We start from the raw sequence: 67,965 nt of genomic DNA, 5'->3' as shown, positions 1-67,965 counted from the left end.
TGCAGACTACTTCACGGACAGGGCAGCGAGAGAACGCTTCCAGGGACACCTATCCTCATACCACAGAATGAGAAATGGGACCCTCTTCAACGTGCTCATAGAGAACCTGGCTCTCCTTGATCCAGGGGAGGATGCTCGCCTCCTCTGTTATGCGGACGATCTCGCGTTGGTGGTCACTGGGGGCGGCTGCCTCCTTCGCAGGGCTCAGAGGGCACTCAATCGCCTCTCCCAGGAATGTGAACGGCTGGGACTGAAGATCTCGACGGCCAAGACCAGAGCAATGAGTCTGAGGACGCGGAAGCAACGCCCCCATCTTACTCTTCAAGGCAACATACTCCCCTGGGTGCCCACCTATCAATACTTGGGCATCTGGATCGACGCCAGGCTCTCCTTCGCTCCGGAAGTCAGGTACCTCCGTCAGGCCACGAAGACGAGATTAAATCTCAGAGCCATGACGAGACCCGGACTAGGTGCCGGGCACAAGGTCTTCCGGATGTACTATGTTCAAGCGGTACGTTTGGTGGTGGACTATGCCTTCCGACTCAGCTCGTGGGACAAGCTCGAAGTCCTCAAAAACCAGGCTTTCCGCACTATTATTGCGGCCCCTCCATGGACCAGTGCGGGGAATCTGAGACAGGAGGCGGGAGTTACTCTCCCTTCGCCTACGGGTGGAAAGGCTTTCTTCCTGTCTTCTCGTCCGACTTTTTATCAGTCCAAGGGAGAATGAAGTGAAGACGTCCCTCCTTGAGTGTTCCAGACGTCGAGGGGGACCCTACCGATCACTTCTGGAGGGTCCATGCTGTGAATGCGATCCGCGCCTTTGAATTCCGGGAATTGGTTCGGCGACGTGTTCTAGACGGCCCTCGTCCAGATTATGCCCCTCCATTTCCTCCGTGACGATCTCTCTGCGCCAGCTTTCAACTTTTCCACCTCAACGGAAGGAGGGCCGACTACGACCCGTCACGGCTCCCACCCATGGTCATTGAGGCCATAAGGTCCATCAGTCCCTCCCCATAGCGAGCTTGTCGTACTACACGGACGGCTCTGTGGACCCCCTCACGGGAAGGTGTGGCGCGGCTTTTACAACCGCTGACGGTGTGATCGCGCTATAGAGAGTGAGTGATGGAAGCCCTACTCTTCAGACGGAGCTTGTTGCCATCTCCAAGGTCTTGGACCACACTCTCTGTGTTGGGCAGGGAGCAGTCGTGATCCACACAGACTCAAGGGGTGCTATTGACGCCATTCAGTCTAGGAACACAACGGATGACGTCTTCTTAACGTCACAAGTCCAGGACTTGCTCTCCACCTGTTGGACCAGCATGGAATGTCTGCAACATTTCACTGGATCCCCATTCATGTCGTGATTCCAGGGAACACTATTGCGGATGATGCTGCCAAGGCAGCGACGAGGTTCAGCAAAATCACACTGCCCCTGGCACCCACGATCACACAGATCAAGGGCGTCACCACCAAGAAGGCCATATTAATGGCCAGGGCCAACCACAGCAGCCAACTTCACACTGTACTTCGGAATCAGAGCCGTGGTACTACCTTGTCACTAGGTACGAGGCAGTCCACCTGTCTCCGGGTAGAAGGCGGAATCTACCGTCCACAGAATCCGCCTAGGATATCGCTGTGGGTGGCAAGTGCTACGGACGGGAAGAGATAATCACAAACGCTGCAAATTCTGTGGGGCCGAGGTGTAACAGCCTTTCCATCACTATTTGCTAGAGTGTGGAGCCACAGCCATTCTCTGCCTCGGACTCAGCCCGCCACCTCACCGTCTCCCCTTCCGAAGTAACCCTCAAATTCTTGGGGGCACACCCACGCCCTGGCGCCGCCTGCGGTTGAGGGGTGTCCTTCCCTCCCCTGAGATCAGGGCCCCGCCGCTAATAACAGTGGCATCGCGTGGACAAACTGTGTATTTGAACTGTTCCGGACGACCTGCAAGGTTGAGGTCCCAGTGGGTACTACGCCCCCCCCCCCAAAAAAAAAAAAAAAAAAACTGCCAGTTTCCAGGTTGTCCAGCCACATAAGGCAACGGTGACACCATCACCCATAGACAGAGAACAGTATTGCCCCCACCTCCCTTGGACTGGAACGAGGTCCGGTCTAATGTGTGTGATTTACCATGGTCTTGGGTCACGTGCTTGATTCGTGAATAACAACTAACTACCCTCCCGGATGAAAACTCAGAGGTCGAAGAGACCGACCTATGTGCAATGCTAACCCCTCTCTCTCTCTCTCACAGACACACACCAATCTCCTTGCTGTGTGTGTGTGTGTGTGTGTGTGTGTGTGTGTGTGTGTGTGTGTGTGATTCACCATGGTCTTGGATCACGTGTTGAACTCGTGATCGACAGTTATTACCCTCCCGGATAAGAGCTCAGAGCTCGTATATGACCGATCTATGGGTAATGCTGTGACCTTACAAACACACACACACATCCAACACCCCGCCCACGAGAGGTGGAGTGCCGGTTCGCAGTGCATACTGAAATTACTTCAGCCCTGGGCGGGATTCGAACTCGGACCACTGAAGTAGCTGCATGCTCATAGCATATGTATGTAGAAATGGATGTATCCAAGTGTGCATGTATGCACACACACATTCATCCTATAATAGTGTGCACACGTGCGTACATTGGCTACTCCATGTCAGATCTTGGTGGTAGCAGCAAACTTCAACAGACCACCTATTGTGTGATCTGACCCGCGGTCAAGTTGGCTTGACCTGAGGTTCAACCGCCGAGAACACCTGCATTCTCAACCGGTAGATTCAACCATATAAATTATATTAGTTATTATAATTCATCACTTCTTGTATATATAAACTTATATAGTTAAAATAAATACCGAGTGTCCATACTCGGTTCCATAATGTAAATAGTTGTAAATAGACAGAAGATATTTAGAATTATGAATTGTAAAATATTATTGGCAACCACCACCATTTTCTTCGTCACCTTGGATGGAGAGCAAGTCACGGAGGCGACGCAATGAAGAAGAAAAAAAAAAAAAAAAAAAAGTTCATCTCCAATGCCTCCAACCAATGTAAAACAATACAAATCTACATATTTGTAGAAATGTAACCATATGTGTAACCACGCGTTGTATGCATGTTTGTGTAAATAATGTAACTACATATGCATGTATTGTGTGTATGCGTCTTGTGTGTGATTCAACATCGTCTTGGATCACGTGTTGGACTAGTGATCAATAGCTATTACCCTCCTGGATGAGAGATCAGAGGTTATATGTGCCTGACCTATAGGTAATGCTATGACTTTACACACACACACAACTCCACGAGAGTTGGAATGCCGGCTCGCAGTGCAGCGGCGCTGAAATTCTTTCAGCCCTAGGCGGGAATCGAGCCCAGACCACTGGATTGACAGTTGTGAACAGTACCATTGCACTGTCGAGTTGTGTGCGTGCATGTGTCCACGAGAGTATGCGGGTGTATGCGCATATATATACACGTTTGTGTTCGTGACATTATATATATATATATATATATATATATATATATATATGCATGGTTGCACATGAATGCAAGCATATGAAGTCATAGTCACACCAGCATATGTCAGCAGAGATCCTCAGTTTGAAAGAAAACAAAAGATTATTTTGTTAGGCACGTTGCCTTACTCAGACATCTTCCACAAGTCGTTAGTTTTACAACGACAAACGTCACGATATTCCTACACTTTTAGCGTCAGCAGAGGAGGAGAACGGGGATGAAATTGGAGATGGGAGATAGGGTGGATGAAAGAGTATTGGGATGGTTTGGACACATGGAAAGAATGAGTGAAGAAAGACTAGTAAAAGAGGTGTGGAAGGCAGATGTGGAAAGAGTGAACATGAAGGGGCGACCTAGGATGAGATGGATGGATGGGGTAAAAGGGGCTTTGGGGAAGAGGGGAATGTCTGTTGAGGAAGGACGGGAGAGGACAGAAGACAGGGGTGAATGGAGAATGGTTGTGTATGAATGATGTTGTGATCCATGAGATGGAATGGGTGGAGCGGGAGTATGTGCGAGTAAAATTTGACGCAGCCCAAAGGGATTTCTCCTTTTCTGCATGAGGGGACTGATTTGATGAAGCGGCCTTGCTGTGGATGTGCTGTGTCTTGCGATACTGCTTCTGACCCAGGGCAGTGGACAAGATGCAGGGATGACCTGTCATCCAGGAGGGAAGGGGTGGAGTGTGATTGGGATGGAATGGGTGGGAGTGGTTTTTATGCCTTTGTTTTTTGGCTACCTTCCTTGTGAGGGGGAAAAAGGCCTTTGGTATATGTATATGTAATTTCTTATTTCATTTTATCTTTATCTATTCATTTAGTATTTTTCTATTACTATTTATTTATCTATTCATTTACTTATTCTATTTATTCATTTGGAGATAGGGTTGATGAAAGAATATTAGGATGGTTTGGACACATGGAAAGAATGAGTGAAGAAAGACTAGTAAAAGAGGTATGGAAGGCAGATGTGGAGGGAGTGAACATGAGGGGACGTCCTAGGATGAGGTGGATGGATGGGGTGAAGGGGGCTTTGGGGAAGAGGGGAATGTCTGTTGAGGAAGGAAGGGAGAGGACGGAAGACAGAGGTGAGTGGAGAATGGTTGTATATGGATGATGTTGTGATTGCATGAGGAGGAATGGGCGGGGGGTGGGGGTGGGGTAGTATGTGTGAGTAAATTTTGACGCAGCCCGAAGGGATTTCTCCCCGTCCTCTCCTTATATGCAAGGGGGGACGGAGAGGGGGGGTCGCCGATTAAATGAAGCGGCCATGCTGTGGATGTGCTGTGTCTTGCGACACTGCTTCTGACCCAGGGCGGTGGGCAGGGTGCAGGGATGACCCATCATCCAGGAGGTGCTCAGATGAGAGGGAGGGTGGGAGGGGTGTGGAGTGTATTTAGGGATGAAATGGGTGGGAGTGTTTTTATGCCTTTCCCTTTTTGGCTACCTCCCTTGGAAGGGGAAAAAAGCCTTGGTATATGTATGTATTTATTCATTTTAAGTTGGCGGCCTGGCACTACCTAGACCTCAAACTTGTGGCGGTCCGGAACAGTTCATACATGATCAGATGGTGGTATCCACGTGATGCCACTGTTAGAAGTGGTGGTACCCAGGAGATCAAGAAGGGAGGACGTGTCTCGACCTTAAACAGCACCAGGGGAAGGATGTGCATTCAGGAAACTTAGGGTTGCCTCGGAGGAGGACACGATGAGGTGCAGCACCACTCTTTCCATGGCGAGTGGCGGGCTCTGCAGACTTTGCAAGTCCTCCTCTGCCCCTCCCCTTCCCTCAGAAGGGGTGACTCTTACCTGAATAACATCACTTGGGTCGTTCGTCAAAAGTGCTGACCCATTTGCTACAGAGGGGGCTCTTCCCTAAATAAAATTGCCTGTCAGTAGCCAGGATAAAATTACATGTTATCTGTAGTGAGTGGAACAGTCAGCCCTTCCAAAACTGCAAATACTCACTGGATGAGTGGAAATGTTTGACGTAAGTCAGACCAAAATGTGTGGAGTAATTTCCTCTTAGGATGAACACACAAACAGGCAGGGGTTGTTTCCTTGCTGTGAATTAAAAAAAAAAAAAAAAAAAAAGTGTTATTCTTCTCATTAGAGACAGGTTGAAATAGGACCACGAATGAGCGTACCCTACACTAAACAAGATCTTCTAACCCATAATGAACATAACCAAAAACCCGTGAACACAAAATTTAACAAAAATCCTCCATCCTGCAAACAAGAATACCCAAAACTTAATCAAAGATCTTTAAGCCCGTGTACAAGCATAACCAAAGTTGAATAAAGCATACTCAAAGATTGAATCAAGAAAGCATACCAAAAATAAAAAAATTAAAAAATACTACCCATCAATGACCACACATATCGGAAGGAAAAAATTCCCAGGTTTGTGAACAAGCATACCTGAAAATGAATTTCAAAAAATACTTCAGCCCTTGGATGAGCATATCCATACCTGGAAAAGATTGGCCCTTAAATGAGCACAACCAAAACTAAATAAAATATCTTCCAGCCTGTGAATTGAACATACAAAAAAATTAACAAAAATATTTAGCCCAGTAATAACTATACCCTTAAATTAATTGAAAGAAAAATCCTCCAACCCATGAATGCAAACACCTAAAACTGAATTAAGAGAAATCTTTATGCCCATGAATGAGCATAACCAAAACTGCGACAGGATAAAAAAAAAAAAAAAAAAAAAATCCATAAATGAGCACCACCAAAACTTCACAGGAGACATACATCCTGGACTGTGGACATACTTCAAATAAACAAACCTTCTGACCCATGAATGAGCATACCAAAAACTGAACGGAAAAATTTGTCCAGCCTATGAACAAGCACATTATACCGAGTATACTCATTTATAGGCTGGAAGATACCTTCCTTATAGTTTTGGTTTGGTTTGTTCAAAATCCTGCATGACTGCTTTATAGGTGTGCCACTTTATTTCTCAAAGATTGACTAGTTAAAATTTATGCAGACAACAGCCCTAGTATGAGTAATTCCTTGTATACTTGTAAAGTAATTTCTCACTGACTCATATGCCATTAATAACCATAACCAATGTAGCACACATACCAGACTGTTTTCATCCACCCCAAACAAGTTGTCGACCTTCAGTGTGCTCCCTGCCTTCTTTTGTATATATCCAACACAAGAATTTTCACTTCCATTTCAAAAGATTCATCAAACTTAATCTACCCTACCAAAACATTATCTTCTTTTTGTATTAACAGGTACTTGTTTAATTCCAACTACCATCAAGCTATTTCATTCAAATATTTGGCAACTTTTGTGGTTGCGCAAAGTGGCATTTTGTTTCTGTTCCTGCCTCATGCACCTCAGGTCTATGTTCAAGTCCAACAGTTATTGGTATCTGCTAAATGACCTGGCAGACTGAGCCCATAAATGTGACTGCAGCAATCGTCTTTGCACTAAGCACCTCACTTAGCCAAAGTGGAGGGTCCATAGTAGTGCGACAGGCTGCAACCAACAAGTGCTTTCAGGATTCCATTCATCTCTATATTCATTATCTCCCTTTGATGTACAGGTACATTGGAACTGGTAATGTCATTTCAAACACGTGACCCTTCGTCCACATGGTACATAGGAGGGTAATGGATGGATGCGAGATGGGTGCATGAATTGAATATAACTCCCCAAATTATGGAGATGAAGGACCTTTGGTGTGTACGTTGAAGACAATATATGAGAATTTTACAAAGGAAAATGAAAGGATCAATGAAAGTGTATTAGTTTACTGGCTTAAGCCTCTAGTCTGCATGTACAAATCTTTAAGCTTCTGCTCACACACTAAAACAGACAACTGTGACTCTTCCTCTGATAACAACATTTCTTTCAAATAAGAAACCACACCTATACTAATGTCTATAAAATAATAGGGAGGACTTGGTTGTCTCTCCTGTGCAGCAGCTGTGATGGAGGAACAAAAGTTTTATGACAATACATCTACCTTCACATCAACTAACACTAAAGAGACGGGAAAGTTTTTCATTCTTTCCTGAAGAGTAAACTAGTTGTTGCTAAAAACAATATCACTTGATGTGACATTTCTCCACATCAACTATATAAAAGAAACATTCATCATGAATTCACCTAGTACATTTTATAATTTACTCGTTCGAGTTTTATTTTGAATTCCCAAATTGTCTAATTTCACAGGATTTTGGCTTTCATTTTTCATAAAAACCAAAACATTTTAAAAGAACTTTTGTTCATTGTAATTTTTAATTATCACTTGCTCTTCTTGTCTTACTTTCGACGAGTGGGTTCGGAAGCTGTTGGAGGAGGGGGTGGGCCTCTTTTCTCTAGCTCTTCCATATATGTCATTAGGATCTTTGATCGCTCGTCTGGCTGACATTCAAGAATAAGATAACGTCGATCCTTCCGTAACACTTCCACAATATCCCGCATGTGTTGATCACCTTCACTACAAAGCTTCAATGACTTGTGGCTGATCATTTTGGTTTCCTGTATAATATAAAATAAAAATCATGCAGAACCTTTTGAAGTATTGTTGGAAACTTGAAACTACACAACACACCCAATAAATTCTACCTGTAAAAATTGCTACAATGTCACTTACACAAATATTTGCCATGTTCAAAAACTACCACATAGCATAACCAAGAGCTCCATACAAATTCAATTCATATTGTAGTAATCATATTCCATGTTTATGTGCCTGTTCATTACTTGTATGTCTTCCACCAAACAACTTACATATACATACCTATACCAAGGGCTTTTTACCCCTTACAAGCGAAGTAGCCAAAGTCAAAGGCATAAATCCACTCCCACCCATTTCATCCCCACATACTTCACTCCCCCTCCCTTCTCTTTTCTTGGCTCCTGCTGGATGATGGGTCATCCCTGCATCTTGCCCACTGCCCTGGGTCAGAAGCAATGTAGGAAAACACAGCACAGCCGCTTCATTTAAACGGTGACCCCTACCTAACAACTTATACAAAAACACACTTTCCCTTTATATGATGTGTGTGTGTGTATTTAGTTAATTGTACTTTACAGGAAGGGGTGTTAAAACATACATCCACCCTAAACTCATCCTACATTAAAAGAAGAATAAATAAAATAAATTAATTTTAAACAAATATAAAAATACTCAGTCCCTTAAATCTTAGCTCCTCAGAGATAAATGATTGTCCCTGTCCCCAAACCACACTGCTTAAATCAAAGACAATACAGTAGGGCCTGAAACCTAAAGCTGATTTATTCCCATTGCTTCATGCCTTTTCCTTTTTGGCTACCTCCCTTGTAAGGGGGAAAAAGCCTTGGTATATGTATGTATGTCTATGCTTCTTTACAGGATGCAGGGATGACCCGTCATCCAGGAGGTGCCGAGATGGGAGGGAGGGAGGAGGATGGAGGGTGGAGGGGAGTGGAATATATGGGAAACGGAATGGGTGGGAGTGGTTTCTATGCCTTTTTCTTTTTGGCTACCCCTCATGTAAGGGGGAAAAGCCTTTGGTACATGTATGTATGCTTCTTTACATGGCAAACTAAACCCCTCATCTATTTGAGAAATATACAGAACAGACAAGAAGCAATCCCATCAGGCTATGTCATTTCATTACAACTGCTCTTCATTAAACACCTGTTTTATACCCTCTCCCTTCCTTGCTCCACTGATATTCCTCTTCCATCTGTCCCCACCACCCAATCCATCCACCTCGCCCCTCAAGTTCCATCTATCCATTTCAGTTTTTCTTTTTCTTTTTTTCCTAGCCCCTCTTCCCTCTCTATTTTTTTCATATGAAAGTCAAGAGATGTAGGGCCAAGCACTCCAGCAACACCCCCAAGTGATTGGATTACTCAACTTACTTTTAACAATTCTCTGAAATCTGCCTTAGCTGCAACTAGTTTATCCTTCAGGAATTCCCTAAATTCTCTTTCACATTTCTTGTCTGAAGAAGAAAACTTTGTGTATCGAGGATCATCTTTCAACTCTTTTTTCACATCTTTCCAATTAGAGTCGAGGTGTAACTCTGATATCTCTTCAAGTAATTCCCTGTTGAAGAAAAATTTAAGAATTAATCAACCTAAGCTGACAACATAAATGATATATGCAAATGTGTATCATATTTGGATTAAGCAAAATTTGGCAAAGTTATGTTTACTTTGTGCTATAATTTGACAAAGTATAGTACACAGAGCAAGCTTAATATTTTTCATTTGACAGTCCAATACACTGGGTACTGCGATGACAATAATCATTAACTTCATTACTTTTTCAGTAATTTAATATATTCTATGAAACTTATCAAATATTTCTTGAAGCTATATCCCATCATATTACCAAAATATAAATAAATAGCAAAACACATCTGGGCCTTTGTTAAGAAAAGAAGAACTCAATTTCCAAAGTGATTGGAAATTAATTTATACCAATACAACTTCAAAGCACACTGATAAACTGCTGCTTCTTGCACACCCAAGATGTAACCCAGGTTGAGAAAGCTTAAGACAGACTTATCCAGGACTATTATAATTTAAACAAGCAGTTTGTGACTAAATCTAAATCCTATACAGCCCTGGTTTGCCCCTAATGTGAAGAAAATTTACAGGCATTAAATAAATGAACAACACAATGAAGGGGTAAAATCTTTTGCTACCAAAGGAGTGCCAAGCAGCTGATAATAACAAATGATGCCTCAAGATTCACTGGGTGGATTACCCGCAACCCCACAGTAGCTGACAATGGTCTGCGGGGATCTCTCACAGATCTCTCTGGCAAGAAATTTGGATTGTTGTCGGTGTTCTATTGGTGTGTGACTGTTTCTATGTCACCAGCTGAAAGTAACTGGAGAAGAGTGTGTTGCCAACTGTCATGGACAAAACTGATACAGAGAGATCTTGGGCCCCGTCCATAGACCAAGTGTCAGCCCCCCTGGGCTGCACCTCCCAAAAGAGGGGAGGGGGTTGAAGGGTTTTGAAAATGGACAGCTCCACTGTCCATCTTGCAGGACCACCAAAAGCAGGTACCTATCATTGGTCCCACCAAGCAGCTACATGCAACTGAATAAAATTGGCTAGTTAGTCGGAATAAAACAAATGCTCCTTGGCAGAGATGGGGTTAATCAAAATAAATTTAACTCGTATGGTATCAGAGGGGGTACTGCTTGGTTGAACAAAATTGTCTAGCATTAGCCACAATAAAGCATGAACTCCTCAGTATGGAAGGAGTTAACTGAGATGGGTTTCATCCATTCCTTACAGGAGTACCATGCGGATGAATAAAACGGTCTGGTGTTAGGATAAAACGAGTACCCCCTGGTGCAGAACAAGTTAATTAGGATCATCTCATAACTTCCTCACTCATAACCCTGAAATGACTCAGCTATACTTGCCCAAAATCAGTTGTATTCTTGAGATACCTTAATTACCAAGTTCTCTCAAATTAACACCTTTATGAGATGCTACCCACAATGGAATGTTGCCAGCATATGTAACAAGATATATAGCAGAGCAACGTATTCTTTGTTAAGACAATGTCATGTTATCTATTGGCACTTACAACTTAAACACAATACACAATAAAATCTAAATGATAATTCAATGAAACTTTTTTTTCTATATAATCTACCCTTACAACTCACTAGCCTACCAAATAACGATATATAATATAGAAGATATAAAATCAACTATTTACCTTCCTTTTTTTGGAGTGATATCAAAAGTCACTTCCATCTCCTACCTGGAAGGCACAGCCAAATTACAGCCAATAGATGGCACCAAGACTGATCTTATTTTCTGCAACATTCTAATGTAGCAATAATCATCAAGTATATCTGTCTGCAGATAGTGATTACACTATGCTGTCATCAAACTGTGGAATGTGGCTCCAGAACCTTTACCTTATAATTTTTTCTTTCTTTTCTTTCTTCATCACCACAGGTGACCTGTTTAGTTAACTACAAACACCTTCAGACTGAGGCCTCAGCATTTCACAGTTTAATCAAGACTAGGGGCAGGCCTCCCAACATACCAGATTATTCCAATGTACTCCAATTAATCTTTCTTCCATGTATTCATATTTCATGTTTAAGAAGTGAAGAGCAAGATGAGAATGAGAGACAGACAGAAAGAGAGAGGACACAGAGAGGAAGAGAATGAGAATGAGAGACAGACAGAAAGAGAGAGGACACGGAGAGAAAGAGAAAGACAGAGAAAGAGGGGGGGGGTAGGCAAAGGAAATAAAGGTGTTAAGATTTCCTTGCTAAACTCATCACAACATCTACAACACTATGCTACAAGTGACTGGTGTGGATGAAGCTCTAATCTTTGACTATGCACTCGGACAGCCAAAGCAAGTACCAGTCACAGGTAAATGTTGGGATGGGAACTCAGGACTGTGTGGTACAAGATAACAACACCACCAACATACCATCACTTACTTTCTCCACACTTCCAGTCACCTTTTGGTTTTTTAGGCATCTTTTTCTACCCTGTCCCATTTTATCCCTTATACATGCTAGTACCTTCTCAGCCAAATCCTGTTCATCTTTTCACCCTGAATTTTTTTTTTCACTAATATGCTAATGATGGTTCTAAGATGGGCATAAAAACTCAAGAGGGAATCAACACCATGCTGCCTAACTTCAAAACCTTACAACCTCACCTCCAACAAGAGGTGCACCCCAGTGGGGCCAACAATTTGGATCTGCACATCACATTTTGGTATTCAGGCTCTCTCTCCATTACTGATCAAGTTTCCAGTCAATGAAATTCAAAGGAACAATTATCATTATCATTCAACAAATGCTGCTTGCACTCCAACAAACTTTCCCTATCACTTCCACTTGCTTTCCACCCTTGCAATCCACATCTCACATACAAAAATACTAGCTCCCATTTTCAATATCCCCATCCTGCTATTAGTACTATGTTCCTGTCTACATATATATTCATTTAATGTTTAAGCCATTTCTCTTGTTGACCCGTGTCACTTCATGTGTCATTTCGTCATCCACCACCAAATCTATTACAAGTACCTGAACAATATCTATTCCTTAATCCTTTTCCAATTCAACTACATGTTAAAGCCATCTCCTCTTTTTTTCCTATCTTCATATCCATGTAGATATTTACATTTACTCAAATATTTTTTTCAAACATTTCAACAGGAGTGTATCACTTTTTAAAGGTTTTCCTAAGTTAAAATGATGATACATATTTTTTCAATCAAGCATAGTTATGAAAATACATGAGGAGCAAATCTCTGCCAGTTTCCCTAAATGTTTATGAATTAACATGAGCATCACATAGTAAATACCTGAACTTCTCCCTCTTGCGTTTTGTGAGGTTATCAAGGTGAACATTGAAAAGTTTCTCCTTCTCATCACGATCAAGAGGAGCTGCTGATTCCCATCTCGAGTCTTTCTTTAGTGATCGTTTTGCTTCCTTCCAATTGAAATCTGTGCTACGTACCTGTAAGTAAATCAGTTGAGTTTAAATGGCTTTTACATACACGTACATTTCTTTCGTCTATGGCAATCTTCCTACGAAAGGGGTCATGGGGCAGGGGACAGAAAGACCCTTCATATACTAAGATAGGAATAGCAATAAGCGGATATTAAATTGATGTGGATGGGTGTATGGCACCCTCCTTATAAAGGGGGAAACAGTCATTTGATATGTATGTATACAAATGTAATACAACAATCTTACCAAATCTGCAAGTAAAGCATTGAAGTTCTGCACAGCTTCATCATGTTTATGCTGCATACGTTCCTTGTCTCTGTCACGTAGGTGCCCTGCCAATGTCCTTTGTACTTCTTCTTCACGCTTTCTTAAAGATTCCTCAATACGTCGTTGCCTCTCCCTCTCTTCTTCCTCTTCTCCTTCACTGCCTGTGTCTTCCCCCTAGAAATAGGATAGTTCAAGCACATGAATAATGAACATTTGTTGAACATGTTTTTTTGTTTTGTTTTTTGTTTTTTTGCCTGTACTAATGACTTTTTTCAGTCATTAGTACAAGGCAGTGGACAAGGTGCAGGGATGACCCGTCATCCAGGAGGTGCTAAGATGAGAGGGAGGGTGGAGGGGTGTGGAGTGTATTCAGGGATGGAATGGGTGGGAATGATTTTATGCCTTTTCCTTTTTGGCTACCTGCCTTGTAAGGGGGAAAAAGCCTTGGTATATGTATGTATGTACGTATGTACTAATGACTATGCAGTTAGGTCATCATGGGTAATAATAACTTGCAAGTTTCAATAACTAGAAACTTGTATCCTCTGGCTACTTCTCTAGATTGGGGCAAAGGTATGGATAGGTTTTGAAAATGAGCAATGGCAGGCAATCCCCTCCACTACCCATCTCACCAGACGACCACAAGCAGGTACTCGATCATGAGTACCTTGTATTGCAATCTACAATTGAGATGAGTATCTACTTACCTCACTCTTGTGGTTGTCTTCCATCTCTTCCCCCTCCTCACGTATTGTTCCCAAGTCATTGTGATCATTTTCTTCTTTTGGCTTAGCTTTTTCTTCCTTCTCCTTTTCTCGTTCTTTATCCTTATCTCTGTCCTTCTCTTTTTCCTTGTCTCTGTCCTTATCCTTATCTTTGTCTTTCTTGTCCTTCTTTTTGTCCTTACGATCCTTCGATCTGTCATGATCTCTGCTCTTCTCTGATGATTCACGACCCCTACTCCTCCTGTCCCTATCCCTTTCCCTGTCTCTATCCCTATCTCTATCCCTTTCCCTCTCCCTTTCCCTTTCCCTATCCCTGTCCCTTTCACGCTCTCGGTCACGATCTCTATCACGTGACCTGTCTCTTGAGCGCCTTCTCTCTTCCTTTAGCTGAAACATTTGGGCACACTATTAATAGGTTAGAAATAGTACAAGCAGATACGTAGAAATAGTACTCCTCACAATTCAAACATTCATTCAAATTTTACACACAAAAAAAAAAAAATAATAATAATAATAAAATTAAAAATAAATAAATAATTAAAGGGGGAGGGGCTAAGAAACAGGATCAAATGGAAACATGTACATTCTAGCCATACCTTCTGGACGTAATCCCTGAACCAGTCTTCTCTCTGGGAGCTTGAATCCACGGCTTTATACCGTAAGTCCCCATCAATCTTTCTTTTCACATCAGACCACCGTCCATGACGATCAACATCAAAATCCTTCAGGAGGGCATAGAAGTCCTTCCTGATCTGTTGCAGGAGAAAACATGGACCAGCGTCATTTGGTGTAAAAAGAGGGAGAGAAAAAAAATGCATATATCTAATTCATATATACATATATACAAATACATATATACATATATATGTATATATATATATACATACTATATATATATATACATATAGATATGTATATATATGTATATATACATATACCATCACATAACACCGATGCCAAGGCTAAATCTGAAAGAAAACATATGAGCAAAGGCAACTAACATGTTGAATAAATGATCCTTCCTGAAAAATGAGTTTTAATTATGATCCTGAAATAAATGGAATGTATTTGTGTGTAGCTTTCAAGTATCACCATGAATTTTATTCCACCATAATGTCATATGACTCAAATACAAAGAAGTTGAGCATCTCCAAACTATAACAAATTTTATGATATGATTCATGTACTTAACATGCAAAAATTTCAATTCAGTTTATTTGTCTGGTCTAGTGCTTACATGTTAACATTTCATAAACAGAGCAATTTTTCCATGAGAAACTTTCAATACTGTACACGTTTCATTTCATACCAATGAATAAACTAAAATTTAGGAATTAGCTGTATAAAAACCAAAATCAAAAAACTGAAAGTGATGACTGGAAACTGTATTGAAAGTTTGTTTCATGTTTCACATTTGATTCCAATTAGAAAATCTATTACATGTCAAAAATGATCAACCGCAAGAAAAAGTACTCGGCAATAACATCTGTAAAAGGCAAGACTGTTACTGTATCTTTATTGTAAATTCTTCATATTTCATTTTTCTCACATGACAAGTTTCACTTTATGATTCATTCTGTTTGAACAATTTGATGAAAACTACTGTATGTATTGCTAATATTGCTGCTCTACTACAATCAATCCTTTTATAAGTGATAAAACGACTGAAGACTTGAGGGAATAACGGTGAAAAGGCTAAGTACCAAATGTTACACGTGTTTATCCTGCACTGGGGCAGAGAATAATAAGAGAGGGTTGGAGACGCTTCGGGTCCTCACACACCCACGAGGAGACGCAGTCCTCAGGAGCGGGAGGAGCGAGTAGAGGTAGCTGCAAGGTTCGACCCAAACGTCAAAAACTGCACCTGGTAAGTCCCCCAATAGTGCTACTTCACACTGGGGACTAACCTTTATGCCCTGCTGTTATTATTAGGGTGGTGGGGTTAGCTCTTCAATTACAGCAATTACAATGAATTATATATGTAGCAACAGTTGACATTTAATATGATTCATTACTACCTTCTCAAAGAATGCAGTACTATGGATTATCAGACCACTTTCATGTAGTAACTGACACTTATTTACATTGTGCACATCATACATGTACATTTAATTGATTGTGTATGGAAAATTATAACTATTCCTTGCTCAAGACTAAAACTTACTATGGAATAAAAGTATAAACAAAATAACCTGTAGGACAAACATTATCAGCAATGCTTCCTGAAAGTAGTAGACTTTCATGTTAAAAAGTTAAACATAAAATTCTAACTATAAAACTTCATCTGTTATGTATCCAAATATCACATAATGGTACCACATTTAAGAAGGTACCCTGAATGACATTATTATTTTTTTCTTTATAAACATCATGAAAACTACCTGGATTTACCTGGCAGCCAAGCAACCATTCCAAAATATTTTACACATAAAGAAAAATGTAACAGCTGCAGGTGTGTGTATATGTGCACTTGTATGTGTATATATATATATATGTATATATATATATATATATATATATACACACATATATACATGCATATACATATATATTATATATACATATACATATATAATTATACATACATACAAACATATACACACACACGTACATGCACCTGCACATACACACACACGCACACACACTAACACAGATATACACTGCCAAAAAATAAGGGGTTAGCAATGGGTGTCAAGAATATATATATATCAGCCCTACTTGACAATATCTAAATACATACTCATACATAAACACATCTGCATACACACCCACCCAAAGAATCTTAAGGTAGTTAATAGCAAAGGGTACCATGTTTTACTCAGCTTTGCAAGGCATACCCAAGAACATACACACACAATCAACCACATACACACAATCAATCTATTTATCTATATCTCTCTCTCACACACACAAACCCACATATACACCAATCAATATACATAAGCATCCATGAATATATGCCTATGTATACATTTACATATATCCTGTTATAAATTTCCCAGTACTTCCCTCCTTGAACGGGGCCAAATCCACCAGTTACTAGTAAACAAATCTGACCTCGAAAACCAAAGGGATGCGAGACTAGTTTTCTTGCCTTTCCCAAAACATGATCCCAACAAAACAATGGAAAGAGCTGGAAGGGGACTAGATTCCAAGCCTCCACATCTGAAAATTAAATCACAAAAGAAAAATTGTCCTGGCCATCTCTTTAACACATCCACCCTGTCAAGAATCATCATGCTACATCTAGTTTTCCTCACCCCTACTGACCAGTAACACTGCATTTTTCTATGAGAAATTAACCTACACCCAAAGTAAATGCTGCTCACCTTCAACTTCTACTACCTCTCCTTTCTGCTATTCTCATTATATCCCTACTTTAGCACCTCTTACTCTACCTCTTCTGTACAAAAGTGTCCTCAAGGACAGAAGTGCTAGTTATTGGCAACAATAACTTATTCTATTTCGTTCTGCACCTTCCTCCCCCCCCCATATATCTTCTCTTCCATCACCAACAGCATATATGTTTATTCCACAAGTACCCTTGCCTCTATGCATCAATTTACATAAGGAAGAGGCATAGGATGAGGAAGAAGATGTGAGGAAGGGGGGAGTTGAAGAGAAATGGAGGAGGAAGAGGAGGAGGAAGAGGAGGAAGAGAAGGATGAGGATGAGGAGATTGGGTGGGGGGGGGTGAAACACCAAGCATGTGAACATAGAGGAAGATGAAGGCAGATGTGGGGAAGAGTGAAAAAGACAGTGAGTTCACAACTGGAAGGGTTGGCATGAGGGAAGGAGAGGGAGGGAGGGAGGGAGGGAGGAAGGGTGGAAAGGTATTCGATGACAGTTTCATATTCTAAACGCAATGAGGAATCTGGTCCTGACTACCCCAATCCTTTTGGTTTTTTGGGTCTCAACATTATACCAGTAATGGGTGATGTGGCAATCCTTTCTTGGGAAAATCCACTGTAGATGGAGGAAATAAGAAAACAAGAAAAAAAATCACATACCCATACCCACACTTAAAATCATGTGCTGATGAAGTGAATATTGAAATATCCATTTTTTTTTCTTTTCTTTGCTTTTCTCTCTCTCTCTCTCTCTCTCTTTTTTTTTTTTTTTTTTTTTTTTTTTTAAATCTCTATGTGAATTTCAACCCATCCTTTGTCAAAATAATCTTCAGGTGCCTTGGAAAAAAATATTCTTATCATTTAAACTATATTGATAAATATTTCACACTTTTTCTTCTTAGGGAAATTGTGAGTTTATGCCTAAAACATTAGTTTATTGGATTTTCTACTTTTAAAATTACTAGAGAGTTAGGCCACTGTTAACTACAAAACTTGTGAATCTTATATCTATCACTGAAGCTAATTATATTCCATGGCACCTCGAAGCCAAACATAAAACTCTGGTATAGTAACTGTCAACTGGCTTACCTGCTCCCTCTTGGCCGCCTTCTCCTCTTTTTCACGTCTCCGCACTTCCAACAGGAATTCATCAAAGAGGCTTTCCCGCTCCCTCATTTTCTCCACATTTCGGAAGCGATCATCCTTACTGTACTTTGCAGCAAAATCACTGAATGTTGATCTGTCAATATACACAATGTACATGTAAGCTATTCTATATGACAGCACTGCCAAATAATCTACAAAACAAGTACATATAGAAACAAACAATTCTCTCGACTCTTGGACAAAACAGGAAAAGCTGTATAATGTTTAAATTAGAACATGGAGCACCTATTTGTTTATATCTACAAAACAAGTACATATAGAAACATACAATTCTCTCAACTATTGGAAAAAAAGAGGAAAAGATGTATAACGGAACATGTAGTAGCACCTATTTATTCATATTTGTATTCAAACTATTCTTACTACAAATTAATAATATACTCACTTCCCTGAGAGGCCAGCCTCTTCCAGGAGCTTGCGAAACTCTTCTTTGCGTTCCTTAAGCTTGTTTCTCTTTTCTCTACGTTCTTCTTCAGCACGTTCCTTGACGTACCTGAAGCAAACTTGTGTTTAAAAAAGTACCCTCATGTGAAGAAAATTTGGTATGTAGGATTTATTTTTCCTTCAAGTTCTGTAGCTATATTTACTAAAAAGTGTTGTAAGGGGAGATTAAGGATAGTTTCCCCATGTTGTTTATGGTTCATGGGAGAATGAACACACTTATGTCTGGGGTTGTTGCTTGTGTTGGGGAGGTTGTCTGCTAGGATGACTGCAGGAGGTCCATACATTTAGGTTATAGAACTGTCCCACTATTTTGTTCCTTCTTTGGTTTGTTCTTTGTGTGTGTAGTCATATTAGGCAGTGTCCTTTCATTTTACTTGCCAGTACTTGGTTTGTTAGTGTATCAAGAAGTTGAAGTTAGGGGGGTGTAACTCATGCGGGGTTGATATGGAAGGTGTTGTGTAGATCTTTTCAATGTTATATATTGTTTTCCGTATCTATTCAAAACATTAAGAAAACACTTACTTCTCAAAAACCTGTTTCCGTTCACGTGAAGTTAAAAGCAGATATCGTGGATCGAAGACGATTTTTGACAATTCCTTCTCCCACGAACTGAATGCCGATACCTATGGAAGAGAAATTTCAGATGAAACATGATCCACTTTTGCCATCAACAAAAACATCTACCCCTTATAGGAGGAGTCGCTGAGTTAAAGCACACAAAGACATCAGGCTCATTACAAACTATTCAACCACCCTCACCCATTTTGGCACCTATGGGATGAAGGGTCAACCCTATACAATGCCACACTGCTCGAGTCAATGGCAATGCAGCGTTCCACAGCAGAGTTCAACAGCTGGAGCTGGTTTACCACCACCTATTCACGTTACAACCCATCCTCTCATCCACCTGAGACATCTTATTAAGTAGACTAAAACATCCTTTCAAGCTGTATCATCCTTTTATCTATTCACAAACTCCTTTGATTCAGACCATCTTTTGTACCTTCCCTCATTAACCCGTTGTGTACGACCGACGTAATATTACGTCACCTAAAAGGTTACCGCTGTGACGATCGACGTAATGATCCGTCGCGTAAGTGGCTTTCATTTGTTGCTATGTAACTTTTGAAATACCCGCCCCCTGAGCTTCTACCGGGTGTCACGTGATAGAGGAGTGATGGATCTTCCCAGGGAAGGAGCCTGATTGAGTTGCCAGTTTCCTAAACTGGTTCAATTTTACGGTAAACATGGAGGATGTATTTTCCGCGCCTCAGAATAAAAAGCCGAACGAGCGACGATTGACGTAATAATCCGTCACGTTTTAAAATACGAAATTAGCAAGAGTTATGACTTGTTTGGGTAAAATATGAATAGTATGGCACATTGGCATGTGTTATACCCACGCACAGTGTCTGCGCGCGCACCCCGACCACCCACGGCGCGACCCACGCACCCTCACCAGTTGACCCCTGACCTCTATTTGTGCGTACTCGCTCGACCCCATTAGCGAAAATGCCGCGGAAATCACGTGCTATTTTGGACACGTCAGCCAAAATTCGGGCTGTTTTAGATGAAAGTGCCCTACTAAGTGACAGTGACACTAGTGGTTCTGGTGATAGTGATTCTGTGGACGATAATTACCGACCCACCGCGCACGCACAGACATTGTTCAGGGAAGAAATGGAGGAGGATGCATCCTTGTTCCCTGGCATCCACGTTAATTTTTCCTCTGACGAGGAAGGAGGAGAGGAAGGAGGAGAAGAGGAACCGTCAACGTCCGTCAGTACGGCGGAGGCATACGGAAGAAGATCGCGTGTGTCTTCTCCGCCACCAATCGAGCCTGGCAACATGGCGGCCATTGTCTCGCCTGTGGCACTCCCTCAACCTACCCCGTCGTCTCATAGGTTGCTCCCTACCACCAAAATACGCCAAGGTGACTTGTCTATTGATGTTTTTCTTACTATTTAGACCCAAATGAGTTGATTTAGCCCATAAACAGAGAAAAAAAAAATTTCACCTACCCCGTCGTCTCTGGCGTGACATTTTATTTTACCGCGATCGGCCGCAACGGGTTAACAAACATTCTACATGCATCCACAGGCCTGATCACCCCATCCATCCACCTCATTCTCAGTCTTCCTCTTAACCTCATTCCTTTCTTCCATAATAATAACAATAATACTTTTAGTTAAGTGATTGGGAAAGGGAAAGAGAAAGATATAGTTGGAAACTGGTAGAGAGAAGAGGAGAGAGGAGAGGAGAGGAGAGGAGAGAAGAGAGAGACAAGAAAGAGAGAGAGAGAAAGGAGAGATGAGAGAGAGAGAAAGGAGAGATGAGAGAGAGAGAGAGAGAAAGGAGAGACAAGAGAGAGGAAAAAGAGAGGAGAGGAGAGGAAAGGAGAGAGGAATGGATTCAAACTACTTACCCCCTTTTCTGCCAACAAATCTCTAAACTGTTTCATGCGAATTTCTAGAGGCACAATGGCTCTTTCCCGAGCTGCCTTCACTTCAGCTTCAATTGCTGCCTCTTTGCCAATGTCGATACGTTTTACATCATCTTGCAGCTGTTTGGAGATAAAGAGAAGAAATAAAGTCAATTATTCTATTATTCTGGTGCACATTTCTAAGGGTTAATGTTACTAATGCAAACTCATCACCTCAAGAGCTCAAGTATAATAGCTAAATCAAAATTTTATCTATCCATAGCAGGTCCGTATCAGGCATTCTACAGGTGCTGTTCCTGTGATATGGATCAATCGTTACCCCAGGTCTGTTTTGCAAGTGATCCATGGCTCCCAGGTAACCAACAACAGCCACTAGATGGGCTCATGGGTAACTCCAGGCAGAAATAATGTACTGTTATCTAGGGATAGTGTGGAGCAATGTAGGATGAGGTGCTCAGTTGACGGCTGCATCTGGGGGTAGCTTGATTGTGGTCAGTCCTGTTGTGTGCTGATCTCAGTGCTGGATGGTATCCTGAACATAAACATGCCAGTGTGGTTCTTGCTTCTCTTCTATATCAAAGACCTTGTTTTTTAATCTGAATGTTATTGTGTTTTTGTGTGGATGTACTTAGTAGGTTGTTGTATATGTTTGAGCAGTATAATCTGAGTTTTGTTTAAGTTGGTTGTGCTTGCAATGTAATAAGATGGGTGAGTAGAGCTGAGGGCTCTGGCAAAGAACGGTGTTCCTATAATTTTCACATGATACACTACGGGGAGGATTTTAGGTTTTAAGTTCACATTTTCTATTTGGGTGGCTCTGGTGCATCCTACTATTATTACTATTATTATTAGTATTATCATTATTCTCAATTTTTTTCTATAGAGTTTGTAAAGTGCTTCTCTATCAAGCAAGTTTCATTCACTATATATATCTATCTATATAGCAAGGGGCCTTCCTCATTGTAAAGAATGTAGTCAAGTCACTCACAACAATTACCTGTGCAGCTACAGAATTGGTAATGATTTCTGTTCTAGGTTTCTTGGTAGCAGGTTCCTCTGTAGCTGGTTCCTCTGCCTTGTTCTTGACACCAACCACTTCTGGAGGCGGTGTGCATATCATTTTTTCAACATCTGTTCGGCCAACTAAATCTGGTGGACGCTCCCATACAGATGACCTGAGAGGGAGAAAAATCAATATATACAAATACCAGTTTCTAATAATACTACTGAAGTAATATGCAACAGATAATAAAATCTGGTAGGGGAGAAAGAATACTGTCACCAAGTCTTCCCACTTGAGTCGTAAAAGGGGACATTCTTATCAAAAGCAAAAGCATATGAGGGTCTGGGAGGAGTTTTCCAACCAGAACCCTAAGGTTTGGGTCTTTAAATGTGTGTGGGTGTGATACAAATGAGAGTAAAAGGGAAGAGATAGTATGTTTGTGACAAGATAGATGTGTTAGTATTGAGCAAAACTAAGTTGAAAGGGGAAGAAGTATGAGTTTCACTCCGGGGCACATCGCACGTCTGGCAGCATTAGCTGCCCGACGTACGATGTTGCGTCATAATAATCGCATTATAAAAAATAAAGTCAGTGCTCAATCGTTCGTTCTCTTTCACCCGTGTATTTTGATAACCATAGAAAATTGATGAAGCCAGTTTAGAGAGAATGGAAATTACGTAGGTACAACTACAATAAATTTAATCAAGATGGCGACGTCGGCATCATTGAGTACCCACTTGCTCCTCATGCCGCCTACGTAGGCGTCACCGTATGGAAGTGGTTAACCTCTTCAATACAAGTCAAATTCTCACATGCAGCATCAAATGCCTGAAGTACAATAATTGATGCATCACAATAACTTGCATTATAAAATATACAATCACTGTTGCATTACTCATTCTTTTTCATTGAGTAATAAAAACAAAAAACATGATCAAGCCAGTTCACAGAAATTGGGGGTTACTCAGCTACAACTACAAAATAAATATAATCAAGACACAGACACCAGCATCCTTGTATATCCACTGCCATCCTCTCCCTTTGTACATCTCATCACCTTAATTTTACCCACATTTACCATCAACTTTCACCTATCACATACCATCCAAAACTTCATCACTAATTCCCTTAATCCTTCCTCTGACCCTGCCACAAGCAGTGTTGTCAGCAAACAACAACTGGCTCACCTCCCACTTTTCTCTACTTCCTTTAACCATCTCCAGTTCCCATCCATTACCTCTGTCTTTACCTTCCACACCACTGCATCCATGTATGCATTCAACAGCTATGGTGACATGACACATCCCTGTTGGAGTCCCAACTTTACCTCAAACCACTCACTCTTTCCATTTCCAATTCTAACACAGGTTCTACTACTCTCATAAAAACTATTGATTGCTCTTAACAGCTTTCCCCCAATCTCATATGTCTGCAATACCTCCCAAGAGTGCCTCACTGTCTACCACATCATAAACTTTTGCCTGATCCATAATGGGTCAAAAACCATCCTTACCTTTAGCTAAAGCTTTCTCACACATCTGCCTTACCACAAAAATCTGATCCATGCAACCCCTACCATTCCTAAACTCACACTGTTCCTCACCAATTACTCCCTCTGTTCCTCTCCTAATCCTCTCAATTAAAACCCTTCCCAACTACACTCCACAAACTAATCCCTCTGAAACTATTACACTCACATTTGTCCCCTTTTCCCTTGTGAAGAGGTATTATACAGACACTCCTCCAGTCCTCAGGAACTCTACCCTCCCTAAGACACTAGCCAGTACATCCCTTCTTCAAACACTTCATGACACCCATCTAACCCAGGTGCCTTACCTGCTCTCATCATCTTCAAAACTGGGAGAGAAATGGGTGGTAGTGGGTACTTGCCTTTTGACTTGGCTACCTCCCTGTATGGGGGAAAAAGCCCTTAGTATATAGAGATGGATTGATAGATAGATAACTCTTTATGGATGAAGGGTCATTCTGCCTCAACAGTCTTTAACCCTTTTTCCCAAGGCCCTCTTTACCTCATCAATCCATCTCATTCTCAGTCTTCCCCTAATATTCACTCCATCCACCTCTGTCTTTCACTCTTTTTGCTAGTCTTTCTTCCTCACTTTTTCCATATGCCCAAAACATGCCAGTATTCTTTGATCAACCTTATCTGTCACTCCCTGTTATATGCCTCACCTCATTTCTCACGCTATCCATCCTCATAATGTCCCCCAAAATGACATACCTTATGCATCTAGCTTTTTCCAATCAATAATCTTGGAAACTTACTTGGATGTTGGGTTGTAAAAGAAGACTCTTCCATCTCCAGTCCATACAACACACCAAGGAGTTCCTTGCACTGGCTGTGACGAAACTGGACGACTCAAATCCTGCTGTGGCTTTGCCTCTTCAACTTCTTCTTCCTGTGATACAAATTCCAATTCAGAACACAATTAGTTCCAAATGTATGACAACTGGTATAAATAGCAATTATACCGAATAATATTCAACTTATAATACCGAAAGTACAACTGAATTTATATATATATACATACACACACACACACACACACATACATATACCAATGGGATTTTCTCCCTTACAAGGGAGGTAGCTAAAGCCAAAAGCATAATCCACTCTCACCCATTTCATTCCCAATACTCTACTCCCATTTACCACTCCTCCCTCCTTCTTTTCTTGGCTCCTCCTGGATGATGGGTCATCCCTGCATCTTGCCCACTGCCCTGGGTCAGAAGCAATGTAGCAAGACACAGCACATCCACAGCAAAGCCATTTCATTGAATCAGCAATGTCCCCTCACGCAAAAAAAGAGAAGACTGGGAGAAATCCCTTTGGGCTGCTTCAAAATATCATTCACACATACTCCCTCACCCACTCCCTTTCATGTATCACAGCATCATCTATACACAACCATTTCCCACTCATCCCTATCCTCTATCTTCTCCCTTCCTTCCTCTAGACATTCCCCTCTTTCCCAATTCCCCTTTTACCCCATCCATCCATCCATCTCATCCTTGGTTGACCACTCATGTTCACTCCTTCCACATACTTTTTACTAACCTTTCTTCAACCATTCTTTCCATACATCCAAACCATCCCAATATTCTTTCATTAACCCTATCTCCCAAATCCCTTTCCACCCTTGTTCTCCTCCTCACTTCCTTGTTTCTCACTCTATCCAGCCTAGTAACCCCAACCTACTTCTCAGGCATTTCATCTCAAACACATTTAAACTCTTCCTCCCTTAATTTCCAGGTCTATTCCCCATACAGTGCTGTCAGCATAATCACTCCTTCATACAATCTCCTCTTAGCAACCATTCCCAAAAGTCAATTTCTCATTACACCTTTTAACCCCGCCAAGGCATTTATTTGATTCTCTCAATCTACATTCTACTTCCATCTCCACTCTTCCTTTTCCTACCATATTCGCACCCAAGTGTCTGAAGCTATCCACTTCCTCCAGTCTCTCTCCCTTAATTATCACTTCCTTTGCTGCCATCCTCCTCTTGTAAATCTCATCACCTTACTTTTACCCACATTCATCTTCAACTTCCTTCTTTGGCACACCTTCCCAAACTCTGTCACTAACTTCCTCAATCCTTCCTCTGATCCTGCTACAAGCACAGTATTGTCAGCAAACAACAACTGGCTCATCTCCCATTTTTCTTCATTTTCTTTAACCGTCTCCAATCCCTGGCTCATTACCCTGCCTTTACCTCTAGTACCATCCCATCCATGTATAAATTGAACAGCGATGGCGACATGATACATCCCTCGCAAAGTCCCACCTTTACCTCAAACTACTCTCTCCATTCCTAGTTCTAACACAGGCCCTACTACTCTCATAAAAACTCTTAAAACTATATAACAAATAAACAAAATACACCAACAACATACTACTTACATCACACAGCAGCTCCATACAAATACACATAAACAACAAAACCACAAAACAAGCACTACTAAACACCTTACTTATTGAAACCCCTCCAATCGGGAAAAGATATCCAGCAAATCCTCCCACTGATTGGAAGATTAGAAATACGGCATGACCTTTTGACCTATTACAGAATTTACATCCATATGAAGTTCTTGAAGATTTTGCTTACCTTTGGCTCCTCAGCATCAACCTCCATTGGAGTGTCACTATGTGGAGGAGATTCTTTTCCTTCACCATTGACTTGTGGGGCAGGTTCCTCCTCCGTTTCTGTTCCTGGTGCAGCTGGGTTTGAGGCCACATTCAAACTAATACCCTGAGCTAGTGCTAAGCGGGCAGCTGGGGAAGAAGAATTGCTCATTTATAATTTCATGTTTTCTAAATACACTTCCTATACACTTCACCTATAATAATTGTTACCTTGATTTTCAAATTGAGAAACCCACAGCCCCAGTATGGCTGGCAACAGTCCTCAGATCCTAAGAAACTTTGGACTGCTATACATGCTGTACTGTTATTGGACCATTTCTATGTCCCTGGCTAAAAGTGATTAAAAGAGAGCAGCTGCCAGTTGTCAGCTCTCCATGTATGAAAAGGCATAAAAAAATAGTTGAAGTTGAGAGATACAGCTACAGTTAAGTGAAATTGAAATATATTCTAGATACCTTCTAAATCCTTCATGGCTTGAGGCTTCTCCCACACAGATTCCTGTGTCTTCCCATTGTAATAATAACTGCGTCCATCTGGGGCCTTGTGCTCTGACCAATCTGAAGCTCTGCTTACTAATTCTGGATCAAGCTGCGAGTCATCTACTGAACTTGAAGGTGCTCCTTGTGTCACACTACTCATCTCACTGCTGGAAGGCAAACTGCTACTTGGCTGAAAAAAAGGCAAATAAAATATGTATACAAGGACGACTGATGGATGCCTCATGGTGGTCCTACAAGATGGATAACAAAAGAATCTCCCTGCTACATATCTTAACCTCTTCAATACAAGTCGAATGCTCGTGCACATTAGGTTGTCTAATGTACAATGATGCATATTATCAAATATAAAGTTACAACTGTTATACTCATTTTCTTTCACCCTGAATGTCTATAACCATAGAAAATGCAATCAAGACTGTTCACAGAACACGTGGGCCACTCAACTATAATTACAAAATATAATCGGGATGCCAACACCATCATCCTTGTATCATTCGTGCCTCATGACACCTATTTATACATCATCATATTCTAGGGGTTAAAAATGTGAAGTTGAAGCTGTACCTCCCATGTGGAGGTACAGCTTCATGGGTCTCTAAACTGGGCCCAAGATCTTTCTATATTGAATTATCTGTAGTTTTTCTACCTTTTTACCTGAAGATAGCTAACAACCAATATCAGCTCCCATCATGCTACTACTTTCAGCCAGTGACACATAGGCAATCCCACATAACTACAACAAAGACAGTGATCCAAAGTTTCCTACTGGGGCGACAAGGCCAAATTCACTAACTTTGGCAAGAGATTATTAACCCCTTCCATACGGTGCCGCATACGTAGGCGGCATGAGGAGCAAGTGGATACGCGAGGCTGCCATATCGGCGTCTTGATTATATTTATTGTAGTTGTCCCTGCGTAATGACACTCTCTAAACTGTCTTTAATCACATTTTCTATGGTTATCAAAATTCACGGGTGAAAGAGAGAACGATCGATATAAGCGGTGACTATATTTTATGATGCGAGTATTATTACGACACGTCATATGGCTGGCAGCGGCTGCTGCCCGCGAGATTTAAGGCCCATAATGAAGAGGTTAACACTGTGGTAATGTCTAATTTGAACCAGTTCATTGAGAGCATTATAAACACCCAGACATCATAGTCTTTAATTTTGAATACAGGATGGTACACCTTGTCAATCTGCTGAAAGTATTCAGCAATGGCTAAAAGACTTGTGTGACCTTCACTGAAAACTGACCTGACAACACTACTGACATTAACCCTCCAGAGAACTTGTGGGTTCTCATTAAATGTATTCCAACTGCAAAAACACTTCCTCCCAAAGCTTAAAGCCTGCTTACTGGAAATCTGGACAGATTTTGATAAATCTCAGTTGCAAAATTGAGCTGACAGTTTTCCAAATCATTTACAATGGATTATCAAGAGTAAAGAAGTACCCCATACCAATCCAAATCACCCTTCCCCCCTTAAACATGCCAGTCTACATTTTTGTGTGAAATAAATTTGCAGCTTTGATATTTGGTCTGTGATGTCCAAGCTCATATGGCTCTTCATCCACAAGAAACTACGATAAAAGAGAAGCAAATGGGTGTGGGATAGGTGGAGGGTGGGTGCATGCCTCACAGAAGGAAGAAACCTTTTGGTATATTACATACATATACCAAGGCTTTTTCCCCCTTCCAAGGGAGGTAGCCAAAAAGGGAAAGGCATAAAAACACTCCCACCCATTTCATCCCTAAATACACTCCACACCCCTCCCACCCTTCCTCTCATCTGAGCACCTCCTGGATGACGGGTCATCCCTGCACCCTGCCCACCGCCCTGGGTCAGAAGCAGTGTCGCAAGACACAGTACATCCACAGCAAGGCCGCTTCATTTAATCGGCGACCCCCCCTCTCCGTCCCCCTTTGCATATAAGGAGAGGACGGGGAGAAAATCCCGTCGGGCTGCGTCAAAATTTACTCACACATACTACCCCACCCCCCACCCCCCCGCCCATTCCTCCTCATGCAGTCACAACATCATCCATATACAACCATTCTCCACTCACCTCTGTCTTCCGTCCTCTCCCTTCCTTCCTCAACAGACATTCCCCTCTTCCCCAAAGCCCCCTTCACCCCATCCATCCACCTCATCCTAGGATGTCCCCTCATGTTCACTCCCTCCACATCTGCCTTCCATACCTCTTTTACTAGTCTTTCTTCACTCATTCTTTCCATGTGTCCAAACCATCCTAATATTCTTTCATCAACCCTATCTCCCAAATCCTTTTTCACCCCTGTTCTCCTCCTCACCTCCTCATTTCTCACTCTATCTAGCCTAGTAACCCCCACCATACTTCTCAGACACCTCATCTCAAACACATTCAAACTCCTTCTCTCTTCTTCTCTTATGTTCCACATTTCTGCCCCATACAATGCTGTTGGCACAATCACTCCTTCATACAGTCTCCTCTTCGCATCCATTCCCAAATGTCTATTTCTCATTACACTCTTTAAACCACCAAGGCATTTACTCGCTTCTCTCAATCTACATTCTACCTCCACCTTCACTCCACCTTTTCCTGCTACACTTGCACCCAAGTATCTAAAACTATCCACTTCCTCCAGTCGCTCTCCCTTAATGTTCACTTCCAGTCTACTGCCACTTTCACCCCTTGTACATCTCATCACCTTACTTTTACCCACATTTATCTTTAGCTTTCTTCTATCACATACTCTCCCAAACTCTGCCACCAGCTTCCTCAATCCCTCCTCTGACCCTGCCACAAGCGCAGTGTCGTCTGCAAACAACAGCTGGCTCACCTCCCACTTTTCTCCATTTTCTTTAACCATCTCCAATCCCTGACTCACTACCCTAGCATTCACCTCTCGCACCACCCCATCCATGTATAAGTTGAACAGCCAGGGCGACATAACACATCCTTGACGAAGTCCCACCTTTACTTCAAACCACTCACTCTCTCCATTTCCAATCCTAACACATGCTCTACTACTCACATAAAAACTCTTGACAGCTCCCAAAAGCTTTCCTCCTATCCCATAAATCTGCATAACCTCCCACAGTGCCTTTCTGTCTACCCTATCATAAGCCTTTTCCAGATCCATAAAAGCCCAAAAAACATCCTTCCCCTTTCCTATAGCTTTCTCACATATCTGTCTTACCACAAAGATCTGATCTACACAACCTCTACCCGTCCTAAATCCACACTGTTCCTCACCAATTACTCCTTCTGTTCCTCTCCTAATCCTCTCAATTAAGATTCTCCCATAAGCCTTCCCTACTACACTCAACAGGCTAATCCCTCTGAAATTACTACATTCACACTTGTCCCCTTTTCCCTTGTAAAGAGGAACTATACAGGCACTACTCCAGTCCTCCGGTACTCTACCCTCTCTCCAGACAAAAATATTAATATCTGCAAGAAAAAGCAATAAACACTTGGGGTGTGTATTGCCTGAACAAGATTTGTATCTGAATATACAAAATGTATCTTGAATTCATGATAACTGCAAGAAGGCAAAGCACCACAAGCTTCACCTCTCTTTTCTTTAATACAAACAGGTAACCACATAAGATTCAGTACCTCTATTGCTGGTGGTTGTTCAGCATCTGGCGGATGCTGTTGCTGTGGTTGCTGTTGCTGCTGCTGCTGCTGTTGCTGTTGCTGTTGTTGCTGTTGTGGCTGTTGGTTCTGCTGCTGGTCAGCCACTGGCCCGGACTGTGGCATGCCTCCGGGAGGCATTCCTCCCATGCCAGGAGGAGGCATGCCCCAGCCAGGAGGACCCATGGGAGGACCAGGAGGCATTCCATAACCATTCCACCCAGGTCCTGGACCTGGACCAAAGCCTAAAAATATACCAGAGGAGTTGTGAACATCAGGTAGAAGAAAATAATGGAAAATAAATTAAGAAAAAGGGGGGTAAAAGTAAAGAAATACAAAATAAAATAAAAATAGAATTTTATCTGATACATCAGTTTAAACATACAACTTCTAAATACTGCAACTTTTGCAACATGCCCTGTCTACTGCATCTCATTTCGAACTGCAACTGAGCACATAACACACAAGGCATGAATAATAATAATAATGATAAAGAAAAAATAATTCTGAAATAGCACTGCTATGGTTAAGAAGCAAATCCAAACACCGAAGCGAGAAATAATTACCTACTTTGTTCAAAGGTCCTCAACTTCATCACATAAACTGGAAAGCTTGGCAATCAAAACATAGGACTGGGTAAAAAGTATATACAGAAACATCCACCCTATGTGTACCTTTCACATACTTGGAAAGCTTCTCCCTTACAAATTAGGGATGTTTGACATCTACATTGTAAAATAAATCTATGTCATACAAAGAAAAAGCTAACATTCAACTACATATAGTACATAAATTTATCACTACAATAATGAACATCAAGATATGCATTAGCAACAGAAAATGTTATTTGCTCACCAGGGCCAAAGCCAGGACCATACCCTATGCAAGAGAAAAAAATTGATTTGTTGACTTGTTTTTCCTATATTCAACATCCCATCACATTTCAACCCAACAAATGTACTTTAAAATCATGGCGGCTCTACGGTTACATATATTCGGAATCCTTCTGATGCTAAATCGTCTTAAAACATAAGAAAGAGCAACAGCTTTTATAGCTTGAGCAACTAAGAAGCTCTCCACATTGTGATAAGCTCCCATGCTTGGATATGAAACTGGCAAAGTTTTATGAAACAAAATTAGAATAATATATACCTGGTGGTCCTGGGGGCATTCCATATGGAGGAGGACCTCCTGGACCCCCAAATGGTCCGCCAGGACCTGGAGGCATTCCAAAAGGAGGACCCCCACCAGGTCCCATGACAGATCCTGGAGGACCCCACTGCCCTTGGTTCTGAAAGAAATAAAAATACATTATATTCTCACACTTACAGAGGCCTGATTTCTAAGCATAGTTAAAAAACAAGTGCCTGTACTTACATACCATGAACGTAAGAAGTCCAAATTTCAGACCACTTCCCTTTCATTCACCCAACATGAAAAGTACACACACACACATATATATATATATATGAAAGAAGTAGACGAGTCAATATATATATATATATATATACACACACACACACACCAAGGGCTTTTTCTCTCCTTACAAGGGAGATAGCCAAAATCAAAATGCACAATTCCACTCCCACCAATTTCATCCCCACCCACTAACCACCCCCCTCCCTCCCTCTTTTCCTGGCTCCTGGATGACGGGCCACCCCTGCATCCCGTCCACTGCCCAGGGTCAGAAGCAATGCATCTGGACACTGCACATCCACCAAAAGACCACCTCACCCAATAAGAGACCCCTTCCCTACATCCCCTCATGCAGAAAAAGAGAAGACATGAAAAGTATGACAGGAAAAACAACCAAGAAGCTACAATTCCAAACAGTTGCAAACACCAAATTCCATCTAGAGAGAGAAAAGTTTATGAGGGTATCTCAGGGTGTATGCCTACTCAAGGCATACACCCTGATGTGGGGAAAAGGGGGACATATTTTGGTGCTAGGCTCTCTGATATTTAAAGTTTTCATTTTGTGATGTGTGTATGGTTTTCTAAATTCACATTCTGGGGACAAAGGATGGGTTGAGGTATATTTGGAGTGGAATGGAGCCTATGTGGATTTTCTAATTTCTGTAAATTACGGTTGCATTCTGAGGTGTGTTGTTAAGTTATTGGAAGCAAGAGGTGCAAATAGAAAAAATTCTTTTAGCTCCTCATTTTGTTCAATAAAGTGTTCTGGTTTTGCATAAGTGGCTTGCAGATGAATTCTTAAGCATTTATTTTGAATTACTTGCATTTTTCTTTTTCTTTTTTATTGTAGAGGGCCATACTTTGCATATGCAAACAATGTACATCAATTTAGTAGTGTCAAGTTTCTTTCCATTAACAGTTTGTGCTTGACTTTGTTTTGAAGTTTGGTGGTATATTTATATATAAATGTAATAACACCTCTTGAACTCGTAAATTACCTGCCATCCTCCATCTCCATTTTCGTCATCTTGATCTTTGTCTCCTTCCTCTTGATTGTTGTTGGCACTACTATTTGTATTGTGTGCTTGTGCCACAGCAGCCTGAGCTGCTGTGGTCGTGTTGCTACCCTGTCCAGCCCCTCCACTCTGTTGTTGTCCACCGCCTGAGTTTCCACCTCCAGGAGTTACACCTGCAGCCTGTGCCATTGCCTCCACCTGCAAATTAAAAAGTTTTTCTTTATTAATTCCAATCAAAGAGAGAGAGGGGGGGAGAGAAGAGAAGTGAAGCAAGGAGGACAGGAGAGGGGAGAGAGGGGAGGGGAGAGGAGAGGAGAGCAGAGAAGAGAGGAGTGGAGAGTAGGAGAGGATTGGACTGGAGTTCAGGAGAGGGGTGGAGAGTAGAGGTGTGGAGGAGAGGAATAGAGGAGAGGAGTGTAGTTGAGGTGTCGAGAAGAGAAGAGAAGAAAGGAGAGGGGGAGAACAGAGAGGAGTGGAGAAGATAGAAGAACATAGAGGAATGGAGGAAAGGGGTGGAGAAAAAGAGAAGAGAAAAGAAGATAAAGAGATTTGGAGAGGAGAGGAGGGGAGAGAGGAGAGGGAAGAAGGAAGAAATGAGGAATGGGGGAGAAAGGGGAGAAGAAGTAAAGAGAAGGGAGAATTAAGGAAAGGTGAGGAATGAGGGGATGGAAGGAACGAGGAGAGGGGCAGAATGAGGAAAGGAGGCAGAAAGAGGAGAGGGGAGGAATGAGGAAAGGGGAGGAGAGTTAGGAGATAGAGGAGAGGAGAGGGGAGGAGGGAGGAGATGAGAGGAGGGAGAAGAGGAGAGAAGAAGGAAGAGGAGTGGAGGGGAGGCTAGGGGAGGGGAGAGAAGAAGAGGGGAGAGAAGAAGAGGGGAGAGAAGAGGAGGGAGAGGAGAGGAGAGGAGAGGAGAGGAGAGAGAGGAGGGCGAGGAGAGAGAGGAGGGCGAGGAGAGAGAGGAGGGAGAGGAGGGGAGTGAAGAGGAGGGGAGATACTGACAAGAGATTGGTAATTTTATTTACCTAATTGTGGTACTGTGGAAATGAGCAACACTTGTGTGTGTGCACACATGTGTTCATGTCTATGTGTGCATGTGTCCATGTCTGTATGTGTGTGCGTGTGTGTGTGTCCATGTGTGTGTGTGTGTCCATGTGTGTGTGTGTGTCCATGTGTGTTTGTGTGTTTGTGTGTCCATGTGTGTTTGTGTGTCCATGTGTGTTTGTGTGTCCATGTGTGTGTGTGTGTCCATGTGCATTAGTGTGTTTGTGTGTCCATGTGCATTAGTGTGTCCATGTGTTTATGTGTCCGTGTGTGTTTGTGTGTCCAAGGTGTGCTTGTGTGTCTGTGTGTCCATGTGTATTTGTGTGTCTGTGTGTCTATGTGTATTTGTGTGTCTGTGTGTCTATGTGTATTTGTGTGTCCATGTGTGTTTGTGTGTGTTTGTGTCTCCGTGTGTATCAGTGTGTTCATGTGTGTCAGTGTGTGTTTGTGTGTCCATGTATGTTTGTGTGTCCATGTGTGTTTGTGTCTGTGTGTCCATGCGTATCTGTGTGTGTTTGTGTGTCCATGTGTGTTTGCGTGTCTGTGTGTCCATGTGTGTTTGCGTGTCTGTGTGTCCATGTGTGTTTGTGTCTGTGTGGTTGTGTATCTATGAAAGTGTGTGTGCACATATGTCTGTTTGCATGTGTGTGTTTGTGTATTTGTAGCTGTAAGGTTATTTACTCATATATGAAAGCTAGATTTATTCACTACATTACATAAAAGCAATACCAAAACCTTTAATTTTTTTACCAACCCCCTTTAAAATTTTATCCTCTTTTGCTAAATATTTTCCTCAAACAAAACAATAACCCTCTTTGGCTAAATACATCTTCCTCAAGCAAAACAGTAACAAGTTATTTACACTATTTCTACAGAAGAGAATTAGCATTTGGCAGGAACATTATAATATTTTTGTTCAACTAATTAGCCTTTATCATCTATCCAAAGTTATATGCATGCTACAGGATTTTCCTTCCCCTTTCAGTCCCATCCCTGTAACACTTCTCTGCTTATAACATATTAAGATTATATGTATAATATATTTATCTTAAAAATGTATATATATCAACAAGCAAACTGAATGCAAAATATATCGATTCAAGAACAAATTTTGAAACTCTTCACTATGTGATAAGTTTTTTCAAGCCTATTAAATTAAGTCTGTATAATAATTTACAAAGTACAGTAAAGCCTTTCTAATCCATTTTAGGGTGGGTGGATACTATGTTGGAATAGTCTGGTCATGAAAAAGTTGCTATTTATGGCCATGCAAAGCATGAGAACACTTTCATTTCAGTTCCTCTACAAGTATGATTTGTACTTCTCAATAGTAAACATGAGAATTTATTATGTTTTACCACATTTCTAGACAGCTATCATTGCAATTGAGAAGCTTTTAACATGTCTTAGAGCACACATTTCTTTTTTAAGCTTTGATGGCAATAAGCAATTCTTATTTGCCTGATTGAACATGGCACAAGAACTTTTAGTTTACATATTACTAGGCCAACAAGACTACACAATTGGGTACAATTTTTTCTTTTTTCTGGGACATATCAAGACATATCTCTAAGATAAAAATACATTTTCGCATATAAGATGGTTTTCTGGGAACCTATTTATATGCAGGGTGGATGAACAAGGTTTCTGTATTCTAAACATAATAAAATAGGTTTAAGCCATGATAATTATAATATACAACATCTGATATACCTGCTGCTGGGTTAAAATCTTAACACCATCTCCTTCTGGTTTTGTCCACGTGGTTTCTCGAGTTCTTGCATTGTAATAATAAGACTTTCCTTCACCAGTCTTCGTCTCCACCCATATTTCTCCACTAAGGTCAAAACTGCCCATGGAATTCTGTGTGCAATTACAAAATAAAAAAAAAAAGTTGCAAATTGAAAATACCTTGAAAAGCTCAAGTTATTATTACTAAAATCTAAGTATATGGCACTCGCCCATATACACACTGATGTCACCATAGTTCTTCGGTGTGCATACAGATGGAATGGTAAGTTAGGTAAACACAAGACTGTAAGGCAGTGGCTTGCAAGAGGCGAGTGAAAATGGAGGGGCATAGGAACTGAACCACTTATCTGCAGATGACACTGCAGTTGTAGTTCATTTTGACAAGAGACAAGCAGCTGGTGGCTGAGTTTGGAAGGGTATGTGTGAGAGAAAAATTACAAGTGAATGGGGGCTATAGTAAATGATGAGCAGTACAAGGAATGACGAGGACCAAATATGAGGGTTGTAACACTTGAAGTTGAGAGTAAATAATCTGAGATCGCAAGCAGAGATGAATGGGTGTGGATGTGGAGGTGAATGAAAAGAGTAAAGGAAACAAATAAATGTCCAAGTGGAAAGAGAAGTTATGAGAAACAGGTAGTTGGAATGAATGCAGAGAAAGTTGCATAAAAGAATGACTGCACCCATAGTACTGTATGGCAAGGAGACTTGGAATGGATGAGAGGCAGAAAGAAATTGAGTGTTTCTGAGGTTAAGTGTGAGAAATGACAGTGTGTCAAAAGAATGGAAAGTGAGAAAAGCAGAGGCAAGGCAGAGAATGGAGGTGGGCAGAAAGCTGTTAAATAGATGAGAACAGATCATTGAGGGTGGTATGGATATAAAGAAAGAAATAACAAGAAAAGATGAGCCATATACAGAAAGCAGGAAACTAGAACAAGCTTAAAGGGAAGACCAAAAGCAAGAGATGGATGGGTGTGAAGGTGGCATTGGATACAACCTGAATGTTTGCCAAGGATTGAAGAGCAAGCACAAAAGAGTGAATGGAGGAAGATTGCATATGATAAAGTGATGTTGCAGCCTATGGGATAGTCTCATCAACTTCATAATTTAGAGTTAAAGGTTGGGGTGGGGGTAGGGTGTGGGAGTGTCATAATAATGTCAACCAGCTCCAGCTGTTGGATCCTGCTGTTGTCCTCTGCAGTGTGGTAGAGGACAAGGCAACCACTCATCCCTGAGGTACTGAGATGGGAGGGGTAGTTGAATGGGTTTTATTTGTTTATGACGTGGATGTGTACTAACTCAACCATCCCATTCAAAAGGGGGAAGGGTGCTTAGGTGTAGATTATATATATATGTTAATATACACAACTACAAGGTATGCTCTGATTCTGAATACTCTGCATAATTCTGTGGACAAGTAAAAAAGGACCTTAAGAAGAACAAGTATAATTACTACTATATAATTTAAACAGCTATACTTACATTCTGATTACCCTGTTGATGTGGTGGCCCACCTGGCCCACCAGGTCCTCCTGGTCCTGGTGGTCCCATAGGACCCCATGGGCCAGGAGGACCCATGTGACCCATTGGTCCCATCGGTCCCATGGGAGGCTGAAATTAAAACTCTCCAGTTATAAATCCAAAGCATTATATAGCATGTTCTAAAGTTTGGCATTGAATGAATACTTGGAAAAGCATTGCTAAATTAAAAAATCACTTGACTAAGTATGTACTGTATATACTCTGCATTATAAATTATATAAACTCAAAGCATTATCTAAGCTCCATGTTTGGTACTGAATAAGTCCTTGGAAAACCTCTGCCACATTCAAATTTGTTTAACTAAAATATTTACTCAGTATTATAAAAGATCTAATTGATTGTGCCTCAGGTTGTTACCCATTTGGTAAAACCCAAAGCATTATACAATAATATGTTTGGCACTTGATATAACCAATGTACTTAAGACAGGGAACTTTGCCTTTGTTCTACTGTCAAGTCCAACAGTAATGGCTGTCTGATCAAGACGGCTGCTGACAACAACTGACATAAGCAGTGACACTAATTCAACACACATTTTGCACTGTTGCCAATTCACACTACATTCACCCCGTCCAAATAAATATGACAAAATTAACAGAAATAATGATAGAATAAATGATTAATATTTTTCAAAACAACCTCACTCAACATAATAAATATCTTGGAAGACATCTGGTACGACTTGATCATTGCAGCAACTTACTAAGTATTTCAGCGGCTTTGACCCATCGTTTTTCGCTCATATTTCCAAAATAATCATTCACATCAGCATGGTATATTAGCACAGCCTAATTCACACCCGGCCATAATTTTTGACGTTATAGTGTATTCACAAGTGTATTTAATTACGGTGTTTACTCTTGATATTGTGTGTGTCGTAGGCGACACCCGTGAAGTAAATCGAACAAGTGAAGTTGGGATACACGAGGTAGTTTGTGATGACGTCACGACTTCACCTGTTCGATTTACTTCACGGGTGTCGCCGTAATTAAATACACTTGTAAATGCACTCTAACGTCAAAAATTATGGCCGGGTGTGAATTAGGCTGTGCTAATATATCATACTGATGTGAATGGTTATTTCGGAAATATGAGCGAAAAACGATGGGTCAAAGCTGCTGAAATACTTAGTAGGGGCAGGCAGCTCAGCGAGGCTTCAGCACAGTTCAGACATGGGGTCCTTCCTTGTCACATCAGTCCCTCTGCAATCAGTAGGAACAGGAATGTCCACTGCAGGTCTCCCATCCACCTTTCGACTCTGGTTTGCCAAAGAATTATCACCACTGTGATGGGCTTTTTCGCTGTCTGGCTCAACCACTATATTGTCGCTATTGCCTGAATTTCTTTTTGTTTGTCGGTTAGACTGTTGGTGCCAGTCGACGTACAGATACCATCGATTCTTTTCCATCTTGATGAGCAATAAGTGCCCATTGTGGGTTGACATGTAGCAGGCAAACTTCTCCTTCAGGGCACTATTTAAACTTCCATAGTGTTTCTTCAGGAGAAGTCATCAGTGGTCAGCCAAGATGGGACAGCCTGCCCATACACTGCCTTGCGTGGGTAGTAGAATATGCGTTCGTGTATTGTCCGATTGGTGCCAATGCATAGAAGAGACCTTATGCTGTGCAGTGCATCTCCAAGTGTGGTTTCCCACTTTTAAATTGGGTGGGCCAAAAGAGCCAGACATATAGTACACCACAAAGTTTCATTGGACCTTTTGATTTGTCCGATGCCTCGTGGGTTATAGGCAGACGAGTTACTAGCTGCACAACTCCATGTGGACATTATCAGATAGGCTCCATACAGAAAATAGAGAGGATAGGCATTTGATGGTAGTACTCGCAAAAGTATTTTTGGTTGTGAATGCGAACGGAAACCAACTGTATTCATCTATGATATTTAGGATGTATCAATTCTTTGAGTTGGATGGCAAAGGACCCTTGTAATCAATTGCTAGTCACTCAAATGGTCGAGTAGCTTTTAATAGTGTTCCAGATTCTTTGGAAAATTTTGGGTTTATCAAGGCACATGTGTGACATTTATGAATCATCATGTGAATGTCCTTGACTGAGAATGGGAGATTTCGCTGCCATATGATACGAGTCACTCTCCAAATGCCAGGGTAACATAAGGATTCATGAGAGAAAGCATTAGCGACTTAATTCTTCGATCCTGGACAGTAAGTAATGTCAAAGGTGAAGCAACTCGGTCTCCACCACATTACTTTTTAATTCTTGATTTTCCTGTGGTGTTTGGAGTCAAACATGAAATGCACTGATTGCTGATCTATTGTCAGCAGAAACTTGCATCCAAGCAAGAAGTGATGCCATTTCTTGATTGCTTCCACAACTGTACTGGCTTCACGTTTGACAGCTGCTTGTCGCTTCTCTGATTCTGAGAGGGATTGGGAGAAGAAAGTGATTGGTTTTCTGTTCTGGGTTAGTGAACCAGCAATAGAGTGAGCTGATGCATCAGTCTCAACCACAAAAACAGTTTTGTCATCTATAGATGACAGAGTGGCCCGTGATATTTCACACTTCAATTCTTGTAGAGCCAGTGTTGCCGCCTCCAACATGGGTAATGTGTTCACTTTGACAAGTGGACGAATTTTCTTGGAGAAGTTTGGCACCCACTTTGTGTAGTGTGACAGCAGACCAAGCATTCTCTTGAGGCTAAGTTTGTCGTTTTATAAGCTCATCTTCAACAGAGGGCACATCTATTCTGGGTCTGGTTGAACTTGATGGTTAGTCACAACATGCCCTAAAATGAAGATGGAGGACTGGGCATTGGCGATGCTCTTCTCATTGACAGAGACCATACTTCTCCACAACTTCTTGAAAATGTCTCAGGTTTTTGTCATGCTCCTTTCATGAATGTCCACAGATTGTTATGTCATCAATGTCAGTGAATGTATCTTTGAGGTCCTCTTTGACAATCAACTCATCATGTACCTGCTAAAAGCATGTAGCACTATTCGTGACTCCAAAGGGTAAGCATGTGAATTCATATAGTTTTGTCTGTTTCAATAGTTGCTGACATCCAGTGGAATTTGGTGGTATGCAGACTTCAAATCTATAGTACTTAAGTAACTGCAAGACAAAATCTTCTTGATTATTTGTTATTCCCGGTATTGGGTACGCAATTAAGTTGGTGAATCTGTTGATAGTCTGTGAATAATCTATCACCATCCTTTTCTTGCTAACTTGCTCTACAACTACCTGAGCTCTCCACAGGCTGCAGCTGGGGATGATGATGCCTTTGTAGTCTCTCAACTTGTCTTGACAAACTCAATGTCTGCTTTAGGATATAATCTCCTACACTTTACTTGAATTGGTTGACAATCTGGGGTGAGACTTGCAAAAATACCTGGAGGTTCAATCTCTGCAGCAAGGAGCCCTCACAGTTCCCAACAGTACTGGAGTGCATAGGTCATCTAACAGGTGCAGACAAACTCCAAAGTAGGTTTTCTCATTAACAGTAAGATCAACCAGGAAACATTTATCAATTTCAAGTCATTTTGGGGATGCCATGGATACTCAGCCTGATGAAAGGACAATTTTCGTATCCAGGGTCTCTGCTACTTCAGAATGAATAAAATTTCTGCAACTTCCAGTATTGACCAGAGCATTTAATAATTTCCCACCACCCAGCTTGACTGGTATGACAGCTGGGAAGAGACTGTAGTGCATTAGAAGCAACGGTCTTCATTGCCCCCAACGTAGAAGCAGAGGTAGACAGTCTGTGGCAAGAAGCACGCTGTCTCCATGATGATTTACATACACTGGCATAATGACCTACCTTCTGACACTTGGCACATGAAGCATTCTTCAGGGGACAAGCAGATCTAGGATGCAATGTTCCTCAACAAAAGTAACATTTCTGTCCAAGGGAAACAGCAACATTTACTTAACTCAAGATTAGGTTTGTCACAAGGTTCATTCGAATCCTTTGTGGATTCTAGCTGCTGATCAGAATGGTGGTTAATGTCTAGTGATGCAGCAACTGGTGCTGAAGCTTTACTAGTATGTGAAGCAGTGTAACTGTGCCATTTCATGGGTTCAAGCCTCAGAGCAGAAGGTAAATCTGATGAGAAATTTTCTAACAAACGTTGACAGATAACATTGGACAACCAGTTACATAGGCATCTCTGTTATAAAGCCATCTCTGATGGCCAGCTCCTCATCTTGAGTGGATGTACAGTCCTTAAACCCGCACTCAGCAGCTAGGCTTTTCAGGTTATCTAGGAACAAGTCTAGTGTCTCCCCACTTTGTTGTTCACAAGTAACTAGTTTATGCCCGGTAAAAACTTCACTTTTTGGCTTAACATATCTAGACTTCAAGAGATTAATGGCTGCAGCATAATTCGTGGCATTCTTGATGACTTTGTACAGTTTGACAGAGGCATGACCATGTAAGAACCAAGTTATCTGGTTGTAATTCTGGCTTAATGGCTGAGCAGAAGGCTTTAAAATTATTGTGCCACATAAGCCATTGATCCTCTGCATCCGCCGATTCAGGGTGGACTTGAACAAAGGAATTTATCCATATGAACAGTAGAACAAATTGATGTAACCAATACATTTGAGACAGGGAATGCTGGCTTTGTTCTATTGTTAAGTTCAGCACAATAATGGCCGTCCGATCAAGACAACCACTGATGACAACAGACAAAAGTGGTGTTGCCAATTCAACACATGCTTTGCACTGTTGCCAATTCACATTACAACACTGAATAAGTCCTTGGAAAAGCATTGCTACGTTCAAAAGGACTTAACTAAAATATGTACTCTGCATTATACATTATCTAATTAATTGTGACTCAAATTACATTTACATACATATACCAAAGGCTCCCCTTACAAGGGATGTAGCCAAAAAACAAAGGCATAAAAACCATTCCCACCCATTCCATCCCTAATACACTCCACTCCCCTCCAATCTTGGCACCTCCCAGATGACGGGTCATCCCTGCATCCTGTCCACTGCCCTGGGTCTGAAGCGATGACTCAAGACACAGCACATCCACAGCAAGGCCGCTTCATTAAATCAGTGAATCCCCACTCTCTGTCCCCCCATGCAGAAAAGGAGAAGACGGGGAGAAATCCCTTCGGGCTGCGTCAAATTGTTCTCATACATACTACCTCACCCCCCCCATCCCCCATCCATTCCACCTCATGCATCACATCATCATCCACATACAACCATTTTCCATCCACCCATCTTCTGTCCTCTCCCGTCCTTCCTCAACAGACATTCCCCTCTTCCCCAAAGCCCCTTTCACCCCATCCATCCATCTCATCCTAGGTCGCCCCCTCATGTTCACTCCCTCCACATCTGCCTTCCATTCCTCTTTTACTAGTCTTTCTTCACTCATTCTTTCCAAGTGTCCAAACCATTCCAATACTCTTTCATCCACCCTATCTCCTAACTCCCTTACCATCCCCATTTTCCTCCTCACCTCCTCATTTCTCACACTATTCAGCCTAGTAACACCCATCATACTTCTCAGACACCTCATCTCAACCACATTCAAACTCCTCTCTTATGTTCCATGTTTCTGCCCCATACAGTGCTGTTGGCACAATCATTCCTTCATACAATCTCCTCTTAGCATCCAATCCCAAATGTCTATTTCTCATTACACTTTTTAATCCACCAAGGCATTTACTCGCTTCTCTCAATCTACATTCTACCTCCAACTCCACTCCTCCCTTTCCTGTCACATTCGCACCACATGTGCAAGCACTTTAAAATCAAAACACTAAATTAATAACCTTGGTAACTGCTAATGCTTAGCAAATGATGGTGGCAGTATTAGGATGCTTGTTCCTGATAAAAGTCAATTCCACAGTACATCAGGCTTTAAATGTACCCGTGCTATACTTCATCATCAATAATTATCAATGAAAAATTACGATCTTTATCTAACATATGAGCATTAGTTACAACTGTGCTTCCATCATTAGGAACAATATTACAAAGAGATGATGTCAAAGGTGGTCAAGGAAGTATCCAAAGAAGGAAGTAAAAAGGAAGGACAGCAGAATTTGTGTGATAAGCTTTGTTACTTGAGTAGTTTAATCTACGATCACTAAAGAATTCTTCATGACTTGTCCACACAGGTATTAATGAAGCCCCTTAAGTATTGACTTCAAACATTTTATGTGGTCACTACACCACTGAAGGAACAAAAGCAATTTACTGACAAACATGGCAACCTTTGATAAGATGTGGGTTTGTATGCATTATAAATGAGTACAGATAAACTGATGAATTAGTGAATTTCTAACCACCTTCCGGTGAAAAAGTATATATGCAAAAATAAAATAAAAATTCAACAATCACTAATGGACAAACATAAAAACATATCTATTTGTGCAGGTCTATAGTCAACTGTGATGAATATAATACCACATCCTGTTAGGCATACTAAAACCACGATAAAGAAAAAAAACCCAAGATGATATCCCTGCTACACAGATACATAATAATAATGCCTATTCTCACAAGTCTTAAAACAAACAAGACAAGCACCAATACTGGATTGTAGCACACTCACATTCAAAATAACTATAACTTCTTATCTTGTTTCTTTACTCTGGATATCAAGGTATAAACATGCATATATTTCCAGATAGAGAGAGAGAAAGAGAGAGATCAACATGATATTTCCTATTCAATACTTTCAGAATTTATCAGCAATAAAATCTATTCCTCACCATTCCTGGAGGTCCCATTGGTCCTCCTAATCCCGGTGGTGGTGGAGGCATTGGACCCCAATTTGGATCAAAAGGTGGGGGTCCCCGTGGACCAAATCTGGGTCCTCGTGGACCAAAAGGAGGTGGTCCTCGAAAACCTGGTGGTGGTGGCCTAAATCCGCCTGGGCCTCTACCCCTGAACCTTGGCCCTCCAATTCCCATTGGTCCCATGGGCCCCATTGGTCCTCTTGGTCCCATTGGCCCCATTGGGCCAAAGCCTCTTCCTCTGCCCCTGAAAAAAGATATAAGCCATGATTTTACTATAAAAATCTAAATATGGCCCAATACATGTACCACACTTGCTATTCATAACACATATAATTTACATCAATTCTCAAGTCAAAAAAGAAGTTTAAGTTATATCTAGTAAAGAGTATGAACTCAAAAAATTAGATAATACCCTAATACAATAAGAAGGTTCCTTCCATGTAATCTTCATCACTGAACCTGAACTTAGTATAAGGATTCTCATTTTATAAAATGTCTTGCTGGATTGCCTTTGACATGTGGTACTGAAATGACCTTCATCAATGAATTACAAAGATGGGAGGAACCACAAATGAGTTTTGAATCAGTGTGAGAAGGTATAGTGGATATACTTTGACTTAGTCCCATTTTGTATACGTGAGTATATTGATGATACCAACCACATGGACTTGTGGGTGCAACATGTATACACAAGTCCATTTCCCCTTTATAAGGGATTTGGGGTGGCAGCAGCTATACCAAACCACACACCCATTACATTCACATCAAAACACAATTAAAAACCCTTTAATCTTAGCACCTCTTGGATGAAGTCATCCCTATTCCCTACCACACTACTCAGGTTGAAGGTAATGCAGCAAGACATGGCCCTTCCACAGCAGGGCCTAAAAGCCATAGCTGGCTTGCCCCTACTGCTTCACTGTATAGAACCCCCATCACTGTCCGCAAAAAAATAAGTAAGAGTGCCCAGAAGGAAATTAGTTTGGGCTGCATCATGCTTTCATCAATTTACAATCCATCTCCATTCATTCCTATCTGTCGTACTCCCTGTACCCTGTTCCAGATACTCCTTGCACATCAAAAGCACCCCCCTCTTACCCACCAATTTACCTCATTCTTTGCTTTTCAGTTTTCTTCATCCACTTTCGACACATTTTGCTTGTCTTTCCTCATTCATTCTTTCAATGTGTCCAAACCAACTCAGCTCTGTAATCTAATTGATGAGATTGTTGTTCCATTAGAAATTATTTTCAAGAAATCCATCATATCCGGAGATGTCCCAACAGAATGGAAGCTAGCTAACGTTACTCCCATATTCAAAAAAGGTGACAAAAAGAAACCAAATAACTATAGGCCTATAAGTTTGACTTCAATCGTAGGAAAAATAATGGAAACTATCATCAGAGATGCTATCGAACATCATTTAGAAAGTAACCATTTGATAAATGATAGCCAGCATGGTTTCAGACGGAAACGTTCTTGCGTGACTAACTTACTCGAATTCTACAACACAGTTATCTCGAATTATGACAAAAGAAACAATATAGATTTAATATATCTAGACTTTGCAAAAGCTTTTGATACCGTCCCACACGAAAGATTACTTACTAAATTAGCTTTACACGGAATAAGTGGTAGCCTATTAGGTTGGACTAGCAATTGGTTGAATGGTCGAAAACAGAGAGTTGTTTTAAATGGAAAAACTTCTAGATGGAAAAATGTTACAAGTGGAGTTCCTCAGGGTTCCGTTCTTGGGCCACTTCTATTCATAGTATATATAAATGATATAGACCATGGACTAAAATCTACTGTTTCCAGATTTGCTGATGATACAAAACTGTGTGGAGTGGCAAATGATCACTCAAACCAATTAGATATTCAAGAAGATTTAGATAAATTACAGCAATGGTCTGAAAAGTGGCTAATGAAATTTAACACAAGTAAATGCAAGGTAATGCACATAGGTAAAAATAACAGTAAGTGCGATGACAAGTTATTTGGAAATTTGTTAACAAAAGTGGATAGTGAAAAAGATCTAGGCGTAATTATCAGTAATGACCTCAAATCATCCAAGCAGTATACAGGTGTCCCTCAAATAATGCAGGGGTTAGGTTCCTGAAATTACCGTGTATGCTGACTTTCCATATTAAATACCAAGAACCATGTGTATGTGTACGTGTGTGCGTGTATGTATGTGGCGTATGTATGTGTTTCTGTGTATATACATGTGTATGTGGCATATATGCATATGTGTATGTGGCATATATACATGTGTGTGTATGTGGCATATACACATTGTATGTGTGTGTGGCATATGTATATGTGTGTGTATGTGGTGTATGTATGTGTGTGTGGCGTGTGTGTGTGTGCGTGCGTGTATGCGTCTGTGTTAACACGTACAAGTAAGCATGTACGTGCGCGTGTCTGTGTTCGTATTTGTGTGTACACGCACATGCATTCACAACATACAGTGGTTGTCTAACATGTGTCTACGTATGCATGTCTACACGTGTGTAAGCATGTATATGTCTGTTTTTGATCTCCCAAACTACCACCGCCAGTAACAAGAACCTCATAAGAGAAATTAAGATACGACAAGCGCAGTCATTATCAGACATATTAGTTGTGTTCCAAATGAAAGAAACATTACACTTCAACAGGTTAGGGCGGTAAAATTGTTTGGGATGTTGCCGCGTGTGTGCATATGCATGCCCGACTCGTCGGCGCGTATTTTAAAACGGTTCTCTACATTTGAGATGGTCTTGAAATAAAATCCGCGTATGATTGAATCCGTGTTATTCGAATCCGCGTTATTTGAGGGACCCCTGTTTTCCAGCCTCTGAGAAAGCAAATAAGATTCTAGGACTGATTGCACAATCTTTTGATTTCAAAAGGCCATCACTCATTAACAAGCTATATAAATCGTTAGTTCATCCACATTTGGAATATGCTGTTTCCATATGGTCACAGAATCTCATTAAAGACATTGACAGACTGGAAAAAAAAGTACAACGGCGAGCCACAAAACTGATTCTAAATATCAAAAATCATACAAAAATCGACTAAAACATATGAATGTTTTCCCTAAAAAGGCGTAGACTCAGAGGTGACTTGATACAGGTCTTTAAAATTCTACAGGGAATTGACAACATCAAGTGACAAAATTTTCACATTGAATGAGAATCAGACAAGAAACAATGGTCTCAAACTGTCCGGAAATAGATTCAATTTAGAAGTAGGTAGAAACAACTTTGCCAACCGTGTAGTTAATGAATAGAATAAACTTCCTGCACAGGTAGTGCAATGTAGTTCAGTTCGAAGCTTTAAGAATCATTTAGATAAACACCTAAGCAAGATGCTGTAATGATTATAATTTATCTTATATTATTTGTTTTTGTTATCTTTTCATTTGTCTGTCTGATTTTCATTTATTATTAGTTATATGTTAATTTATTATTATTTACTATCTATCTGTTTTTTATTATTTAACTATACCTATGCATTTATTTATGTATTTATATTTGTTATTTACATTATTATAGTTTTTATTTATTATCTTATTATTATTATGTTTTTGTTTTTTGCATCCGACCTAGATATGGACCAAAAGGTCTCCTGTCGGCATGCTCCGCCTTTGTAATCCTTTGTAATTTACCCAACATCTCTCTCTATCTCTGCTCACCTCCACATTTCTCAGTACCCTTTCTTAACACCAACCATATTTCTCAGTGCCCTTTCTTAACACCAACCATATTTCTCAGTGCCCTTTCTTAAGGGGGTACGCGACACCTGGGGGGGTGAATTTGGTGAAGATATGGCATTTTTCAAAACTGTGTTCAAAATGTTCGTATACCATTTAGAAATAAATCCAGACAAATCATTTTCCAGCCGCGCGCTATTTAAAGGTCTTGGGTGAGGTTTAAAAGGACAGAGTTAAAGGCACAACCCACACTAGAGAGCGGCGTGCCATTTAGGACCTTCAGGCGCATCGAATAACGTTGAAATTTGATTGAATTTACGCTCGCCCAGTGCTTCAATGGCCAGTACGATGGTGGAGGGGAAGGGAGGAAGGTGGGGGGAGAAGTTTTGCCAACTTTGAGCGAAGCTAAGCGTCAGTTACCGGCTAGCTCTGAAAGGAAAAGTGCGCATGTCTCATGAGCTCTCATTGCAATCTATTACTTTAGCTAGTACATATTACTCTTTAGTACAGTCATCATGGGTAGCAAAAAGAACAAAAGAACATCCACAATGACAAAAAACAGCAGTTAAAGATGGCAAGCAGTCAAAGACGACTAGCCAAGACCTTACCACCTCTCACTCCACCACCGCCCTCACCTGCACCTCTGTGACAGTGACAGAGGTAAAGGACAACATTAGACTAAACAATTCAAAGAGGAAGATTAAATCCAAAGAAGAAAGCAAGAGGAAAAAGATCAAGGCTATACAGGAAGAAGAGAGAAAGAAGAGAGAAGAAGAGACATCATATGATGCTGGAAGGGGTGCCCTACCAACATAGATTGGTGAGGGGAATCTGATGAGGAAAGAGAAGGCGCCCACTGCTGGAAAATAAACCTCTTTCCAATGATTTAGATACCCTGAAGACCCCCAGCAGTGAGGTTTCATATGAAGAAACCGCCAAAGGTGCAAAAAAGCAAATTATATGATGGTGTCGTCTGTGCGTCGTCACTACTGTGATATACTTATATATTAGTTTTTCAGTATTTAAAGTACTTATAATTAAAATATGTTTATGATTTTTACTGTACTTACTCATTATATAATAAGAATTAAGCCATGAAAAAATCAGTCAAATTGGTGAAACTATAAGCAAGGTACAGATATATTTATATTTCAAGTTGCCATATCTCCGTTCGATATTTTTTTACTTATTTTTTAATCATAAAAAATCTAAAATACATCAGATTTAGATGAAACTTACAGGGAATATTACTTTTAGTAACTGCTAGGGCCGATCGTTCAAATATTTTGAATAGGATGAAAGAGTTCGGAGTAATAATGGAAATAAGACCAAAAAAAAATTATTTTTCACAATTTTTGCCGGACATTAAAATTGAAATGCCTGTATGCAAAAGTATAAAGGAAATTGTTCAATTACTCAATGACCGGCCCTAGGTGTGCCTACTGACTAATCATAGCCAAAATATAAAACAAATTGGTCCACGTATTATGCTGTGCACTTTTAAATGTCGCTACTGGTATACGTACATGTGTACATACATCATTCTGTTTCACCTAAAATGTAGGCAACATGGATACCTATTTACCTGAGAAGTTTCAGCTCTTTACTCTAAATAGTTTAGAAAATGACCTCCAGGTGTCGCGTACCCCCTTAACACCAACCATATTTCTCAGTGCCCTTTCTTAACACCAACCATATTTCTCAAACACATTCACTCTTTATAACCAAGACCCAAACATTACCTTCCCAGGTTCCACTATAGCCAATTTTACATCCCACACTGTCTATTAGTAATAAAAAAAATATTACAATAATTTCACTGAAAAAATGTATACAAGTAAAACTATTGTATATAAAATACATATCAAAGACTGCATTGTTGAGCAAGTTCTTTTCAGTCTTGGCAAACTTAACCATTTCATTACTCATCTATGCTAGTCTGGCGTGTGATTGAAGTGACAGGATATGTCAACTAAATTCATGTCTGACAAAAAATTAAATTACAAGCAATATCTTTATTTTCCATGATTTTTTCATGCATGTCCAAATCTTAAACAATGGTCTATGTTAGTAACTTTTTCAGCATTTGCCTATAGTTACTTATGAGCTGTCATTCCCAGGTTTTCAACGCATCTTGTCTTAATTATGTGTTGTCCAACTACAACCATGTTGTCTAGGGAGTGTTAATGTATGACAGGGTGTTCAGTCTTCTGTGTGGTGGTTGCATCTAGGCAGTTTGATTTTATGACAAGATGAGTTGGATGATGTCCTAAATGCAAGTATGCCAATGTGGTTATTTCTTTAAAGAGGTTTTTTTTTCTGTGGGCCCAAAATATGGCGTTGTTATTAGAGCAGAGTTTGGTGGTCAGTCTTAAAGATCTTGTTTAGTGATTTCTGTGTGAATGTGTTTTTGTGTGGATTATTATGTTGGCAGGTTGTTGTATACAAGTAGTACACTTTTTTTTCTTCAGCTGGTAATGCTTGTGTGATACAATGAAATAGATGAGGGATTGAGGGCTCTAGCATAACTGTGTGCCTTTCATTTTCACCTGATACTCTATGGAGAAGATTTTAGTTTGTGTGTGCAATGTCCTTTTGGGGTGGCTTTAGCATATCCTGTTAATACTTGCAATGTTTTATTTTGTGTAGTTGTAAAGTGTCTGTTTTGCCAACTCCATAAGTGTAATATGATACAACTTAAAAAAGATATACATAAAAGTGGTTAGACATGAGATAAGTCTAATACAGAGAAGAGAATGAGTAAACTGTGAAATAAAAATATCAAAGAAATCAAAACTCAAATCTACATTTGGAAAAATCTTGGGTGATACTTGGTCCACATAATAAGGATGAAAGTGGCATATGATATGGCAGAATCTGACATGGCAAAGAAACTGAAAAAAGTATTGCTAAAAAGAGACAGGCTTATAAGAAATATAAGTGCTCGGGTGCATCTAATGACTATGAAAGTTATGTATCAATACAGAGAGATTTAAAAAAGACAATAAGAAAAAGAAAACGACAATACGAAATGAACATCGCTGATAAATCCAAAGAGAATCCCAAAGAATTCTATAGTTACATTAGAGATAAAAAGGTTGTTAGGAATCACATTGGTCCACTATTATCTGCTGACGGTCAACTTGAATATTCAAATGAAGGAATGTGTAATATCTTAAACAATTATTTTAGCTCGGTATTCGTAAACGAAACACCTCAAAGTGAATTCCAAACTGAAACCTGTGAAAAGTCTGGGGTAAACTTACTCACTACGGTAAATATAACAAAAGAAAAAATTAAAAGGTGTATAGACAAACTCAAAGTTAATAAAACACCAGGGCCTGACGGTTGGCATCCAAGAATCTTAAAGGAAATGAAAAATGAGATTGTTGTTCCATTAGAAAATATTTTCAAGAAATCCATCATATCCGGAGATGTCCCAACAGAATGGAAGCTAGCTAACGTTACTCCCATATTCAAAATAGGTGACAAAAAGAAACCAAATAACTATAGGCCTATAAGTTTGACTTCAATCGTAGGAAAAATAATGGAAACTATCATCTCTCCGTTCCCTCCTTTCCCCTTATTTAATCTCAAGCATTTGTATCTCAACTTGTACTTGAAAAAGCTGTAATAAGCGAAACGTCGTACAAATAAAGGCTCCGTCCTCATATGGTGTTTATCTCGTCAATTTAGAAAGTAACCATTTGATAAATGATAGCCAGCATGGTTTCAGACGGAAACGTTCTTGCGTGACTAACTTACTCGAATTCTACAACACAGTTATCTCGAATTATGACAAAAGAAACAATATAGATTTAATATATCTAGACTTTGCAAAAGCTTTTGATACCATCCCACACGAAAGATTACTTACTAAACTAGCTTTGCATGGAATAAGTGGTAGCCTATAAGGTTGGACTAGTAATTGGTTGAATGGTCGAAAACAGAGAGTTGTTTTAAATGGAAAAACTTCTGGATGGAAAAGTGTTGCAAGTGGAGTTCCTCAGGGTTCCGTTCTTGGGCCACTTCTATTCATAGTATATATAAATGATATAGACCATGGACTAAAATCTACTGTTTCCAAATTTGCTGATGATACAAAACTGTGCAGAGTGGCAAATGATCACTCAAACCAATTAGATATTCAAGAAGATTTAGATAAATTACAGCAATGGTCTGAAAAGTGGCTAATGAAATTTAACACAAGTAAATGCAAGGTAATGCACATAGGTAAAAATAACAATAAGTACGATTACAAGTTATTTGGAAATTCGTTAACAAAAGTGGATAGTGAAAAAGATCTCGCCGTAATTATTAGTAACGACCTCAAATCATCCAAGCAATGTATTTCAGCCTCTGAGAAAGCAAATAAGATTCTGGGACTGATTGCGCGATCTTTTGATTTCAAAAGTCCATCACTCATTAACAATCTATATAAATCGTTAGTTCGTCCACATTTGGAATATGCTGTTTCTGTATGGTCACCGAATCTCATTAAAGACATTGACAGACTGGAAAAAGTACAACGGCGAGCCACAAAACTGATTCCAAATATCAAAAATAAATCATACTAAAATCGACTAAAACACATGAATCTGTTTTCCCTAAAAAAGCGTAGACTCAGAGGTGACTTGCTACAGGTCTTTAAGATTTTAAAGAGAATTGACAACATCAAAAGTGACAAAATTTTCACATTGAATGAGAATCAGACAAGAAACAATGGTCTCAAACTGTCCGGAAATAGATTCAATTTGGAAGTAGGTAGAAACAACTTTGCCGTGTAGTTAATGAATGGAATAAACTTCCTGCACAGGTAGTGCAATGTAGTTCAGTTCGAAGCTTTAAGAATCATTTAGATAAATACTTAAGTAAGATGCTGTAATTATTATAATTTATCTTATATTATTTGTTTTTGTTTTATCATTTGTCTGTCTGATTTTCATTTATTAGTTATATGTTAATTTAATATTTACTATTTACCTGTTTGTTTATTATTTCAACTATACCTATGCATTTATTTATGTATTTTATTTGTTATTTACATTATTATAATTTTTATTTATTATTTTATTATATAATTTTATTTTTTTATCCGACCTAGATATGGATCAAAAGGTCTCCTGTCGGCATGCTCCGCCTTTGTAATCCTTCGTAGCTAATGTGAGTAGCCAGCTCAGTAAAACACAGTATGACATGTCAATAAATCTGCTGTCCCAGGTTGCTCTTGTAAGAGATCAAGAGCCCCTAAGTAACTGACAACAGCCTCCACTTCAGCCCAGAAGTTGTTCAAGGTTATGTTATGCTGCTGTCTGAATAGGAGAGTAGGGCAATGCATCTGTTCACTATTTTGTGTGGTGATTGCACCAATGGCCCAGCCAAGTTTGCATCAGTACTTTTTTGTGCTGGATGGTTGCCTGATTGGCGTAATGCCATTGGGATTCTTGCCTGTCAGGGGGGTTTGGTACAGTATCAAGTTTAGGGGTCTGTCTGGTAGTTTTCTTTGTGATATAGATATGTGTTTTTGTATAGACAGGTTCTTGGGGGTACTGGTGGGAGGTTGTTATGGATACCTGCATAGTATGAAGCTGGAGCTATTATTTTTTTCATGAATCTGATTGGCAGTGCTTATAAAATGTGGCAAAAAAGATGGAAGCCATTTGGGGGTTTTGCATAGAATTGTGTGCCTATCGTTCTAATGTGCTGTACTATGGTAATAAACCATTGTTTCCGATTGCAGATGGTGGTCAATTGGGGGTGGTTCTGGAAAGGTTGCTACATTGTTTGACACTCTATAGTGTCCAATAAAAATACCAGGGGAGGTAGAAAAAATATGCAATAAATGCAAGGATAAGATTTTAAAGAGCATCCTATCGAAGAACAAATGGTTTGTTAACTTAATGAAGATGATTTTAAACTTCTGAAAAATAACAAATATAAGGACAATGGGGACATTCATCATAAAATGCACTTGCAAATCTAGAAGGCAATTCATGATCTATGCAACACATTATAGCTGCCCCTCTCCAACTTCAAAGGCAATATCAATCTGCTACAAAGTTATTGCACTACAGAGACTATTGGCTACTATCAACCCCTAACCCCATACTACTGCCTGAGACTCCTGGTTCACAAAGGCTGTAATAACTTCAAAGTTGATAGGAGATAAAGAATGTGGAAAGCTGAAGTAGATGAAATGTGACTGAGAAGATAAGAAATGAGATAGGTAGGATGAAGAAGGCTTTTGATGTACATGTTACGACCATCACAAGTGGGAATTAGTTAATTTTTGCCTCAAAGATTCACAAAGTGGAGGACCTACACAGTGGCTGGCAACATAGGGCCCTCTCACAGATGTCTTTGGGAAGATTACTGTGCAAGTTTCATTTTTGTGGGACCATTTCTGTCACCAACTGAAAGTGGTAAGGAGAAGGGGAGGAGTCACCAGTGATCAGCTATCCATGTGTGAGAATGTACAAGAAATGCAGTTGGAGTTGAGAGATCCTGGGCCACGTCTGGTGGCTCCCTCTCCTAATGGAGACGAGGAGACCAAGTAGTTTTAAAAATGGGCAGCTTTGCTGTTGATCTTGCAGGACCTTCACATGCAGGTACTTGTCATTGGTACCTGTAGCCAGGAAGATTGTGAAAAAGATAAATTCACACTTTTCATGGAATAACATGACCTGTCATCAACTTCATGATCTATTCTGAACAGATACGGAGAGGGAGGCAGGTTACCATACAGCGAAATACTACAGGTAAAGCAGTTTTGGTAGTTTCACTTTGCTACTGAAGCTATGCCTTCCTACTGTTTTTTGTCATGCTGTAAGGCAAGAAGCAGATAACATCTATGTATCTCCGAGGAGCTAAAATAGGAGTGAAGGTTGTATGGTTTTTGTTTACCAGGTGAGTGCGAGCTTTAACTTTGCCAACCTCTATATATGGGTGAAAGGGCCTTTGGAAAATATATAATAACTTGTACAAGTTTGATGTTTAACTGATATTATATTTCAATACTTTCCACATTCAAATATTAGCAAAATTAACTTCACTAAAAATACTTCTGATCAAGATTACAATGAAACCTGCTGCACACTATCTTTATAATTCATCACTTCATCATTTTGGTATCAATTTAAAACTATTGGCAAACTTCAATTTAAATCCATATATTTTAATATGTCATTTGTGATTAAACTGGGGGTTTTGTACTTGTACTTCAACACTTAATACTTTTCCCATTGCATGTCTTCTGATGCTGTTTTTCCTGGCACAATGCCGATGAATATGAGCTATCGATATCAGCCTACACGGTGTTGGTTTATCATGCAATCCTCATCCTTGTAGTAACGTGTGAATTCTCCGTTCACGACACATTTGCACTTTTAATACGTTTATCACATTACTCATGTTCCATAAACTGTATGAAGTTCAAGGTATCATGAACCTTGACTCTTTTAGTCACTGCACTGGATATTATTTCTGAACTAAGCACACAAAGTTTTTGTGTTTGGGCCTCTTGCGGCAAGCTGAAAGCAACGCCTCTAATCCATTACCTGAATCCCCCTCTTCCACCACCACGAGGAGATCCTTGAAAGTTTGGTCCTCCATCTGGGTCAACATCATCTGGAATTGCTAAATCAGGAGGTGGGTTTGAAGGATCTCCACTTTCCCCATCTTCATTTTGTTTATGGTCTTCCATTTTGACTTACAACAATGTCGCTTCTTACAACTAGCCTACCACCCAGTGCTGGGTTTGGTAAATGTGATGCCAAGTTGCCTTGAAGTATTGTAAGTATTTTTATAATTGTCGTTTTTTATTTATAATTTCCTAATGAATATATACATAATTATGAGTGATTATATATAAAAATGGAATTTTCATGGTTACGATTAATTTTCTGATACTAATTATAAATCATTTGGTTGACAAATTAACGCTATTATATTCACAGGGATATCGTACCTTTACGCAAACGAAGATCTTTGAAATTGTTAACAAGCTACGATGCCTTTTCTTTTGGCGGATTAATGCGTGTTTCGTCATTTATTAAGTACATGATATTGTTCTAGTAACAGTGGGGAAAACTAAATAATATATATCAAGAGGAGTCATTTCTTGCCGGGTTGTAGGGGGGCCTGTGAATGAAATAGGACATACAGATAGTAAAAAAGGACATATAGTTCAAATATGACAAATTCATATCCTTATAATTAAACACAATTTCATACAGGGATTCAGTTTTGTATCAACTCCTTCGCTACCGAGGGAAAGCTTCAGAGATAAACGAAATAGCTCGGGCGATAGCCAGAATAAAGGGAATAGCGCCATTAGGTACGGAAGGAATCAATTAACAGTAGCTTTAGGCCTAATTCCTTCGCCATCGGTGGAGTGCCATTCAGGTAGATGCCAGATGCAGCTGAAATAAAAAAAACAATACCACCTATTACGAGAGGGTTGTTTCGTATATGCAATAAAGCTATAGGTTATTTACGCACATAGGCACAAAATCTCTTTGGTATTGAATAAAACTTAGCTATATATTCTGGAACACGAAACCCCTTAGGTAGTAAATGAGTTAATCAACTTGGTTGAATGTCAGTTTCTCCATAATTTCACCCAGCAACATTTGTAGCACAACGTATTATGACATGAAATAACAAACTCCACGCCGGGATGGAGGTGTGATGTAGCTGTGAAGGAAAGCATGATGCGGGGAGGCAATTAGGCCGAGGTATTAGATACGAGAATAATAATGGAAGAAGACGCGAGAGACTTTTGCAATAAGACGTCCCACCAAAGCATGAAGCGAAGATGAAGTAATGAAATGATATATAGATAGATGAATAAGTAATATCGATAAATAAATAAACAAATAACTAAATAGATAAGTAAATAAAGGTGATTGATAGATAAATGGATATATTAATTGACTAATAAATTAATCAATTTATAAACAAGCCAATAGAATAAAAGTAATAAATAAATAAATAAATAGATAAAGCTGAACTAGATAACAAAAATTGCAATCTGTATTCACCAAACTTTGAAGAGGAAGAGGAAGGATTAACAAGTGAAGTTGCAACAATATCAGTGGTAGAGCAGGGATAAATTATTCGGGATGTGAGAAAGGCCACGGGGTCAAATTGTATAATATTCAACTGAATACAGCAAGAATGCAGAGAACATTTAAATAACAAAATACTCTAGTTCATTGTATATCCTCCAGAAGGAGTGCCCAAATTTTGACAAAAAAAGACGTGGTTTCAACTATTAAGAGTGTCCAGTAACAATTCAGACAATGTAAATTGCAAAGTATGATGGGTGGGGACTCAGAGACGAGGACTTCATGAGCATAGCTTGGTGATATATGTATATATATATATATATATATATATATATATATATATATATATATATATATATATATATATGTGTATGTATATATATATATGTATATATATATATGTATGTATATTGTCACATATATTCCCATCTATGTCAGACGGGAATATTTTATTACTTGGATAACGGCGCCCCGCGATAACGTGGGGGCGTGGGAAGGAGGTCCATCCATACAATGGGGTATTTGTTCTAACACTCAGCCTAGAACGAAGGAGAACGTTTTAGTTAATTGACCAATGAGGTTCAATCTCCATAGACGCAATTCCTGTGGGCCAATCAGAGTTTTTTTGTAGAAAGAACCAGAGCGCCTTGAGCGTCAGAAGAGTCAGTTTTAGAGTAGAGGGTATGATGTAAAGGTGTGTGCCTCGGGGCGGATTATTCGGCTGAAGTAAGTCCTCTGTACTCCCCCTGTATTAGTCGTAAGATAATTAACTCAGCTAGTGTTTCATCTAGTGTTCCATGTAGTGGTGTGAAATGTCTCTGGTAGTGACTTGGACAGTGTTTTCGTTGGTATTAATTCAATATTAATTTTCTTTCACCCCCGTTAAAAGTTTTATGAACGGGAATCTTCTGTTTTGAAACTTATTTACTCATTTGAATGTAAACTTATTTACTCACTTGAATGTTCAGTGATTGTAATCCTTCATGTAATCCTATTAACTTTAATGAATAGTGTTAAACGTTATCTGTGCGTTTCATTTTTCTTGATTTTTATAAAATCAAGTGGCGGCCTTGAAATTTCTTTTAAGTTACCCAAAGACATGGGGTCTTGGGAACTCAGTCACCCATCACTCTTACTATGTGTTACGAGTCTGACAGCTTTGTAATTTCTATTTGAGTTATCCCAAAGACATGGGGTCTTGGGAACTCATTTCATATACTTAAGTCAGATATGTGAGCGAGATTCGTAACATATAAATTGGCGACCTTGCCAGGATTTTAACGGTAAAGTGAAAGAATTACCAACGAAAATATTTAGTATTAAATAGGATCAATAGTGTGAGAAAATGAAGTTGACAAGTGCAGAGGAGGTATTGGAGTTTGTACACAAACAACCTAGTAAAAGGGAGATACAGAGCCTTACTGCTAACGACTTGAGATTCATAGTACAAAGTCTAGGGGTTGAGCACTCACATGATGCGAATAAAACTGAATTAATAAGAATTGTTGTAGAAATGGTGCATAATCGAGATGAAAGTGGGGCAATGAGAGATGAAGGAGGGCAGATAGAGAGTCTGTCACTTCAGAATGTGAGGAAGAGGAAGAAGTGGAAGAGGAAATGGAGAAGGGTGAATCTCAAAACACTGAGTCTCGATTAAGCGAATTACGGTTGAAGTTAGAGATAGCTAAGATAGAAGCTGAAGTAAAAAGGGAAGAAACTGAGAGAGTTACGATGGAAACTGAAAAGGCTAGAATAGACAATGAAAACCTTAGACTTCAAGTTAACTTGCAAGAAAGTAGACGAGTGCTATCAGAATCTCAACTCGTGAATAGGAGGCTCAATTTTGATGTAGTACATAACGCTAAATTGCTTCCTGAATTTGATGAATCACAGGTGGATACTTACTTTAGAACGTTTGAAGGAATAGCGGAAGATTATCAGTGGCCGAAGCAGTATTGGCCTGCATTGTTGCGAACAAGCCTCAGAGGCAAACCGCTAAGAGTTTATGGTGCTTTAGAGGATTCACAAACAAAGGATTACGATGAAATCAAATCAGCTATCCTACGAGCCTGTGAATTAGTGCCTGAAGTTTATAGGGTAAAATTTAGGAATCTAAGGAAGCAATCTAATATCTCACGTTGAATTTAGTAGAGAGAAAAGAATGTTATGGGACCAATGGGTAAGATCCCGTAACATAAATGGAGATTATAGGAAACTAGCTGAGTTAATGTTAATGGAAGAGTATCTGAGATCCATCCCTAAAGAGGTGTCCTTGTACCTTCAGGAGAAAGAAGTCTCGAAGTTGGAAGAGGCTGCAGTATTAGCAGATAAATATGAAATACTTAAACCTACTGCAGGGAAATTCTCAGTTACTCCAAGGGGGAGAGAGGAACAGCCGAGGATCCCACAATCAACCTCCTCAGGTGGACCTACAAAATCCCTAGAGGTCAAGAAAGGTGACTATAGTAAGTCATCACAGATAATTTCATGTAGCTATTGTGGAAGGATAGGCCACCTGACGAGGGATTGTTGGCACAGGAGAAGGGAAATAGAGGGGGTTAAACCCATAGTATTATTAAATAGATGGGACACCCACATAGAGAGTAAAGTCCGAGAGGGGGAGGACGAGGAGGAGACCACCAAAGTAGTGGCCCTCATGAGTAAGGTTGCCACAGACGGCATGGAGAAGGATGAGATGAAACCTCACTTGAGAGGTTATGACCCGTTCCTTTTTCAAGGAACAGTCACCATAAAGGGAGAGAAGAGAAAAGGGGTGACCATTCTGAGAGACTCAGGAGCCCTCCAATCAGTAATGCTGAGTAGCTTAGTTGAAAAACCTGTAGCAAAAGGGAGAGTAGTTATAGGCTTCCTAGGAGGCCTAGCCAAGGTACCACTGGTAGAGGTAGATATGGAATCACCTCTATATGAGGGACAGGCAAAGATAGGCCTAGTAGATCAGTTGCCAGTGGAAGGAGTTGAAGTCATTCTAGGAAATGACTTAGTGGGTGGGAAGATGTGCCCCAAACCTACATGGGAGAGAAGAGAGAGAGAAGGGTCTAAGGACCAAATGAGGCCAATAAAGGTCTCGAGAGGGGAAGGCTGTGGAAATCCTAAATGTAAGGACCGTCTGAATCCCGAGGGAAGAATCCCTAGTGAAAATACTCAAGTCGAGACAGAGGTGGACTTGAGGTTCCTGTTCCGTGAGGAACGAGGCAGCGAGTCGGAAGTGTTTGACCTGACTCGTCTGTTTATGGGAGAGAAGAAAGGAGATGGAAAGAGTCTAAATGACTCACACAGAGAGGGAGAGAAGAAAGGAGAGAAATGGAGTCTAAGCGACTCACACAGAAAGGGAGAGAAGAAAGGAGAGAAATGGAGTCTAAGTGACTCGCACAGAAAGGGAGAGAAGAAAGGAGAGAAAAGGAGTCTAAGCGACTCATACAAAAAGGGAGAGAAGACAGGAGAGAAATGGAGTCTAAGTGACTCACACAGAAAGGGAGAGAAGAAAGGAGAGAAATGGAGTCTAAGCGACTCACACAGAAAGGGAGAGAAGAAAGGAGAGAAATGGAGTCTAAACGACTCGCACAGAAAGGGAGAGAAGGAGATGGGAGGAGTCTAAATGAATCACACAGAATGGGTGAGAAGAAAGGAGAAAAGAGTTCTAATGACTCACAAAGAATTGGAGAGAAGGAGGGAGAAACAAGGGGTCCCAGTGTCTTACAGGGAATGGGAGAGAAAGAGGTGGAGGCAATGAGCCCCCGTGGCTTACAGAGAGTTAGCTCCGATTTGAGAGACCGGAAGGAAGGAGTGGTGAGTGAGAGTGAGTTGTCAAAGGAATACTATTTGGAGTCGGGAGTACTATTTCGCAAGTGGGTGGATAGTACCTGCCCCACTGATGACGCAGTATGGTCTAATAGGCGACAAATAGTGTTGTCGAAGGTCTACAGGGAAGGAGTTATGCGATTAGGGCATGCTAATTCCTTTGCAGGACATAAAGGTGATCCAAGAGTGATGAAGTCGGTGGAGGCAGTGAGAAGTAGGTTGACCTCATGTTGGCAGAGTGTTCAAGAGCGAGTGAAGGCGAAAGTGTGAGAGTTTAAACGAGGAGCGAGGTTCAGCGACCCGTACGACGTGACAAAACGAGTGAGGGAACTGAACAAAGTGGTTGTTACTCCGGGTAGGAGACGGAAGCAGCAGTTGTGTCACCTCGGTGTGTTAAAAGCGTACCAGGAGAGGGACAAGGGTGATGTGGGTGTGTCTGGCGGTAGTGTGCATGCCGTCTCCATCGCGCCTGAGGAAGACGAGGACTCGACCTTCCCCACCTTCGAGATGATGTGGAAGGCGAATGCAGAGGTGTGGCCACAGGTGGTGAGCCAGCTGGGTCATCTTTCGGCTGAGCAGCGAGAGGACCTACTGGAGTTGCAGAAACGATACCAGGAGAGCTTTCGGGATGACCCTGGGAGGGCCCTCCTGACGCTGCATGACGTGGATGGGAAGATGCGACGCCCATCAAGCAAGCCCCGTATCGTGTGAACCCGCAATAAGTGACTATCATTGAGGAAGGAACAAAGTTCCAGTGGACTAAGACTTATAATTCCGTTGTGTTACTAAGAGTGTCAAAGAAAAGGGTTTGCCATCAATGATCTTAGCAATTAAGTATTTTGTTGTGCATGCCCATGTTGGTGCCCAGGTAACGGTTTTCACAGACCACCATCCCTTGAAGTACCTTAACAAGTTTAAAGATAAGAACCTCCGCTTAAGCAGGTGGAGTTTGTTTTTGAAGGAGTAGCATTTAGATGTTCGTCATGTACGAGGGAAGACAATGTGGTAGCCGATTGCCTGTCGATATTGTAAGTATATTCTTTCTCAAGTAAACAAAAAAAATATATATATTTTCAAGATTTTTTTTTAACCTTAAAGAGGGAGGTGTTACATATATTCCCATATATGTCAGACGGGAATATTTTATTACTTGGATAACGGCGCCTCGCCATTACGTGGGGTGTCAGATTACAGGGGAGTACTGAGGAGGCGTGGGAAGGAGGTCCATCCATACAATGGAGTATTTGTTCTAACACTCAGCCTAGAACGAAGGAGAACGTTTTAGTTAATGGACCAATGAGGTTCAATCTCCATAGACGCAATTCCTGTGGGCCAATCAGAGGGTTTTTTGTAGAAAGAACCAGAGCGCCTTGAGCGTCAGAAGAGTCAGTTTTAGAGTAGAGGGTATGATGTAAAGGTGTGTGCCTCGGGGCGGATTATTCGGCTGAAGTAAGTCCTCTGTACTCCCCCTGTATTAGTCGTAAGATAATTAACTCAGCTAGTGTTTCATCTAGTGTTCCATGTAGTGGTGTGAAATGTCTCTGGTAGTGACTTGGACAGTGTTTTCGTTGGTATTAATTCAATATTAATTTTCTTTCACCCCCGTTAAAAGTTTTATGAACGGGAATCTTCTGTTTTGAAACTTATTTACTCATTTGAATGTAAACTTATTTACTCACTTGAATGTTCAGTGATTGTAATCCTTCATGTAATCCTATTAACTTTAATGAATAGTGTTAAACGTTATCTGTGCGTTTCATTTTTCTTGATTTTTATAAAATCAAGTGGCGGCCTTGAAATTTCTTTTAAGTTACCCAAAGACTCAGTCACTCATCACTCTTACTATGTGTTACGAGTCTGACAGCTTTGTAATTTCTATTTGAGTCAGATATGTGAGCGAGATTCGTAACAATATATATATATATATATATATATATATATATATATATATATATATATATATATATATATACACAAACACACACACTATGGAACAAACTAAACGAAACAATAGTGTGTGTATAAATAATACAAGAATTTATGAGCAAATTAGATATGGCGAGATACAGAGACGGGACACCACAAGCGTAGCTCCCCTTCCCGTAAGATACAACTAGGTAAACACACACACACACACACACACACACACACACACACACACACACACACACACACACACACACACACACACACACATATATATATATATATATATATATATATATATATATATATATATAGATAGATAGATAGATACGGTAGATATATAGGAAGATAGGTAAATGGATAGATAGATAGATACATAAGATATCTGACTTCATAACCATTTTTTCAACGAGCACACTACAAGATGTCGCTGGTCAATCCAAATCCACTTGCAGTGTGTCCTGTCCCTCACCCAGTCCATGCACTGAAGACCACTGGAGCAAAATGCTCCCAGAGTGTCTGAATATGCCCTCCACCCTCATTTTCATGCTCTTAAGCCTCGTTGAGATGGGGCTAGTTTAGTATCTCCTAGTGTTAGCTGCAAGTTAACTTGCCCGGCAAGTAAGTGTTGGCACTAGGATAATTAGGCGGCACGTTTACTTGTTTTCCGTTAACATTGGGCTCTCGAGGGCAGAAACGAATCTAGTTGGTATTCGTTGCATCGATAGAATCGATGAGATGGATGGATAGGGAGAAGGAGCCGTTGAGCAAGAGGAGATAATGTGTTGAACAAGAAAGGGAGAAGGCAGAAGGTAGGGATGAGTGGAGAGTGGCTGTGTATAGATGATACTGGTATGCAAGGAAGGGATGGGCGTGGGGATGGGGGTAGGGGGTGCTTGTGTGTGAATGATATTTTGACGCAGCCCGAAGGGATTTCTCCCCTTATCTTTTTCTCCATGAGGGGACGGAGAGGTGGTGGGGGGTTGCCGATTAAGTGAAGCGGCCTTGCTGTGGATGTACTGTGTATTGCTACATTGTTTCTGACATAGTGCAGTGGGTGAGATATAGGGATGACCCATCATCCAAGAGGAGCTAAGATGAGAGGGAGGAAGGGGTGGTGGAGGGGAGTAGGTACGTGTTTTTGACTTGGCTACCTCCCTTATAAGGGGGGAAATCTCTTGGTATATAGATAGAAAAATATTGAGATCGACTTAATCCAGTCCTTTGTTGAAATTCAAATCGATGGTCGATGCGAACACGAGAGCTGGGATCCAGTCGTCAATTGTTGATTACTTGGACGTAATGTCGAGTGGTTTCGTATTCGCCAAGATAACCTTCTTTGAACGTGCACTGGTGGCGTAATCGGAAGCGTGCTAGTCTCGCATTCGCTTCGTTGTGGGTTCGAGTTCCGCATTTCTCTCCGATTCTCAGCAGTGACTGTTACCTGCCCCAGTAGTCCTCGAAGCGCATAGGCCGCGGGAACGCATATCCTGGTATAAGCTCCTCACCTCCTATCTTCTTGTACTTTGCTGTGTTATACTTTTATGTTTATTATATTCATATCAGCAACCCGACTATTGATAAGCTGTTTTCTCTGGCGTGTTGCCACAACCGGCCACAAAATAAATTGTTCCCTTGTCCTTGGTATCTGAATAAAACAATGGATTGGGATATTCAGTGATCCACTAAAATATTTACAGGTTAGGTAACAGATTCCGATTCGTTGGCTGGTAATGATCTCCAAATAATATAATACGTCATTTCCTCTTTAGAGCGCTATGGAGGAAGGTTGGATGTTGTCGTCGTCGTCGTTGTTGTTGTTGTTGTCGTCGTCGACGTTGTCGTTGTTGTTGTTGTCGTCGTTGTTGTTATTGTTTTTATTTGTTTTCTGTGTTTATATTTGTTTTCTCTTTCTATAGAAATTATCCAAGGTATTCATCCATATATTTCACGCATATTAGTGATGGTAGTCATATACTGATCCTTGAGGGAAGTTTTTCGACACTTTTGGAGTACAGTCTAGACTAAACTCTAGGTCTCCATATGTAGAAACTGTCGTATTGTAACTTTAAAGAAATAGATTAACTGTCGTGTGCAGTTAAACAAAGTCTAACGGCGGCCTGAAGAAAAGGATGTTTACTCATTGCAGGAGTTCATTACCTTTACGGAGGGGTTTGGGGTTAGGGGGGGGAGGGGAGGGTTTGGATCAAGTATGGGTGTAATCGAGGGTCCAAGATGGTCCCTGGGCTCCCTACGCAAGCATGGGTCACACACACACACACACACACACACACACACACACACACACACACACACACACACACACACACACACACACACACACACACACACACACACACACAAAATGAGATATAAAGACGGGACACTACGAGCATAGCTCCCCTTCCCGTAAAATACAACTAGGTAAATACACACACACACACGCACGCGCGCACACACACACACACACACACACACACACACACACACACTAAAAAAACTGGAACACATAGGAGGAATACAAGGGAACCTACTAAAATGGATGGAGGACTTCCTGACTGGTAGAAAGATGAGAGTAGTGCTCAGAGAAAAATATTCAGATTGGAAAGAGGTGATCAGTGGAGTACCGCAAGGATCTGTACTGGCACCAATAATGTTTGCTATCTATATGAATGACATGGACGAAGACGTGAACTGTTACATGAGCTTCTTTGCTGACGACGCCAAACTGTTAAGGAAAGTAGAAACTGATAAGGACTGTGAAGCACTGCAAGAAGACCTGAATAGGGTATGGAACTGGAGTCAGAAATGGGAAGTGGACTTTAATACTAAGAAGTGTAGCATAATGGAGTTTGGAAAAAGCAAAAACAGAATATCAGGAAAATATACAATTGGAACCAAGGAAGTAAAGGAAGTAGGATCCGAAAAAGATTTGGGAGTAATTATCACGAACTACTTGTCCTATGATAAACAGATTAACAAAATTGTCGGGGAGACTTACAACTTGCTAAGATCAATAAAAGTGGCATTTGCATACTTGGACGAAGACATGATAAAAAAAATATTGGTTACATTGATAAGGCCTAGACTAGAGTATGCGGCGACATTGTGGTCCCCCAGTACCAAAAAGAATATAAAGAAAATAGAAAGAATCCAAAGAGCAGCTACAAAAATGGTACCTACGGTTACAAACCTGTCATACGAGGAAAGATTGGCTAAACTGGCATTACCGACACTGGAGCAAAGAAGAGAGAGAGGTGACCTATTGACCATCTACAGAATCATGAAAGGCACAGAGATTCTTGATAGAGAGGACTTACTTTACTGGGACAAGAGAAAAAAAAACATAGCTATGGAAGAGAACTGAAGAAAAACAGTTTTCCACATAGAGTAGTGGACACTTGGAACAAACTGGATAATGAAATAGTATGCGCAAAAACCATTCATGAGTTTAAAAGCAAACTAGACACTGCGAGATACAATGGCGGGACATCACGAGCATAGCTCCCCTTCCCGCAAAATACAACTAGGTAAATACACACACACACACATAATATCACAAATACACACACACACTCTCTCTACCGGGAGGGAAATAGCTGTCGATCACAAGTCCAGCACGTGATCCAAAGACCAAGGTGAATACACACATACCTACTGACCATCTATAAAATCATGAAGGGCACAAAAATACTCGATAGAGAGGAGTTGTTAAACTGGGACAAGAGAAAGACAAGAGGACATGGAAAGAAACTAAAAAAACATAGCTATAGAAGAGATCTGAAGAAGAACAGATTTCCATTCAAAGTGGTGGACACTTGGAACAAACTGGACGAAAAAGTGTGCAAAAAACACTCACGAATTAAAGAGCAAACTAGACACTGCGAGATACAAAAGCGGAACACCACGAGCATAGTTCCCCTTCCCGTAAAATAAAACTAGGTAACACACACACACGCGCGCTCGCGCGGTTGGTAGAGTCCCAGGCTGTCAGTACGACGGTACCGGCGGTACCTGGTTCGAATCCTGCCCAGGGCAGAAATTATTTCAGTATCACTGCGCTTCGAGTCGTTACTCCAGCTCTCATGGGCGGGGAGTTGTGTGTGTGTGTAAGTGTAAGGTCACAGCATTACCCATAGAACAGTCATACGAGCTCCGAGTTCTCTTCCGAGAGGGAAATAGCTGTCAATCACGAGTCCAACACGTGATCCAAAAGACCAAGGTGAATCACACACACACACACACACACACACACACACACACACACACACACACACACACACACACACACACACACACACACACACACACACACACACACACAAATGAGAAGGACCTGGGAGTCATTGTTATGAATAATATGTCACCTGAGAAACATATAAATAAGATTTTTTGAGAAACTTATAATTAATAAGAACAATTAAAGTGGCATTTACATACCTGGATGAAGAAATGGTGAAGAAAATTCTAATCACTCTGATAAGACCAAGATTGGAATATGCTGCAAGGATATGGTCACCAAGTACAAAAAAATGTATAATTTTTTTTTTAAGAATACAAAGAGCAAATACAAAATTGGCACCAACACTCTCAAAACTATCATATGAAGAGAGACTAGCAAAACTTGAACTACAGACACTAGAGCAAAGAAGAGAGAGAGGAGATTTGATAGCTATTTACAGAATCATGAAAGGCATAGAAACTATTGATGGAGAGAATCTGATAAAATGGGATGATAGAAATACAAGAGGACATGGAAAGAAAATCAAGAAAGACAGCTATAGAAGAGATCTGAAAAAGAACAACTTTCCTCACAGAGTAATAGACAGTTGGAACAACTTAGATGAGAAAGTGGTGTGTGCAATACATGAATTTAAAAATAGTTTAGATAAAATGAGATATGAAGACGGGACACCACGAGCATAGCTCCCCTTCCCGTAAAATACAACTAGGTAAATACACACACAAACAAACACTCAATTTGATGGAAAACTCGATGATGACCTCGTAATCTGAAACTGGACACTTCTATCAGCTCATGACCACACGATACCGAGTGCACAACAATATTACGTGTTGTTTGGATGTTTGATGAAACTAGTAACTTAACAAAAAAAATGCGCATGTCACAGTTGTTTACAGACTCCTGTTACTAAAATATAAACGGAGTAGGCAAATCAACTTTTATCCAGCAAAACTGAGGGTCAATTTGATTAAAATTCAATTGAATAACTATTGA

General features: G+C 40.5%; 1 protein-coding gene across 6 annotated transcripts; it reads right to left on the bottom strand.

Annotated features, from left to right (window-relative positions):
• Window positions 1-7,287: 7,287 nt before the first annotated feature.
• LOC143033397 (transcription elongation regulator 1-like) lies at window positions 7,288-55,682 on the bottom strand. Of its 6 annotated transcripts, none has more exons than XM_076198766.1 (22): window positions 55,470-55,682; window positions 44,187-44,457; window positions 37,408-37,536; window positions 35,887-36,036; window positions 33,115-33,330; window positions 31,853-31,991; window positions 31,556-31,579; window positions 30,683-30,945; window positions 27,030-27,243; window positions 26,537-26,703; window positions 24,693-24,826; window positions 22,392-22,578; window positions 21,386-21,523; window positions 19,483-19,583; window positions 18,902-19,009; window positions 18,439-18,589; window positions 14,596-14,751; window positions 13,982-14,404; window positions 13,254-13,448; window positions 12,859-13,013; window positions 9,408-9,594; window positions 7,288-8,036 (listed from the first exon to the last, which is right to left on the bottom strand). In XM_076198766.1, the coding sequence occupies exons 1-22, from the start codon at window positions 55,613-55,615 to the stop codon at window positions 7,818-7,820; spliced, it is 3,873 nt and encodes a 1,290-aa protein (XP_076054881.1). In that variant the 5' UTR covers window positions 55,616-55,682; the 3' UTR covers window positions 7,288-7,817. The 6 variants fall into 6 exon arrangements, with proteins under 6 accessions (XP_076054881.1, XP_076054883.1, XP_076054882.1 ...); XM_076198768.1 differs by having other exon boundaries at window positions 13,982-14,386; XM_076198767.1 differs by having other exon boundaries at window positions 22,401-22,578.
• Window positions 55,683-67,965: the final 12,283 nt, after the last annotated feature.

The sequence above is a fragment of the Oratosquilla oratoria genome, chromosome 15 (genome assembly GCF_046742065.1).
Source record: "Oratosquilla oratoria isolate Oo_2021 chromosome 15, ASM4674206v1, whole genome shotgun sequence".
Taxonomy (NCBI): domain Eukaryota; kingdom Metazoa; phylum Arthropoda; class Malacostraca; order Stomatopoda; family Squillidae; genus Oratosquilla; species Oratosquilla oratoria.
Note: the sequence above shows the minus strand (reverse complement) of the source record. Positions and strands in the feature narration are given on the sequence as shown.

Coding starts and splice junctions, on each gene's coding strand:
- LOC143033397 (XM_076198766.1), bottom strand. CDS start 55,615: ATGGAAGACCATAAACAAAATGAAGATGGGGAAAGTGGAGATCCTTCA. Junction 31,992..33,114: donor ATGGAGATGGAGGATGGCAG/GTAATTTACGAG, acceptor TATTTCTTTCAG/AACCAAGGGCAGTGGGGTCC. Junction 21,524..22,391: donor TAGCTGCACAGGTAATTGTT/GTGAGTGACTTG, acceptor ATCTCCAAACAG/CTGCAAGATGATGTAAAACG.